The sequence below is a fragment of the Macrotis lagotis genome, chromosome 8 (genome assembly GCF_037893015.1).
Source record: "Macrotis lagotis isolate mMagLag1 chromosome 8, bilby.v1.9.chrom.fasta, whole genome shotgun sequence".
Classification (NCBI taxonomy): domain Eukaryota; kingdom Metazoa; phylum Chordata; class Mammalia; order Peramelemorphia; family Peramelidae; genus Macrotis; species Macrotis lagotis.
The window spans coordinates 160949536-161021624 of NC_133665.1; the positions used below are offsets into that span (position 1 = coordinate 160949536).

The 72089-nt window shown below is 36.4% G+C and overlaps 1 pseudogene; it reads right to left on the bottom strand.

Moving 5' to 3' along the window:
* Nucleotides 1-1770: 1770 nt before the first annotated feature.
* On the bottom strand, nucleotides 1771-32744 carry LOC141496568 (rhomboid domain-containing protein 2-like; annotated as a pseudogene).
* Between the last annotated feature and the right edge of the window lie 39345 nt (nucleotides 32745-72089).

Below are 72089 nucleotides of genomic sequence, written 5' to 3' on the forward strand. Positions count from 1 at the left end.
GTTTTTGTTTTGTTTTGTTTGCTAAACTAAAAGATGAGGGGAATGTTAAGGTTATACTTTGCCTAAATTTTAGTGATTTTTTTTACAGCATTTCATAATATTCTTTTTTTGTTGGGTTTTTTTTTTTTTAGGTTTTTGCAAGGCAGTGGGGTTAAGTGACTTGCCCAAGGCCACAGCTAGGTAATTATTAAGCATCTGAGGCCAGATTTGAACTCAGCTACTCCTGAGTCCAGGGCCAGTGCTCTATTCACTGTGCCACCTACTGCCCCTGTCTCATAGTATTCTTGGGGAAAAGATGGAGAGATATTGAGTAGATAAGAAAAGCAGATGGATTCAGCGGTGGGGTCTTCCTTCTCATTGAAGATGTTTAAGCAGATACCATCCAATTACATGTTAAGTATGGCGTGGTGGGGATTCCTTCATGTCTGAATTGGACTAGATACCCAAATCTAAAATTCTGTGATCCTCTATTCTCTACTAAATGATATATTCTACTAAGTGATAAATTCTTTTATCGGGATAGGGACAGTGCCGTACTTATCTCTCCAGTCCTGAAAAAAACAACAAAAGCAGTCCTGGCATAGTAGGTGAACAAGAAATATATTTTAAGATTAAATGAGCGTCAATCTAGAAATTATTTTCCAAATCATATATTCAAGAATCCAAACTGCAGGTTCTTTGTATTGTAGGAGAGAAGATGAATTCTGCACATTCACCAAAGATCGTAAGAGTAGCTTCATTTTTTTCATTGCAATTAATGATTATCCAAATCAGGAATTTGAAGTGAAATTATGGACTAGACTATGCTTCTTTGTGTTAAGTGTATGGTCACTAGGACCTTCAAAGCTTGCCATCACTGTCTTTCTTGAAATGGTTAGTCCTTCTGATTGGTGTTAAGGTTAGATTGTTCTTTTGAGTTTATCATTGCTCCATTTTGAAGCTATGACCCAATCGTTATGGCTTCATACACCTGCTCACAGATTATTTGGTCAGTAGTTTTCAAATTAGATCCTTAATTGAGGCAGCAAGCTTTTTTCTTAATGGGCTAAATAATGCCTGTGGAACCTATAGCAGAGGAAGAAACTGAAAGGAAAGGAAATAGGAGGACAAGAAAGAGGAGTGGTTGGGGCATTGCCCCCATTGCTTTCTTTTCTTCTTTTTTTTTTTGGATCTCTCTCTCTCTCTCTCTCTCTCTCTCTCTACATATATATATATATATATATATATATATATATATATATATATATATATGTATTAGGTTTTTGCAAGGCAAACGGGGTTAAGTGGCTTGCCCGAGGCCACACAGCTAGGTAATTATTAAGTGTCTGAGACCAGATTTGAACCCAGGTACTCCTGATTCCAGGGCCGGTGCTTTATCCACTGCGCCACCTAGCCACCCCTGGATCTTTATATTTTTAATAAAAAATAATTAACACAGTACACTGGTCCAAACCCCCAGGGATCATGCTTTACTAGACAATTTCTGCTGACCTAGCTCCTTAGCTCTGGGCCAGTCAAGGTTGGGAGAACATGGTGTGATGATCTGAGCAATGAAGGGCAAAGGTGTACACACACACACACACACACACACACACACATGAGCAATTACACAAAACATCAAAGAGAAGAGCTCAAGAGAAGCAACCAGGGGTCACATAAGAGTTTGAGCCCAGAAGGGACAGGGCTGTGGTGGCTTCACCCACGAAGTCTACTTGTTTCCAGGCAAGGACTCAGATGTGGTGAGTCGAGGCCGCTCTCCTTAAGAGTCAGTCATTGCCTCTGGACCCTTGACCCCTCCGTGGGTGCCAAGGCTGTGCTGTGGCCCAGGGTCAGCTGCCCTGGCCCTTGGCAGACTGGAGGTTGTGGCGGGCAGCTCCCCTGGGAAGGGCTGGAGACAGCAGAGTACAAGTTAGAGGACACAGGCGCAGTGCCCAAGGGGCTCTGTACATAAAACTGGCCAGAAGCTGACTGGTAGGGAGGTGGGCTCCTAGGAGTGTGGTTAGGCCAGGGTCCCAATCTCTGGGTGTTGTCATGTTGCTGCATCTGAATGACCCGGAGGGTTGGCATGGGCTAAGTGTAGGGTCGATCCTGGCACTGGATTAATCTGCCGGGTCTGGATGGCTCTTCTCTCAACTGAAGATGCTGAGACATAGTTGAGCACTGTGGCCCGCCTCAACAGACTGAAGGGAGACTTCTGATCTAGCTTCCGAGCAACTGACCCTGAGAGATCCAGGCAGGGACAGTAACCGTGACCATAGATAAAGCCAATAAAGAGTCCCCAGATGTCCCTGAGGCACATAGCAGGAGCCGTGGTGTCACTGAGGCAGGGACAGGGACCCCAAAGAACGACGTTCTTCTCATTCTGGTTCGGATGGAGCTGGACCGCCATGGCAACAGCCCCTGGAGTAAAAGCCCTGGCGTCTTCCACAAATCCAGGGCCAGCCAGAGCCCAGAGAGTCTCCAGCAGGACGAAGGGCACAAAGAAAGCGAAGACCCACAGTGCCCACACTCTTCTCAAAGCTGCCAGCAAAGCGCCAGACGATGCCGAGGCCAGAGAGCAAGGCCAGGGGGTGCCCAGAGACCAAAATGGGGGTTATCAGCCTTGCCACAAGGCCGCGGCTAGGCCCGAGGCGGGCAGTGGCACCTCTGGCTCCAGGGCAGCGGGGGTGGCAGCAGGAGTCGGGGCCGGACAGCAGCACTGTGAGCAAGGAGGAGGCCCGAAACCTCAGGGTGCCAGGACCCTCCGGCAGCCGCGGCCCCGGTTCCCCCCAAGCTCCACCACGGCCCCCGTGGCTTTCTAAAGCAGTGAAGGGTAGTAAGAAGCTGCTGAGTAGCACTGTCTTCTATATTCCCAAAAATATGCAATCACGTCATTCCAGACAGTAAAAAATCAAATAATGTCTGCTAACCTAAGTGCTGGGCTGGGGAGGGGGGCAGAGTACCACACCTGTCCTCGGGGAGTTTGCAATCTAATGGAGGAGACAATAGGCAAACCACTCCAGACCTAGCAAATTTGATACATATGTACCGTACCTGAAAGTATGACACCAGCATGTCATGGGCAGATCACAGAAGGACTTGCTCAGTTGTGCGGGCCACATTTTGGAATTAAAAGTGACAACCCAGTGCATGTCCAGGAGCAGGTGATCAGCATAAGGAGATGGATCTGAAGTCCAGAAAGTCTACGTAGATATAAATAATAACCATCTTCAAATATCTGGAAGAACAGCTAGATTTCTGATTAGCCGTTTGCCTTCAAGACAAATCTAGGAACAGTGGATGTTACCTGCCTCAACGTCAACTGAGGTCCCATGTAAAGAAGCGCTTCCACTATTAGAGAACTTTCTAAAAGCAGAATGAGTAGGCTGCCATGGAAGGTTTGGGGTTTTCCTCTACCAGTATTCTCCAAGAAAAAAAAAATCACCTGGGGATGTTATAAAGAAAATTCTGGATCAGCAATGAACTGGACTAGATGTATCCTATGATTATCGACTTGGAGTTGGGACGACCCTTAGCCAAGATTCATGGATCTTTAGATCTTTAGAGGCCATCTAGTGCCACACTTCCTTTTATAAACATTTAAATCATTAGTCCAAGGTCACACAAGTCTTAAGTACTAGAAAAAAGAACTCAAACCCAGGTCTCCTGGCTTTCATTCCAGGTTTCTTTTCACTGAACCTCTTGAGCTAACTCTGAGTTTCTATGTCTCCTACAAGGTTCTATGTGACAAATAACCCAGCAGGATATGTAAACATAAGACCAGTTAATCAATGAGCATTAATTAAACACAATATCTGTACTAAGGAATGGATCCTGGAACTACTAAGGATGCAATATCCTGATCATTCTCATTGGTCAGACAGGAATTCAGATCAGTGAGGGAATAACAAAGAAGAGAGATGATTATGGAGAATTTGGTTCCAATGCCTGGAGAGAGAGAGAGAGAGAGAGAGAGAGAGACAGAGAGAAAGAGAAAGAGAGAGAGACAGAGACAGAGAGAGACAGAGACAGAGACAGAGAGAAAGAGAAAGAGAGAGAGACAGAGACAGAGAGAGACAGAGACAGAGACAGAGAGAAAGAGAAAGAGAGAGAGACAGAGACAGAGAGAGACAGAGACAGAGACAGAGAGGTCTCAAGGTCTTTAAGATTCTGCCCTTTCCCAAGAAGTAGTAGAAAGGATAAGGACTGAATAATTCTTGGATTCATAACAAAATTGCAAATGATCAGAAGACCCTCCTCCCTGAAGTTCTTTAAGGCCTGGCAGAGTTGACTGACCTGGACCCCACGCCCAAGGATCCAAGAGTGGCAGTATCACCTGCCCAATGGCCCTACCCAATCACCATCATCTAGGGGTGCCACCCATGGGGAATTTTGACCCAGTAACCTCCTATGGACATGAGCTTAATCTCTAGCCGAATTGGATTGTTTGCCTTCTAAATGCCATTGCTCTGTGACTACATGAGGCCTTTGCAAGCTCCTATTGGAACCTGCCTATAAATGTCATCTCCCACTTTTAGAAAGTGAGCTCCTCAAGATCAGGGGATGTCTTGCTTTTCTAATTTTATTTCTAGCATTTAGCATAGGGTGTATCATGGAGTATTACTTAATAAATACAATGGATGAAGTGTTGGCCTTGAAATCAAGAAGCCCTGAGTTCAAATTCTGCCTCAGATACTGCTATGTTACTCTGTACAAGCCACTTAACCTCACTGGGCTTCCGGTGACTATCAATGAAAATGATAATAGGATCTGCCCCAGAGGATTTTGTGAGGATCAACTGAAAAGTGTATGTGTCATTTTGCAAACCTTAAAGTGACTATATAAATGCTGGTCCTTGAACTTGGAAAGCTTTCTTTTGAGCAATTCACTCAGAAGATATCCTCAAATAACTTCCAACTAATATTCATTAAATCTTCACAATGAATAAGAATAAGGTCCCTGGCTTCAAAAAAACTAAACAAAACCAAGTTGAATTTAGATCCTGCAGTTTTTCTTGTCCTTTTGCTTCTTGTCCTCAAGAATAGTTTATTTCTTGTATGTTTGTCACGAGGGAGCTTAAACAAAATTTTATTACCAGCTTACAGTCATCAGGAGAATAATTGTGCACAGTTAACAATTTTCCACAAGAGAAGTTTTATTAGAGTTTGAATATTTATCATATTCAGTGGGTTTTTTAAATGGCCATTAATTATCAGCTCTTTGCCCTCCTTTGTTTAGCTAAACATTGAGGTGTTTCTCTCCTCCATGAAACTTTCTCAAAAAAAAAAAATGACCAACTTGAAATTCCTATCAGAACTTCATCAGGAATATGAGAACCCCAAACTGGTCTCTATTAACAATGTTCTAAAATTAGTATGTGAGAGGAAAAGAAGCCAGTTTTCTTTCTGTGAAAAAGCACAGCTATGTTCTTTGAATTCAGAGATGATACCCTTAGTGGAGAAGGGGGTGAGGATGCCCTATGATTTATCAGGATGTTTGGGACTTCCAGTGAAGAAATTTCCTCCTCCAATGCACATTTCCCTGCCTCTTTAGAGACTTCAGGAGGTGTCTGGGACCCAGACACGAGTCTCTAGCCTAGGGTCACATAGTCAAGATATGTCAGAGCTAAAATCTGAACCTATGTCTTGACTCAAGCCAGGTTTTCAATTCATTGCAATACTCATCCTCTCTAGCATAATCTTTCTCAGGTTGAGTAGAGGTCCTACTGAATGAATTTGGCAGGTGAGTATGTGAACCTGTTAGGCTTGCTATGTCACAGCTTTCCTTGGCCACCTGAATTTGTTAATTCAAACATTTATTAAGAACCTATGTATCAAACATGGCTATTCACTGGCAATACAAAACCAAAATGAAACATCCTCTACTCTTACTATGAAAGGAAAGAGAAAAAAACATTGAGTACCTGTCATGTGGTAGTACTTGAAAATCACACTAGACCTTCACAACAATTCTGTGATGAAGATGCCATAATTGTCCTCATTTTACAATGGAAGATACTGAGACAGACAGAGGTTAAGTGACTTGCCCGGAGTCATACAACTAGTAATTGTCTGAGGTCACATTTGAACTGGTGTCTTTATAACTTCAGATTCAACATTCCATCCTCTACACTGCCTAGCTACCTCATTATTTAAACTAAACTCATTACATTTGGAAGTTGATTTCCTCCATACTTCAATAGTTTGTTTCAATAAACATTTATTAAATGCTTCCTTACTATGTGCAAGGTGAAAAGCAGAGCAGCATGATGGATAGTAGGCCCATGTTGGAATCAGGAACTCGGGATTATACCTATATATTACTCAAATGACCCAGTCAAGTCACTTGAATGCTTGGTGACCTTGGAAAATTCCCTAAGTCATGGATGAGTTGTTTATATATATTGTTATATGTTCCCTGTCCTTAAGGAGCTTACAGTCAGGAGGAAATATATAACTTGTACCCAGATTAATATAATCCAAGGTAGAATGGTGTAGAGAGACATAAAGTCCTCTAGAATACAATGGAGAAGAAAGGGAACAATTTCTGCCAGGAGAACCCAGAGGTTTCATGGAAAAGATCTCACCTAAGCTGAACTATAAATAAGACTTTTAAATGTAGGAATAAAGAGATAATGATTCCGGGAATTAAAATGGGGCAAGATCTTAAATGTCAGGTTGGTCAGTTTATTGTTTAACCTCTGGGCCATAGGGAGCTACTAAATGTCTGAGCAAGGTTCTCCTGTTTATTAGGAAGATCATGTGAGAATTCATGGATGGATTGACAAAAGACAATAGTTTGAAGGCAGAGATGTCAGATAGATGATTACAATTATCAGGGTGATAAATGAGCTAGGATGTTGGCATTGTGTGTGAAGAGAAGGGGCAGATGTGAGAGAGACTGTGGAGGGAGAGTTGGTAGGACTTAATAACAGAATGAGTATAGTTGATGGACAAAGTTGAAAATGACTGCAATGTTGCAGGCATGAATGAATGACTGGGTGTATGGTAGTATTTTCAACAGAATTATGGAAAGATGGCAACCGAAATGTTTTTTTCTCTTGAGAAACAGATGGAATGTGTATAATTGGGGACTTAATAAGAGAAAGGGTTGGACCAATGGCTGTGGGAAGTAAGAAAGGGCCAATTAGATTGATGAAAGAATTGTCTTGGAATGATGAGGACCTCACTAAGTTTAGAAAACATGACTTTTGTAGTGGACCTAGTCAGCAGGGTTTCATTTTTTCCTTTTGCAAAAATCAGGTGTTTGGGAATAGGAGTAGAATAGGCTAAAGGGGAAAAAGGGGATGGTCCCAAGATTGAGGATTAATAGGCCATGAATAGGCAAAAGACAAGCGATTTTAAGATAAAAGAGAGTGCTTTGTTGAATTAGATGAGAACTGGAAAGTTGGTTTAGAACAGAGACTATGGAATGGGAATAAGAGGAATTAGGACCTCAAAATCAAGTGAAGACTAGAAGTTCAGAGACTATGCAGTGGGAAAGAAAGGCTTCTCAGGACAATGCCTCTAGAAAGGGGACTTTCTAATCTAATCATTTGGAAGTAGAACAAACTTGGTTGAAGGTGTTAACTACTATATCTTCCTCCCCCCCCCCCCCAACCCCTGCCAGTGGCAAAGTTAGAGTGGAGAGAGTAAAAATCCAAGAAGCCCATGAGATCAAACATAGTCAAAACCATGATGAACTTTAATGTTATGACTTGCCTGTAGTGAAATCCTGCAAGATAATAAGAATAGATTTTCTTGGAATAAAGATAAATCCATTTCAAAATGTTCATTATTTTCCTCCTTGGGAAAGGAGTTTTAGCTTTAAGATTAGATCTTTCTAAGGGTAAAAACATCACTTGTACAAAAATATTCATAGCAACCCTGTTTGTGGTGGCAAAGAATTGGAAATCAAGTAAATATCCTTCAATTGAGGAATGGCTTAGCAAACTGTGGTATATGTATGTCATGGAACACTATTGTTCTATTAGAAACCAGGAGGGATGGGAATTCAGGGAAGCCTGGAGGGATTTGCATGAACTGATGCTGAGTGAGATGGGCAGAACCAGAAAAACACTGTACACCCTAACAGCAACATGGGGGCAATGATCAACCTTGATGGACTCACTCATTCCATCAGTGCAACAATCAGGGACAATTTTGTGCCATCTGCAATGGAGAATACCATTTGTGTCCAGATAAAGAACCATGGAGTTTGAACAAAGTTCAAGGACTATTCCCTTTAATTTAGAAAAAAAAAACCTGATATCTTATTGTCTGATCTTGCTATCTCTTATACTTTATGTTTCTTCCTTAAGGATATGATTTCTCTCTCGTCACATTCAATTTGGATCAATGTATACCATGGAAACAATGTACAGACTGAAAAATTGCTTTCTGTGGCGGGGGGGGAGGGAAGTAAGATTGGGGGGAAAATTGTAAAACTAAAATAAGATCTTTAATTAAAAAAAGATTATATATTTCTTTTGGCTAGGCTATATGCTTAAGTGACTTGCCCAAGGTCACATAGCTAGGTAGCTACTAAGTGACTGAGGTTGGATTTGAACTCAGGCCCTTCTGACTCCAGGGTTGGTGCTATATCCACTGTGCCATCTGGCTGACCTAGGAATAGTTATTTTCAATAAAAATGTGTTATCTAGTCAGTTCTCAATTTTTTAAAAAAAATTCTTCTCTGTTCTACAAATTGTGGCATATGATTGAGATGAAGTGCTGTTCTGTCATGGGAAATGATAAACAGGATGCTCTCAGTAAAAAACTTTCACAGCAGATGCTATGGGAAATTTACTATATACAAAGTAAGAGTAACATTGCAGGACGATTAGCTGTGAAGGACTAACCTTTTCTCAGCAATGCTGTGATCCATGAGAACTCTGAAAGACTTATGATAAAGAATATCAGATTATGATAAAGAACACCCTAAAATCTGTAGAGTTGATGGTATGAATATGGACTGAAGCATGATTTTTTCACTTTTTCTTAAGGTTTCTCTTTTTTGGGGGGGTTATGTTTACTTTTACAACATGTCTGTTGTGGTCATTTTTTTTTAAGGAAACATTTTTTAACCTACACCAAGTAAATCACTTTCTTGATGAGGGGGAGTGGAGTGGAAGGAAGGAATTTGAAACTCAATGTTTTGGAAGTCAACATTGAAACTTGTTTATGCTTACAGGGGAAAAAATAAAATAAAATATAAAAGAGTATGTTCCCTACCTACATAAAACTCATGGTACCAATGTTATGACCATCTAGAAGGTAAAACCCCTAGATAAAAGAAGGTGCTAATTATGTGTATGTATCTGACTATTCTTTATTAAAATACAAAAGATTTTAAGGCTGTTTGGTCCTTTAAATTATATACTATCTCTTCCATTAGTAGGGATAATTGTAAGAGATTTTTAATTAGCATAATGCACTAATGAGCTTTTTTATTTATAGAATAGATTGTAAATTCTTATGCCCCCCTCAACATTCCCCTCCCCAGTAAGCCAAAAAGATGGAAGTGAACTTTGAATCAGAATTTTTTTGAGCTAGAAGGGCTCTTTGACTTCTTTTTAGTCCAGCTACCCTCATTCTAAGGGGCTACAAAGAGATCAGCCTTCTCTCAACTAATTAGTAAGAGAACCAGAAATAGAAGCTACAATTCCAATATTATTTCACTACATAGTTATCATTTCAGGAATATTTAAATAATATATTCCCTGAATTCATCCTTTCTTTATAGCATATATATTTGATTAGTCACATGTTCTAAATCACTTCAATTAAATCATTAGCATGAAATTTAAGGATTTAGAAAAGTAATAAATCCTGACCAATAGTTTACCATTATAGGTAGAAAATAAAGTGATGTCAATATAAAGCAAGCTATAGATAGGAAAAACCTTATGAAACAGATCAACAAACTGGTCTTCTGCCTCAGTACAGGCAATCTGGGAAGCTACTCTACAGAAGACTGGACCCAGTGCATAGTCACTAATAATTTGATGTCAACTTGAATAAGGTCTATAGTGAGCCAATCTTTGTGCATAGCCCTGTACTATTTACCATCTTTATTGATGACTTTCATAAAGGCACAGATGGGAATCTCATCAGATTTGCAGATGATACAAAGCTATGAGTAACCATTAACATAATGGATGACAAAATCAGGATCTAAGGAGTATTTAAGAGACTACAATATTGCAAGACAATGTTACAAAGAAAGGAAGATGGAATTGAATAGGAATAAATTTATAAAACCTCACAATTGAATTTTAAAAATCAACTTTATAAGTAAAGACAAAGAAAGCATGGGTACATAGGTGTTTGTTGAAAAATAGCTTGATGTTTTGGCATCAACTAACTCATCATATAGCAGTCAAAATGATTAATTCAATCTTAGATTCTACTAATAGAAGCCTAGCTTCCAGGGGGGAAAAATGTTGGACCATCAGATAGGTCTGGACAGCCTATAATTCTAGTACTAAATTTTGTTCTGAGCACTCAACATTAAGAAGGACATTGATAACCTGGAATGATTACCAAGATAGTAAAGGGTATTAAATCTATATCTTTTAAAGATCAGTTGAAGCAACTGGGTGCAAACAGAGTTGAAGACAACTCTGACAACAATAATTTAATTCTAAATATTTTTTTTGGGGGGGTGGATTGCAAGGCAATGGGGTTAAGTGACTTGTCCAAGATCACACAAGCCAGGTAATTATTAAGTGTCTGAGGTCAGATTTGAACCCTGACTCTAGGGCCAGTGCTCTATCTACTGCACCACCCAGCTGCCCCAGGAGATGTCACTATCAAATTTCATGATGATGTCTCATGATGAGATTTCCTGAAGGAAGAATGAAGTTCAGTCCAAAGGAGTACAACTGCTGGGAATGAATCAGATGATTAGAAGGTAAAAAGAGACAATTCTTAGACTTGATATCAGGGCAAAAACTTAGCAATTGGAACTGTACAAAAGTGGGATGGACTGTCTCAGATCATGATGGATTGCCGCCTCACTGGAAGTCTAGGCAAAGATTACATGAGAAATTGGACTCATTGCAGGAAGGATACTTTTAGGAATATAGTTGGACTGAATGGCTAAAGAGATCCTTCCACTAAAACTCAGTGACTCTGTGAACATTGGCCAGTTTTGCCTGTGCCTAATTAGTAATAATGCCACTGGAGTTACTTTAAGGATTTTTATTCCTTTGTCCACTGATTAGCTTTGCTCCATTTCACAGACCGTACTAGAGCCATATTACAAAGTAAAACTGTAGATTGCAAAAGAAAATCGTTGTTCTTAAGGAAAAAGGAGCAAAAGAGTGGGACTGGATCTGCATTAATCTTATTTTCTGTGTTGGGGAAGGAACAGAACAAAACTAGGCTGACATATCCTATTGATAGCTTCATAATTGCATGGGATCATCATTATTATTAATGATTATTATTTAATTATTATAATTCACAGAATAGGTTATATTAGTGTCTTAATCTGTGCATATTTTCAGATACTCAGGTCATAGTTTTACTGAGGCAATTCCCTTTTAGTCATAATGGATGTTGCCTCAGACAAACTGTGACCTGGGGAAAACCTAGCTTTAAAAGGTTAAGGTCTCCTATTGCTTCTAGGATCATCTCAAGTCATCCTGATCCATATCTGGATCCTAATGGCTTCAGAGGGGCGAGTGAAGCTGGTGACTTTTGCATAGCACACCCTCAACTGAAATTCAATTGACTTTCATTTCATGGCATCACCTCCCTGGTGTCATGGACTTCTTTGAGAATGAAAGATAAACAACCATTTTCAGATATACAGAAAATGAACTGTCCTAAAAGTTTATTCTAAGAAAAAATTTTAGCACAACTAAAACCAATGCAACCCTAATTAAAAGGAATGCAGAAATCTGGGAAACAATTTTCATAGTTAGTATTTCTGCTAAAGGACTCTTTTCTAAAATACATAGAGAACTGAGTCAAATTTATAAGAATAAGAGTCATTCTCTAATTGATATAGTCAAAGGATATAATTTTCAGATGAAGAAATTAAAATTATACTAACATGAAAAAATTTTCTAAATCATTAGTGATCAGAAAAATGTAAATTAAAAAGCTCTTAGGTATTACCTCATAACTATCAGATTGGCTAAAATGACAAAAAAGAAAAATGATCAATAATGGAGAGCATGTGGGAAAAATGGGGTACAAATACATTGTTGGTGGAGTAGGGAACTGAATCAACCATTCTGGAGAGCAGTTTGGAATTATGCTCAAAGGATAACAAAATTGTGCATACCCTTTGATCTACCTCTATTAAGTCTATATCCCAAAGAGATCATAAAAAAGGGGAAAAGACCTACATGTATAGAAAAATATTTAAAGCAGTTCTTTTTTTTAATGCAAAAACAATTGGAAATTGAGGGAATGTCCATCAATTGGGGAATGGTTGAACAAGTTCTGATATATGAATGCCATGGAATACTATTATCTTGTAAGAAATAATGAGTGGACAGACAAGAAAAGTCTAAAAAACACTTGCAAGAACTAATATCGAGTGAAATGAACAGAACCAAGAGAACATTGTACACATTAAATAACAACATTGTGAGACATTCAATTATGATGGATGCAGTACTTTTCAGCAGTTCAGTGATCAAGGGCAATCCTGTGAGACCTGTTACGGAAAATGCCATCCACATCCAGAGGAAAAACAAGGGAGTCTGAATGTAGAGCAAAGCATGCTATATTCACGTTTTAAAACTTTTTAATGGGTTTTTTCCTTTCTCCTGATCTCCCTCTTCCCCCACCCTTAGTTCTAATTCATCTTTCACAGCATGCCTAATATGGTAAACACAACTGTACATGGACAACCTCTATTAGATTGTTCCCTGCCATGGGGAGAAGGGTGGAATAAGAGGATGGTAGAATAATGTGCAATTTAAAAACTTACAAAATGATGAATGTTGAAAACTATCTTTGCACGTGAATGGTAAAAAACCTTTTAAATAGAGAAGGGAAAAAAACTAGAGAAAAAAGTTTATTCCAAGAAGACTTTTCTTTAAGATAGAACTAAAATTTAAAAGCAATACCGAGTTGTTCATTTGTATTTTGTGTCACTCTGTTAAAATATCTAAAGTGAAATCTCCTTCTTGCTAGATATAACTAGATTATGATTCTTTGTAAAGCATCAGAACCAAAGTTTGCAAATTATCATTAGGTAACTCAAAATTTATATGAGAATTTTTCAGTTATATTAAAGAAATCAACAGATTTATTCATTTATTCATGAATTTATTTAGTAAAAAAAATAAAACTTTATTTAGAAAAAAAGGCAAATGGTGACACATACTATAGAATGCTTTCCTTGAAATGACTCATTTGTGTGGACAAGTTCTCTGTACTATATACTTCCAGAGCACTCTAAAGATCTAATATTTTAAATCAATTTAAACTGATTTTTATAGAAATGAGATAAAATGCTAGACTTAGAATCACAAAGACTTGAATTCAAATACTGTATGTGACTTTTTTCTAGCTGTATGACCCTGCACAAGTAATTTGACATACCTGGGCCTTAGGCAACATCCCAAATTTTATCTGCCAAGTCATAGAATTTTGCTCTGGAAGGAAGCTGCTATACTGATATCCTTTGGATGTTCATATTTATTTTAGTTTTGCAAAAGTCATTCTAATATTATTAAATGAACCTAAAAATCATGTGATTATTGTTTTCCTTCTCATGGACAAACCCTCTCCTATGAAACTACATTTTTTTTATAGTACATTTCCCATATGGAGGGAGGCATGAGACATCTGCAACATCTCCAGTCTTTGAAGTGTCCACAGGAAATTCAACAAAAAGGAAATCAGCAGCAGTTACAGAAAAAAAATCTACCTATGGGCCTTTTAAAATCTTTTCTTAAATATTAAAGCAGCTGTGGGTGAAACCAAACCCAAATGTACCAAATTCATCAGAAATGAAAACATCTTAATTCTTCTCACCTCAAAAAAAAAAAAAGAGAAGCCACGTTTTATTCAAATAAAGGGAATCTAAATCTTATTAATCATATACTTTAAAATTTCAGATATGTATTTTACCTGAACATTTGTAACATGGTCCTCATTGAATCTTACATAATCATCAGAGAGATTCAATTTATTTATTTAAAGCTAATAGAGTTTCTCACTTTCACTTTACTGCTTAGAAACCAGCCAAAAGGAATTTAGTTTTCTCTTATGCTAGGCCTGGAAAGAAACAGATCTTCTATTTGGCACACTCCCAAATACTTTAAGGTAATGTGCTTATCAAAACCAACCCAGAGTTGTTGCAATCAATCACTTTGTTGACTGAATACCCCTGGAAAAGCCCCTTCCTCCTACTCCACCCCCCAAATGTGCCTTCCACATATATGGGAAACAGTACTTTCATAAGAACACATTGTGATACAAAGCTGCCTTTGCCTCCAAAGAAATTTTGACAATGATTCAACATAGGGTATAGTGTGACCATACACAGATAAATTTGGCCTGGGTGGCAGGAAAGATAATTTGCCCCTCTGTCATCTGACCTCATAATGAATTTACGTAGATTTTTGGCTTCAACTTGACTCCTGTGGAGTGCCAACACCCCTATGAAATTTAGTCTGCTTAATGAGGTGGTTCACTGGAACACCTGACCTGGAGTCAGGAAGACCTCAATTCAAATTTGACTACTAGCTGTGTGTCCCTGGACCTCTGCCTCAGTTTCCTTATTGATAAAATAGATCTAATAATAGCATCCACTTCCCAGGGTTGTATGAGGATCAAATGAAAAAATCATTGTAAAGTGTTTATCACAGTGTGGCAAACAGAAGGCACTATTTAAATGATGACATTATTAAATGTCAGACTTTAGAACCTCACCCAAGTCCCACAGTTGATCAACTGCTGTCATTCATTGATTCATTCATTTATTCATATGTGGTCCTCTCCTTAGACATGACCAGAATTTTCAAATTCTCAATTCTGAGCCCCATCTAATATGATTCCAAATATTAGACCAAGACAGACACTTGGATTCAAAGCAAAAAAAAACCCAAAACATTTAATTACACCAGAATGGGAAGTTAAATAATACATCCCAAAAGAAATAAAGTTTATACTGGAAGTGAGGAGAGCAGTAGAATGGTCCCCAATGGATAACTCATGCTCCCAGGATTGTTTCTCAACTGAAAGACTTAAGATGGCAACTCAGTCTCCCAGCAGCCCTCTGGACTTCGCTGTAGTTCCAGGCTATCCTGTTGTCATCTGCTTTGCTCCTGGGCTTTCTGCTTCTTCTAGAAAGAAACTGATGCATCTCTGCTAAGGGACCTAATCCCACAGTTGACCCAGGCAACTATCAGATTCTCTTTTTTTATTTGGGTTTTACATTATTTCCCCCAATCTTACTTCCCTCCGCCCCCCCCCCCCATGGAAAGCAATCTGTCAGTCTTTACTTTGTTTCCATGTTGTACATTGATCCAAATTGAATGTGATGAGAGAGAAATCATATCCTTAAGGAAGAAAAATAAAGTATAAGAGATAACAAGATCAGGCAATAAGATATCTGGTTTTTGTTTCTAAATTAAAGGGAATAGTCCTTAAACTTTGTTCAAACTCCACTTCTCTTTCTCTGGATACAGATGACACTCTCCATTGCAGACAGCCCAAAATTGTCCCTGGTTGTTGCATGTCCATCAAGGTTGATCATCACCCTCATGTTGCTGTTAGGGTGTACAGTGTTTTTCTGGTTCTGCTCATATCTCTCTCATATCAGTTCATGCAAATCCCTCCAGGCTTCCCTGAATTCCCATCCCTCCTGGTTTCTAATAGAACAATAGTGTTCCATGACATTCATATACCACAGTTTGCTGAGCCATTTCCCAATTGAAGGACATTTACTTGATTTCCAATTCTTTGCCACCACAAACAGGGCTGCTATGAATAGTTTTGTACAAGTGATATTTTTACCCTTTTTCACCATCTCTTCAGGGTATAGACCCAGAAGTGGTATTGCTGGGTCAAAGGGTATGCACATTCTTGTTGCCCTTTGGGCATAGTTCCAAATTTCTCTCCAGAAAGGTTGGATGAGTTCACAACTCCACCAACAGTGCAATCAACTATCAAATTCTTAATGACTTTTCTCCATTTGTATAGTTCTAGGACATTTGCTTCCTGGGGTGTTCTTTGTACTAATGACATCACAAGTCAGATCAAACACATAAGAATAATTACTTACTATTTTGAAAAGTTTACAGTGGCCACTGCAGAAAAAAAAGATATGTATCAATACTATGCTTTTAGTCTTAGGCAGAAGTATTGCCAGAAACAATTTTATTTAATTTTACATGAATTCTCATGTGCCATTTCTTGCTTAGACAGATGCTGTCCATCATGTCTCTCTACTTCAATATGACTGCAGTTACCATTTATAGGACTTTTGAACATGGAAAATCATATGTTAAAATATAGTTTGGAACTAACACTCCAGAATCATTGCAACTCAGTTCCTTCCTGAACCTTCCTCTCAAGTATTCTTTAGGCATAAATAATGGAACCTACTCCTTTCTATCCACATCTCAATTCTTTCTCTGGGGAAAAAGATAGATCACAGAGCCAAATTCATCTACATATAGTGAAGAGGAAACTCACCCTTAGATGGGTCAATAGTCCAACTACTTTATAAAGGGAGGAAGGCAATGAATTAAACTAGAAGAGAGGTATCCTTTTTAAATATTTGTTTCTACCCATAATCCATTCATTATTTCTAATTTCTAACACATGAGCAGTTTGACCTTTTTTATTCATATCCCTTTTTGATATCTTTTATGCCATTTTTGCACATAATTCATCCCTACTAATTTGGTTCTCTTTGCCTACATTGGACTCTTAGAATTACTATGTGACTGAACAACTAAGAAAGAATAAATCAATTATTCATTGTAATTCTATTTAAAAGATGATACAAATGAATTTCCAAGAAGTTATGGGGCTTGTCCTTAAGTTCTGGAGGCAGATTCAAACCCAACTCTTTCTGACCCCAGATCTTCTGATCCTCTTTCAAAAATGCTTCTCTGGCACTTTGGAGAACACATTGGACATGAATGCCTATAATTATAATGAACAAATCATTTTTTGTGGCAAATGTTACTGGAGATTTAAAAGACAAAAGGGGAAGCAGTTAGAGAAGGGAAAAACCACTTCTGGTTAGGAGGATCAAGGATGGCTTTTGGAAGAAGTGGTATTTGAACTGGATTTTGAAGAAAAGAGAAAATGTTTACAGTGGTGAAAGGCCACTTCAAATAGAGAGGTCAGATATGAGGGAGAACCCAGAAGGGGGAATGGTTGATTTGTTTTCAGGGAAAGGTGCATAGTCCAGTTTGGCTGGAACATGGGATAATTGAAGGAGAGTAGTCTGAGATGGGACTGAAAAAGCAGGTTGGATTCTGGTCACAACCTTGAAAGTCCATCTAAAGATTAGACTGGAATTTATCCAGAAATAATAAAAATACCATTAAAGACTTTTGACCAGGAGAGCTCGGTATTGAGGGGATTACTGCAATAATGATATAAAGCATGCAATGGAACACCTTTGGGGTAGAGAGAGGGAGATGTAGTAGGAAGCAATTAGGGTTGTGGGGGCATGTATGGGGTAATGAGTTGAATTTAGGACATAAAAGTATTCCAATACAATGTTAAAGCATTTTCAATGGTTGAGTTCAAGTGACCTTTTAGTATAAGGTTTTTTTATAAAAAGTCATATATTCATCAACATTTATAACATCTATTGTCCACAAAGTTGGAAAGAGCAATGCAGAACCCCCCATGCAAGTTAAGTTTCTTGAAAAGTATCGACACCATTCTCAAGACTCAATTGCTCAAGAGACTAAAGTCATGGGTTGACTGATTGCCCAAGTAGAAAACAGTCCTCAATGGCTCCAGGAACGCTCTTGTGTTTGGCTCATAGATCACAATGGGCAACTCACAAGGGGTGGAGCTCAAAAAGCAATTGGGGTGTCCTCAACAAATATCTTTTAAAAATATTTTGCTGTGGCTAAGTAAATCTCCTTTTGCTGATGATTGAATGATATATGAGTCTCATTTTATTCCAATCTCAAGCATTAACTATCGGAGATTGCCTTGAGTCAGGATCATCCCGGAACAACAAGGTACCTAGAGCAGAACTACAAGATGCAAGGATCAGATGAGATATTTTTTAATAGCGCAGTGACTGACACACAGAACTTAAATGTTCATTCCTTTCCCCTTCCCCTACTATTGAAAATGCTGGGAAAAAATGAAAGATAACTCCAAAGTTTAGTTCTTGTCCTCTGATATTTTACACTGATGGATGAACATTGGGAATAACACCCTTGGAAACTGAACTCTGACCCCAGGAATGGAGACTTATTTAATGTCCAATTCTGCTGTTGTCCTAAACAGATCCCAGTATCTTTCTCCTCTCCCTTCTGGGAAATTAGAGAGTAACTACCACCCACCTTCTTCACAGGAATGCTATGAAGATTAATTGGATAATTTGGGCATAGCTCTTTGGGCTCCTTGAAAGAAAAGTGCCCCATGAGAACAAAGTAAAATAACAATAATAATTATTCCATTTAAATGTATTTATGCCGATCTATGTAATGCAATTATGGGGAAACTAGCTCCTACTTGTGGAAAAGTCCTAAGCTGATGACATTTCCATATCTCCCCATTTATCCCAAAGCACCCTGAGTAACTTGTTGACTGAGGATATTGAGGCATCAGAACTAAATTATGGGGGGGAGGGAGTGGAAACTTCACAGACAACCTTAAACAGCTCTCTGTTCAGAAATAACCTTTTCATCCTGTCTCAAGACTGCAGAGACAGCACCTGTCTAGGTTACACTAGTTAACATGAAGCATTCACATTGCTATTTGCTAAAATTGGATTTACTTGCAATCTGCACAAGGGAACTTGCATTTTGGGTTTCGAGGGCTATCCTATAATTAATTACTGTCCATTTACCATTGGAAAAGGATTCTTACTGCCTCAGCAAGATGCCCAGAGAAGTCTTTTACATCTGTTTCCAGAGCCTCTCTTTGCAGCTCAGAAGGGCCGTGCCCAGCCCCCTTAGAATGAGGTTTTGATACCACTGACCCAGTGAGTGGCGTTTACTCAGTTCTAAAAAAAAAAAAAAAATCCTCCCCGCCTCACATCTGGTGAAGTCAAATGTTGCGTTCCTATCTTCATAGGGCTTGGTGGGCAAAAAGTTTCTTAAATTTTTTTTTTAACAATTGAATTGTCTTTGATCTTCAAGAGAAATTTACTGGTTAAACACCTGGTCTAATGTTGGGCTTCCATGGCTATTCTACAGACCTGAACTGTTTTTTATTCTTTCTTTTTTTTAAAAAAAATTCTTTTCATATGCAGATGGCTAGCAGGCTATATGGAACTGTACTCATATCTTGCTATCACTGGAGAACAGATTGTTTTAAGCTGATTGAGATGAGGTGACCTATAGAAGCAAGTAAAGCCATCCCTAGGCCAAAGGAGGATGGGGATAAAGATGTCCTTCCCTCTTTGAATCTGGCCCCTTCTGTAGAGAGGCATCTAGGTGTCCAGAGTCCTCGGCCTTTCCTTCACAGTCTAAATCCACCCACCTCCAAGTGGACAAGCAGACCTCATCTCTGGATCATGCTTTGTTCTCTCCTCTATAAAAACCTTTTTTTAAAAAAAAAAGATGACTGAACATCATTTTAAAATTAAAATGACTGAAAGTCTTATTACTAATAATACAGACATTTCAATTAATGAATCTACAATTGTGACACATTTAGATGTGAATATAGCAGGATTTTGAGATGTCAGATTATAAAAATTAAAGAAATGTATCATTGTTATCATGAGTATTGTTGGTTGTAATGATAATCAATTATGTGCATATTTTTACAATAATTCTCTCAATAGATTTTTGCTATATACAACAAGATTACTTAAAATTAAAAAAAATGTAATTGTTATATAGAAAATGATCAGGTATCTGAGGAGTTACCCTAATTAGCACTTAACTGAAAATAAATGAAGATGACTGAAAGGAAGATTCTTTCCAATACTATCTAATCCTCAGAGGCTCTTATTACCACTGGGAACCAATAGAAAAATGTATATTTGGGCTTCCTCCTAACTTTTCAGTCTTCTTACACCTTATGTACCAGCACGGACTCTTTGATCTAGGCCTTCTGGCTATACCACAGAACAAAACACTCCATCTCTTGGCTCTGGGCATTCTCTCTGGCTATCCCTTTTGCTTGAAATGCTCTTCCTCCTCCATTCCCTCTCTCACTTCTTTTAAGTCCTAAAAAAATATTTTCCCTTCTCTGGGAAGCCTTCCCTAATCTCTCTTAATTGCAGTTCTTTCCCTCTTTTAATTATTTCTTATTTATCCTGTATCGTTTGCTTTTTATATTTTTTATTTGCATGTTGTCTCCTTCATTAGAAGACTGTTAAGTTCCTTGAGGGTAGGGACTGTTTTATTTCCCTTTTCTTTAACTGGTTAAACATCAGGTCTAATTCTAGCATAGTCCTGGTTCATAGTAGGCACTTAAGAAATGCTTATTAGTCGACTATTGGGTAAATGATTATCTAAATATTGGGGACACAGATAAAGGAAAAAAAAAACCAGTCCCTGCTCCTGTGGTGTTCACAGGCTAATAATGAAGACCACATTCAAATGTGTACCAAAAAAGGATAAATGGGAAATAGTCTCAGAGGGGAGATGTTAATATTAAAGTAGCCTAAGAAAGGTCTCTTGACAAATGTGAAACTTTAGCTGAGACTTGAAGGAAGCCCAAGGGATCAAGGTGGTAGAGATGAGATAGGAGGGCATTCACCATATAGGTACAATTGGTGAAAATGCTCAGGCTCAGGAAGAAGTGTGTGTATGGAACAGCAGGGAGATTATTTTCACTGCAATGTCAGAGTAACTGGAAACATAAGAAGGGTCCAGGTTATGAATGACTTTCAAAGCCAAACACATCCTTTTATATTTGAACTTGGAGTTAACATGGAGCCACTGGAGTTTATTGAATCTAGGAGTGGCATGCATAGGCTTGTATTAAGGAAGGTGAATTTGACAACTGAGTGGAGGATAGATTGGAGTTGGGGGAAACTAGGGGCAGGCAGAGCCACCAGCAGGCTCTTGCCAAAGTCCTGAGGGCCTCAATCAGGGAGTTGCAGTTTTGGAAGACAGAAATAGCCATATGAGAGCAGTTAACAAAGGTAGAAAGGACTGGATTTCACAACAGATTTCATGTTAGATGTTTTATTTGTATCAGGCATCCTGCTAAGTGTTGGGTATACAAAAGCAAAAGTGAAACAACTCATGTTCTCTTAGTTGATGCTCACTTGGGAAAAACAACTTATACATGTAGAGGGATATTAAAAAATAGATACAAAATGATTTGGAAGGAAAATGGGGTTTTCTCAACCTTCTCAAATTACTTGCAGGAAGGATCAACCCTATCTGAACATTTTTTGTTGCTATAATTATGAGTCTTTCCATAAAATCATTTCAATTATTATTTTCCTAATAATTTTTAAGATAGTGTGATAGAGTAGCAAGAGATCTGGATTTGGAAACAAGGTAAGAAAATCAAATCCTGATTATTCCCTGACTCCTGAAGTGATTATGAACATGTAGTTTAACTTCTCTCAGTATCAGTTAACTCATCTGTAAACTGAGGGTGTTTGACTTGATGGACTTTAAAGTATCTTCCAACTTTACATCTATGCTCCTGCCATGATCCTATGTCCTCCCCTAATCTAATTTATCGAGTTGAGCTCTCCACTGGAGTCCTCAAAGAGTTTGCCCACAAGGGGGCGGCTAGGTGTGCAGTGGATAGAGCACTAGTCCTGGAATCAGGAATACCTGAGTTCAAATTCAGCCTCAGTCATTTAATAATTACCTATCTGTGTGGCCTTGGGCAAGTCACTTAACCCCATTTGACTTGCCAAAAAAAACCCTAAAAAAAAAGTTTGCCCACAAAGACAACCCCCATCAAACAACAAAGACTTTGACAATTGGGCCCAGGGATGATTCATACACTTATTCCCTAGTCCTTTCAAAGTGTGATGAGTTTGTATCCTCAGACCTTGGCCATTGAGAGGTGAATTTTTTTCTAGGAATGATCACACTTAACCTAAGGTGTTTATGATCTGCATTGCTTAGAGGAGAACAAGGTTGTACTGGAGAAAACTAACAAATGTACAAACAAACCAATAAAAATATATACACATACATATGTGTATATACATATCTATGTATATCCTTTAAATACTGAAACTAGCTCTCTGCTAATGATGGTGCTAACCAGGGAAATTGGAATTTCATAAACAAAGTAGAAACCATTCTTAAGAAAGGTCATCAGACAAGAAGTGTTAAGGTATAACAATAATAAAAGCTAGCATTTATAGAGTTCTTTAAGGTTTGCCTAGCTTTTTATATCATCCACTCCAGTAAGTGGATGATTTTATCATTCCCGTTTTATAGATAACTGAAACTGAGACCCAGAAAGAGGTTAAATGATCTGTTCAAAGTCACAGAACTAGTAATTATCTGAGATAAGATTCAAAGTTAGGTCTTTCTGACTCCAAGTCTAGCATTTGATAATAGACCAATAAGAAAAATGTCAAATGTGATGTTAATCTTCAAATTTTAGATGACCAAGAGCACGATGACCTCCTCGTTTCTCTTTCCACCTCTAATCATTTCAGTCCATACTTCACATTGTCTCTTGAATAATCGTCTGATTTCCCTGTGCCATACATAGCACTCTTCTTGTTTATGTAAGAAAAGAAGGGATATTTGGAATTCCATCTCCCCTCATCAAGTCTTTGCTTTCTTAAATCTTCAGACCAGGAAAATCCTTCATACCCTCCTACCCTTTGTTGTTCAGGAGTGTCTGATTGTTCCAAGTTCATGTTCCTTGCTTCCATGACAGTATCTATCTAGTTCAACTTCTGCCATCCTCTTCTCCTTTAGCATTCAGTCTTTTCCAACATCTAGGTCTTTGCCAATGAGTCCTCCTCCTCTACTTCCCTTTAAATCTCAATTCCAATATTTCCTGATAGATGAAGACTTTCCTGAGTCCCTAACTGTTAGTGATTCTTCCCCTTCCCCCAACCTCAATTTCCCAATTCTATCTCTTTTTTTGTTTTGTTTTTTTTTTTAGGTTTTTGCAAGGCAAATGGGGTTAAGTGGCTTGCCCAAAGCCACACAGCTAGGTAATTGTTAAGTGTCTGAGATTTGAACCCAGGTACTCTTGACTCCAGGGCCGGGGTTTTATCCGCTGTGCCACTTAGCCGCCCAATTCTATCTCTTTTCACAGACCCAGATATGTCCATGTTGTCTCCCTTAAAGACAAGAGTTGTTTTAAATTTAACTACATAGTCCTAGAGTTTCTATAATTACCATAGCTAATAAATTGCTTGTTGATCAAGAAAGGGGGAGGGAAAGGAGGAATGATAAGCAATCTGGCAGCAGAAGACTTGAGTTCAGATCTCAATACTGCTACTCCTACTTGGTCAAATAACCACAGTTTCTTTGTCTGTAAAAAAAGCCATGAGATGGCCTTGATAATATAAAGTTCTTTATTATTTCAACTCTATTATCCTTTGAAGCTCTGGAGGGAGAGAATCAGTATTTGGGTATGAGGGAGAAAGGATAGATTCTAGACTTCAAATACTAGTAGAAGCTAATGAAGAAAGGATGAAAGAAGAGATTTTCTATCTTCAGCATCCTCAGATTGGCTGAGGGAGGTGGACTATCTGGGCAGAGAGATATAGACTTTTCCTGTTTACTTCCTTGCTTCTACTATGATTTTTTAAAAGGGCAGTTATAGACTCAATACATTATCAGACACCTCTTTCTTGCTAGGTCTTTTGAGGGGTCAAAAGATAGGACCAGATTTTATTCCTCATTATCCACTACTGCCTAAAATTCTTTTAGGGTTCAAAGAGCCTTCATCCAACTGCTTAAGGATATTAAGGATATTAAGTATAAAAGAGCCACACAGGAAGTACAAATTAGTCCCAACAGATCCTTCCTTATTTAGTTATGGAAATCTTGGCATGAGAGCAGAAGAGAACTAGACATGTGAACTATGAGAAAGGAGAGCTTGGTATCACAAGATGAGAAAAAGGGCACAAGAAAGGTCACTGGAAGAATTTTGGAGCCATTACAATTCTGTATGGGCTTTTCCCATTTATTAACACATAGAGAGTGTGCATTTTTGTTTTCTGATCATATTTTTGTTTTTTACCTAGCCCTTTCATATCAAGAACTCCTTGAATTCTAGGTAAGGAACTATGTGTACTAAAGTAGATTGACATCTGTCATGAGCCTTTAATCTTGGAAAGTTCCATGGCATATTTGGGCATTAAGTGATTTGTCCCTGTCAACAGTAGGTTTTAACCTGGGTCTTCCATTCTGATGCTGACTCCACCACACTATCTTTCATGAATTTTTTTCATGAAACTGCAAAATGCAAGGAGGGAGGCAGCTGTAAAAAACAGTTATTGTGGTTGTTTTTTAAATTAATGGTTGACCTCAATTGAATGTTGTTTTCAAGAGGTTTGTCAAGTCACTTCATTGTTGTGACCTTAAAATTAAAGCACCATTTCTTTCTCTGTTATTTTCACATATACATTGTCTTGAGAAATAAATTAGGAAAAAATAATTTTTCTGGTAGGTCCACCTATACACTAAGTAGGTTCTAATTGCTAAGTGTCCTATATATTTTTATTTTTCTCAGAAAGTAAAGTAAAAGACACAGATACTGCTCTCTGCTAAGTCTGATTATTCAGAAACAAGAAAAGCATTGTGCTAATTTGTGATCAGCAGAGATTAGATGTGTCCCTGTCAAATTTGATTCCTCAAATGTAAATCAGTCTCCCTATTCCATTCAGCTTGAGAAAAGTGATTTCCATGTAATAACTCTGATTACATTATGGAAAAATTCCTCACCAGTGACTATGGCCATGTTTTATCTCTTAATGAGTTCCTAAATTTGACATTTCCAGATAAATGTGGACATCTCAAATCTATCTGATGCAAAGAGCTATTGACAAGTGTCACTATTACTTTCCATAAGGGGTCTGATATTTCTTGGATTGCTTCAACTGCTATGTTTTCCCTTCCTCACTTAATAGCCTAGAGTTTTTCTAGAGTTTTTATTGTCTGAATACTTCAAACCATCAATTAATCAATTCAATAAGCCCATTTTATGGGTGTATCCCTGTGCTCAGCTCTCTATAAAGAAACAAAAAAAAAAACACATTTTCTGCCCTCAAGGAGACCTCATTCTAATAGGAAAATTAGCTGGCAATCTGGGCACATGCATGATCTGTCCAATATAAATGGGAGGCAATCCCAGGGGAAGATTCAAGCAGAGAAGGGGGGATCCTGAAAAGGCCTTTTTGCAGAAACTAAGATTCGAGCTGAGTCTGGAAGGAAGCCAGGGAAGCCAGTAGGGAGAGGTGAAGAGAGAGAGCATTCTTGACATGGCAGACAGCCAGTGAAAAGGCTCAGATTAGGAAATGTAGAGAAACAGCAAGAAACCACTGTTGTTCTATCTTAGAGCTCATGGAGAAGAATAAAATGTAGGCAGACTGGAAAGGTAGGAAGGAGTCAGGCTACAAAAGGGTATCAAAGCCAGAGGATTTAGGAGACCTTGAGAAAAATGGAGCACAATTTTAGATTTTCTCTCTGGGTGGGGTCATAACAAGTCAAAAGAGAATAAAACTTCTTGGATTCAGAACCCAAGATTGACCTCAGTTCATGAGGGTAGGGAGCCAGGACACTGTTTATCATGAATTCCACAGGGTCAACTTGGACCCTTCTTCAGTTCGAGCCTTTTAAGTCTCACAGCTGAAAAGTTGAATAAGGGAGTTTTCCAGCTACAGGTTGGGGAAGCAATGAAGTGGAGGATGTTTATGTCCTGGAGAGGAATGGGCACCGAATCAAGACAGCCTTTCCTTGGCAGCATGGGGCTGTTCTTTCCAACCTAAGGATCCCTGCCAGACTGACTCAAAGAGAGAAAACATAACAAGTGCTGATGTGCCCCTATTTTACATAGAACATAATAAAAGTTTTCAGGATGATTTATTTTCCTAAACAAGAAAATACAATGGACTCTATCCATTATTCAACATGCTAATGATAACCTTTACTCTCTTGTCAAGGATGATCTAAGGTAGTGTTCTATTGAACAAAGGAGAATTGGGGGAGGGGAGAATCACCCAACCAGGCTCTTGGCCTTGCCAGTGGAACAGAAGTAGGGGAACAATGGGATTTTAAATGAAGAGAAAAGATGTTTCTGCATTTGAACAGTGCTGATGCATGATAAATAGCCAACATGGCAGGCTAGTTTCTTCTTTAGTCTTAGATGATTGACTGGAAAACTATGCCCAGAAAAGTGAGTATTGATAACTCAATCCATTTTACTTGCTTTATTTCTTCTAGATCACATTATTCCACCTACACGAACAGAATGCCCTACCATTGTATTATCTGCCAAGACTGCCTTTCTGTATACATGTTGTCTCCGAAGTGGGTGGTTTGAGAGGCAGTCTGAAAGTTGAGAGGGGGGTCAGCTTTGAAGGCAAGAAAACCTGGGGCTCTAATCCCTGCTTCAAACTGGCTTTGTGATCATAGGAAAGCCACTATCTCCATATCCCCAAGTAATTCTAAGACTTTGAGTTACAGATTACAGTTAGACAATTATAGAGTCGCTGACACCAAGGAAATCATCGCCACCATCCATCTCTCCCTCTTCCCACAAAAAGCAGTGGCTTAACTTCTATAATAGCAATATTGTCTGATACTTAAGAAATTAAGAAAATTGTCCTGTTCAGAAAACAATAGCCAACCAGGAAAAAAAAGTTTAGATTTGGTTTTAATTTGCACTTAGGTTGGATGAGAAACAGAAATAGGCATTCCCAAATTAATTAATACTTTATTTCTGCTTAAAATGTAAGTAATGGGAGATAATCAATTCTTCACAGCTTTGGCTTTATAGTTAAATTGTCTAGTTTTTCTGATGACATTTGGAATTTTCAAATGAATTTGAATATAAGCCATCTCAAGGGACTTACATTCCCCTATAACTTTTAAAATTAATAATAGAACCTAGGTATTGATTAAGCCAAAATAAGACTTTCATCTTTCAACTTTCATATCATGGAAAATTTTTCTTGGCAGGCAATTGAAAAACTGATGGCTTCAGATAGAAAAGTGACCCAATAAAATTGCATTTCATGTATGAAAATATATTTTCTTTTAATGTCTTCCACTGACTTATACTTGGGAAAAAAATTAAAAGTCTATGTTTAATTTAACTCCCTCTTCCCCATTAAAGTTTTGCTGTTGCTATAATCATAAATAATGGGTCAAAGGATTCATTTTACAGAACGTCAATTTCTTTGCTTATTTTTAATTTGTTTCACGACTGATTTTCTTATTTAATGAAAGTTGTGGTACAGTCTAAGAGAGCAGAACTTGGAGACAAAGACTTGTACATTGAATCCTGCCTCAGCTACTTAAGACTATATGACTTTGGGTTTGTCATTTCACCAGTCAGAAAGAAAGATGAGCTTCCTCGTCTTTAAAAGGAAAAAAGATTGAAGTAGATGACCTCAAAAATCGTTCACCTCTTTATAATCTTTTGGTCCTATTCTAGACAAACTATAATATTTAAGCCAAAAAAAGATTTTTTTTACATTTAAAATTTTATTTGTAATATTAGTTTTGTTGATGCCTTCCATAGTATCCATCTTAAACCCAGGGATGCCTTAGTTTAAATAATAAGTAATAATAAGTAATAATTAAATAATAAGTAGTAATCAAGAAATATGACCCTTTGTACCAGAAAAGAAAATCATATATTGACTCAGAAAAGGACTCCACAGATGTGGAATTGAGAATTTACTCAGTTACATGTGTGTCTCACTGTCGTCATCCTATAGGCTAATTCATTCTCTCTCTGTACTTTGTATGTATTTGTTGGAGTCTGTACACTAGATCTTTTTGGAGGGGTACATTTTCTCCTGTGTTATCTTAGTAAATATTATTGCTAGAAGTTGATTTAGTCTACTGGCTGATAATAAATGGGGATCTCTTCTCTGGTGGGGGAGAGAGAGAGAGAGAGAGAGAGAGAGAGAGAGAGAGAGAGAGAGAATTAACCACCAAGACTCTCAAGGTTACCCCTAGAGCTCCAAAAGGAATAGCTAGCTTACTAGCCTAGTATATGTAGTCCTCTCATCTGAATGGGTGTTGAGGATGTAAGTCTAAAGCAGGTAACACACTCTTTATCTCAAAGGTTGTGGTGAAGCTCAAATGAGATGACACTCAGCAGGTGTTCGGCAAACCTCGGAGAGCTATATGAACACCACCTTCTCTTATTAGTGTTATAAAAATGTAATTCAAATTTTTCAAAATTTGATTTGTTGTCCCTGACTTGCAATCACCATGTTAAAGATTTTTCCAAGTAATTCTGAGATTTTCCATAACTATAGCTATTTCAAGCTTGCTCTCAGAAGATGGAACTCCACAGAAGGCTGTCCACGTGATTTTTAGTCCAAATCTATAAATAATTGGTGTATCCATTTTAGCCCGAAAGACTCCCATCTGGTTTTTCTTTCCCACAAGAGACTAGGCTGAAAGCCTGGAAGGTTAGTAATACTGAGATGCTTGAAAATCACGTATGTAATCATTGTGAATTCAACATGTGCTTCTTGCACCCAATTTGCTAAGGACTGTGTGACCCAGACCTCCCCAAGGTTATTTCCTTCTGTTGGAAAAATCAAGCACAGGGCTTAGAGGAAGGCATCTCTTCTCTTCATCCAGGTGTTGTGCCCCACTGAGTCACTCTTAGTCTTTCTGCTAGTGACCAATAAGCCCTAATCTGGGATGCTTGCTAAGAAAGGTTAAACTCAGAAATAACTAGCCCCTTCTTTGCTGTAATTGTGGAATTTTTATAACCCATTATGTGTAAGAAGCAGCAACAACACAGCTTGGTTTGGAGATCCCAGATGGAATTTGCAGGATGGCTATTAGGAAAATCATCTCTTTTTTTGACTGGTAAACTGAGAAATTGTAATTTGGAAAGTCAATGAAAAGGCATAAGTTTGGGGGCCCCCAACCCCTCTCCTGATGTCATTTCTGCATCTGTAAGACAGAGTCACTTTCCAGTGTAGATCTGCATTTTAAGAATTCTTAATGGGTACAATTGGTTCAGACAGTCAGCCGAATGTGTTGGATTCCCTGATAATGTTCCTTTGATTAAAAAAGATGGGAAGAATGTTGGGACCAGACGGGTCCTTGCTGTTTTGGGAATGACGGTTGAAGAGAGAAGAGGAATATTTAAAGTACAGTGGCTGAAGCAAGAATTGCCCCCAAGGAGAGAGGAAGAGGGGTCAGCAAAGGTAAGTGGATGAGAAGAAAGAGATTAACAAAAGAGACCTTTGAAGAGAGAGAGAGAGAGAGAGAGAGAGAGAGAGAGAGAGAGAGAGAGAGAGAGAGAGAAATTAGAAGCAAACAAATCAGCCTGGAATTCACTACCATTTTTTTTTAAGACTGCTTAATTAGAAACTGTGATTTCTACAACTGTTGAAATTGGGGCAGTGAAAGAGAAATGCATTTCGATTGTGTCAGAAAAGGAAGGAGCTGGGAGATGTTTGATATTCAAATGTCCTTTTAAAATTGCCTTTGTTCCAAAATTCTTGGTTTGGGGCTGGTTGAATTCATATTAATTTCAACTCCTTAATGAATTGCTGGAAGACCAGGATTTTATTTTATTTTATTTTATTTTGGTCTGTGTTACATGATAAATGAAAAAGGTACCACCCCTGACCCATCTCCTTAGGTTTTATAATTTTACAGGGCTGATAAAATAGAATAATAAATAATAAGCAAATGGGGAACTTTGGGCTAGAAGACAGAGAGAATAACAACCCTGTGTTTGATTGTAGATGTGAAACAGTAGATTTTTCTGATGAACTATTCAATCACTCCACAGCTAAAAGACTATAGAGAGAATGGGGGATTGCTCAATCGATCAATAAATAAACATTTGCTAAGCACCATTGATGGAGAAAGACCTTATGTAGTGATGTGTAGCAACTCAAAGTTGAATGTAGTGTTGGTTCTAGAAAAGCCCCAATTACCACACACTCTAATTGTGTTGCAAACATCAACTAATATACTTGTACTCTGAACTCCCATTTTCCTCAACCCAAGTGAGGTTGCAATTAAGACCAGCTTAATGCTTCTGCTACCTCCATTGCTGAATATTATTGACAACCTAGGTCATAACACTAGGGAATTTCGACTAAGGTCCTAGGGTCAAGCCAGTCCCAGGATGGATGTCAAGTTAGTAAAGGGAAAAGAAAGAAAAACACAACAGAGGAAAGACAGAGGAAACAGATTGAAGTCTGAAAACTGGCAGGCATCTGTCTGTAAGGAAACTCCCCCCTAAGGAATTTTCTACTAGAATTAAATTAGGGGGTTGAAACATAATGCAAATGATCAGCCCTGAAGATGAATTTTGGTTTGCTTATGTATTGCTGGGAAGGAAACAAAGAGGTTCTAGAATTGGTTCAGAATAATATCAAAGTAGAATTCAGGTTTCAAGTTTCTTTTGATAATGTTGGGTCCAAAGTCACCTAAAGAAGGTCTTCCCTTTTAGATTCTTCTTCCCCAGATGTTGAATTGTATTAAAAATGCCACCTAGTTAATGTAAATTTCTTCCATTGTCACTGGTCATCCTGATGGAAAAACTGAATACTTTGAAATAATTTTTTAAAAATACATAATCCATCTTGTTTTAGGCAAAGGCAACTATTAGAACATTCCCTGAAATTTCTGATCTTTTTTTAGAGGACTTTAAAGCATTTTTGGACTACAGAATGCAAAGCATTTATTTGATATCTAGCATTTAAAACCAAATTAAGTTACATGAATTTCTAAAAAAAAAGGCTAAAGAAACAGCCCACTTTTAAAAATTAAAAATGATGGTAATAAGACTACCATAAGATGGCACTGTAACATAAATTATGGAGAAAGTCACTATATATTATAAGGACTGAAAGAATTAGAATTCTATCAGATTTGCATGTGAACCAGCATAAAGGACTGCTTCTGACAGTTAAATTAAAAAGGAAATGTGTTCAGAATGTGATCCCAATTCCATCTAATCAGGGAGAAGTTATTGGGGATTTAGGGTATGGAAAGGCCTTTTTATACTGCCAGGAGATTAATGAATTCAAAGAAAATCCAAAGGGGGAGAAAAACCAAGATCTTGAGAGGCAGATCCCACAAACAGAATATAAGGATGCTTTCCACATTTAGCTTGGGGTCCAGTGAATAAGGGCTGAGGACAAATAAAAATAATGCTTAAACATTATTCCTGATGTCTTCATCTTCAGCTTGTAAAGACAAAAGTTAGGCCATCCCAATGCTATCCCCGGGTCTACTGAGGCTATGGAAGTGCCTTTATCCAGTTTTGTTTTCACAAAGCAAGAATAAGTCTTGACATCTCTCCTCAAATGGAAAATATCCTGGGCTACTGAAGCTGCAGGTATTCTCTTTTTCTCTGCTTCATCGAGAAGGACTCAATCATCTCCTTGCCTGCCAACCTTGGCCTTATTAGTGGCAATCCCTTTAAGATCAAGAAAGCCTTTTAGAAGGGGAGATAAAAAGAGCAACGGAAATCCTCTGTAGGGGGCCTACAGCATCAGGGGCGGTCCAAACAGGATTGTACCTCAGAGTGTTCGTTAGCTTTAAGAAGAAAAAAAAAACCCTTTTTGGTTTATTTTATTTTTAAGCAACACAGTTTCTTGGAGCTCTTGAGCTACTGTGGTAGTCAGTGAGTATTATCTGGGGCTTGGCTAGAAACCAGGTAAATGCTTCTCTTTGCTTAGCAAGCAATGTTGAGGCAGGGGCTAGACAAGCCCCTCAGTTTTCAGTTACAGAACCTAGCAAGTCATTTGGTATCTGGATGAGACTATCCATGGGATGTTACAAGGGGTACAAGATTAAAAAGTGGAAGTGGAAGGGCCTGGGAATGAAGAAAATATGCCCTTTGGGAGGGTTTCCTCCAAGTCATCTTCAAGTCCTGTTGCTCATCATTATTAAGGTAACAAGCAAATTAAAAGATGTTGATTGATAAAGGGTTTAAAGGTTTGACAATGTAGGCACAAAACCAGGCCTCCATTACAAAGGTTTGGAGATATTTGTCCAGAGACACCTAGTTAATAACTCCCCAAATTTAGACAATAGACCAGAACTCTATTATGAGAATGTTTGTCTCAGCACAGAGAAATGTAGATCTCAGCCTGGAAGGGAACTTGGGAGTCATCTAGTCATTTTGGTAGAAGAGGAAGCCAAGGCTGGAGCAGTTGAAATGAAGTTCAAGGCCACATAGGTGACCACAGTGGTTTGTCCGTAAGTAATAAGGGGCAAGACTGGGATTTGAACCCAAGCTTCTGATTCCAAATAAATCACCTTTTCCATTCCATAGCACCAAAAAATACTTATTTCATGAGTTAACAGAGGGATTGCTGAATATCTCATCTTATAAACTGATGACATCCTAACCACTGGTAGGAAAGTGGTAGGTTCTCTTGGTTGCGTTACCTTTCAGTTCTTTGGGAATGGTTCTCTGGCATGATCCATGTTCTCCCAATTTCTGAGGCTTAAAGTCAATCATGGCCAATTGTTCTTAACAAGTTGAGTTTAAGATGACTTGAGTCTATCCCCCAACCTTCTTTCTTTTAAAAAAGAAATGCTATCGAGTTAAGATGTCTTTGTTTCTTAACATGCTACTAATACTTACCATAGGTTTGTCTGGGGACAAAGCAAAGAGAGGACTGACCTAGTTCTGGGTAAACTTATTTCTTCCATTTTACTCTGATGCCAAATTTCTGCTGTAAAATAGCACAAGTGTTCCTCTTGCAATTACATACTTATTGTCTTCATAAGTGTTATTTTGAGAATGTGGTCTGAGTCTCTTTTTTAAAATTCACTATAGATTATACAGCTTTCTTTCATAGAGAAATGTAATGTCTTAAGGACTATTCTCACACATCTGCATGTGAACCTGCATTTTTATACACAGGTACATTGGAGAAAATTATCACAGGGACTAGATAATAAAAATAATAGTTAATAATTATATAAGAACTTAAAGGTATGCCAAAACTTGCATATGTTATCTCATTTAAGTCTTGCAGTAATTTTGTGGGATAGGTACTAGTATTTGTCCTCATTTTATGAGGCTAAGAGATTAAATAACTTAGAGTTTTTGAACCTGGGTTTCTCTGATTGGGTTCAGATCTCTAGTCATTCTACCAGTCTGCCTCCCATATATATGTGTGTATATACACACATATATATGTATATATATACATATATGCATTGTTATATGCATTGCAATTATGAAGGCATTTATCAGATATACTACAAATTTAGAAATATATATGCAGATATATAGAGGATGCATATTTGATCCGCTTTCTCTTTAGTATAAAGTACATATATGCATTTTTTTTTATTTTTGCAAGGCAATGAGTTTAATTGACTTTCCCAAGGTCACACAACTAGGTAATTATTAAGTGTCTGAGGTCAGATTTGAACTCAGGTTCTCCTGACTCCAGGGTTGGTACTCCATCCACTGCACTGTCCAACTGCCCCATATATGTACTTTAAATGTATGTAGATGTAACTAATCTGTGATTTCATCAGCACAAAGGATTAACTCTCAGTGTGATATAGTCTTTCACCAACACAAATTGGAACCTATTTTTGACTTAGAACCCAGGTCTTAAGGAGTTGCCTGAACCACACAGAGGTTGGGTCTTTTATCCAGAATCAAATAAATATTTAGCACATGAATCAGGATGTTTAGTGACTTCCAGTCTGGTCCTCTATCCCTCAGTGGAAAGAATATTGATTTAGGTGGAGTTCAAATGCCACTTCTGATGATCACTACCAAAGTGACCTTTTTTTCTTTTTCTTTTGCAAGGCAATGGGGTCAAGTGACTTGCCCAAGGTCACACAGCTAGGCAATTATTGTGTGTCTGAGGCCGGATTTGAACTCAGGTCCTCCTGACTCCAGGGCCATTGTTCTATCCACTGTGCCACCTAGTCTCCCCACAAAGTGACCTTGAGCAAGAAGCACAACCTCCCCAGACCTCTTTCTTCTCATCTGTAAAATGTTATGTTTAGTCTAGGTGTCTCTGAGATGCCTTCCAAAATTAGATAAAATTCTTTGATCTTATACCATGTTTATATATTTAAATTCACCTGGATGCATATGTACATGTATGTATATAAATAATTCTTCTTTCTCAGATTAGAGTGAAATTACCCCAAAATACCACAGTTGGGAAGAAAAAACCAAATCACAATAGAGTTTCAATTTGTCCTGCTGTACCTAATTTAAAATTAAACTGCATTTCATTTAGTATGACCAATACTTTTCAGTTGTAGATTTATATTCCCAATCCTAAAATTCACTTGGTAAAGGTGTTTAGTATAGACTAGATGAGAAGACTGAAAATGAGGGGTTGGTTTGGGAAGTTATAATATCCTGACTATGTAAGAGCCAATGAGGAGATGAATTAGGATACTCATAAAGTAAAGGCAGATTAGAGGTACGAGGAGATTGTAGGTGTATATGTGATTGTGTGTGTGTGTGTGTGTGTGTGTGTGTGTGTGTGTGTGTGTGTGTATGTATGCACATAGGGAAAAATTGGCAAAATTTAAGGGTGATAAGAGTAAAAAAGTTTGTTTATTTTGTTGTGAACAGGCTTCAATCACTTGAAACCATGATCAGATGCTGAAATCAAAGTTTCTCACTTTCTCTAATCGATCTACGCTTCTATTTACTGTTATTCTATTGAAAGAGTCTGATACCCGATTGTATGTCTAGAATAGCCATAGAAATACACAAAAGACTTCCATGAGGGTTGGGAATTCCATTCCCTTTATCAATCATTTATGACAGAAAAAAGTTCTAGGGACTTGCTTGAGGCACAGGGAGGCAGGAGACTTGTCCAATGTCACTGCTGGTAAAACACTAGACTTGGGTTTTGAACTCATGACTTTGATCATCAAGATAATGGGCTTAAAATCTATAGTTAATTGTCAATATTCCAAGAAGACAGAAGTTAAGAGAGTGCTGATCCTTTCCATTTTTTAAGGCTCCAGGTAGGTGTCTCCCCATTTTTGCACTTGTGATTGCATCATTTGAACCTTATCACACAATGACAAATCTCAGTAGTTCTTTCTCAGGGACAATATATTCCACACATTGACATGCCAGAGTGGGGAAGCTATACCCTTGGGTTCTAGCAAATCCTAAGTGCTTGTAACTGAGCTAATCAAAATGTAGTTGTTGAAGATGAGTATCTGTTTAGGACACATTTGATTATTTCAATATCAGTCACTCATCTATATTTCCTATGATTTTACATTTTTGTGAGTCCATGTTTTTGCCCCACCCCCACCAACAAAGTAGTATGAATTTAGGGTGGCAATCCTTGACTGTCTGCTCATAGAAACCAGCATTTCTATTTTCTCTGATGATTGATCATTGCTGTGACATGCTACATCTGGTCACGTCAGTCCCATTCTGTTTATGCAACATAGCAGTGTCAAATGGTACTGAATTTGACAAAGCCATCAGCCAATGGGATCTAAAATCAAGCATATCATTTCCGAAAACTCCAATAGAAATGCTAGTGTATTTCAGTTTGTTCAGACATATTCCCAAGGGAAGAGAGACAGTTATTTATTTTAAAATTTATGAAAATTCTATTCACCAAATGACTTTTTCATCAGCATTAGACCAAAGTATCTAGAATTAGTTTTTGTTGGCATTAGGATAATACAGAATCATATTTATGTAAGTGTACATATAATTTTCATTCATATATATATATATATATATATATATGCTATCAGATCAAGCTCTAATTTTCATTGTTTCCCCAAGGTGATTATCATGTTTCATTTATTCAATTAAAAATATCAATTAGCTTCCCCCTCTATTATCTAGAATTTATTTTTACCCCTCCAGTGTATTCCCACCCACTGGGAAAAAAAGAAGAAGAAATACAAACTCTTGTATTATCATATAACACAATATGATGCAATTTTTTTATTGAAAAATTTTCACATTGACTATGTCCAAAAATATGCTCCTCATTTTGCTTTTAATAATCATCTTTTTGAAATAGGGTATGCCACATTCTTCATCATCAGATCTCAGGAATCAATTTTTTAAATTGCATCGACACATATCCATATGTTAGCTTGAAAAAAAGAGATATTTACCTGAAAGATAGAACAAAACTTACAAATAATTTCCCCCTAATATCTTGGAGGCTCTTCTTTCTATTACTTTGATCCCTTGGGAGAGTGGGCTCAAACTAAGAGTAGTTTCAACATAGCATTTGTCTTACCAAGCTAATTTTCAGTGGAAATAATTTCTATATTGTTGTTGCTGTTGTTGTTGCTTGTCCTTCATTTTCAAAGAAGACCATGACATCAGAGGTGATGCTATGACAAGCACATGAATTGGATTTGAGTGAAGGGGGCTGTGCTAAGTCACCAGTGTCCCTTTCTCCTCTGGAGCCATCTGGAATAAATATGAATCAGGATGCCTGGAGAGGGCCCTAGATTTGAGGCAATCAGGGCCAAGTGACTTTCCCAAGGTCATACAGCTAGTAGGTGTCAAATGTTTGAGGCCAGATTTAAACTCAGGTCCTCCTGACTCCAGGGCTGGCACTTTATCCACTGTACCAACTACTTGCTCTAGGATCCTGTTGCCTGCCCTTTGTCTGGGCTAGGTCTAATAGATAGCCCTTCCAAGCAATGCCCTTTGTATCTGCATTTAAAAAAGAAAGAATTTGGGGCCACTTTCATAACTGGGACTAACCATGGATTCAACAATCATTTCTGGATGCTCCTTTAACTGGAATTATGCAAATGTTAACCCCAAATTGTATACCTCATATAGTATGCTGGGAAAGATTGACCAGTGCATGAGTCTTAGCACTATCCCTGCTCCCACCTAAGGACTGGCTTAGAAGTCAATTCTCTTGGGGTCTCTTAATGCTGCTTTGGGGACCAGGAACATATGGAATATGCCATGTGTGTTTTCTGAATATCTGATGTTAACACTTTAGAGCATCACTGGGATACTCTTGGGAGGATTTTTGTTATGTGAAAGAAATAATTAATTTGGCAGTTTGGAAAAGACATATTTGTAACTTACACGGTATCTAAAAGAGGGGGAAAGGATATACCTTCCCTGTGTTCCCTCTTCTTCTATTTGACCTGAATAATGAAAGCTATTGGGTGGTATAAATAAATAGAAGTATTTCATTAACTCTTAGATTTCTGCAACTGCTGAACACAGAATCATAAACTTGGAGCCGGATGGGATATTTGAGATCATTGAGCCTGAATCTTGCATTTTACCATGAAGAAACAGAGGACCTTGAATGTAAAGTGACCTCCCCAAAATCAAACTCACCAGAGGTGGCAGACAGTCCTTTATTGTCAAATGCTGTACTTCCTCATATGATTAGACAACTATATTAAACATAAATACAATTGGCTTATCTGACTATAGCCAGGCCAATCAGATAGACATAAGTCCAATACATCAGTGTTGGATCAGGGAACAAATAATGATAGTAATAGCTGGTATTTTATATAGTGGTTTAAGGTTTTTCAAAACTTTAATGTGTTTTATCTCATATGATACTCATAACAACTCTATGAGATAGGCATTACAGAACCAAACACATGTCAGTTATTAGAACAAAAGTCATTCCATCCTCCTATTACTCCTGTTTTAGAGTTTAGTTTAAATTTGTCTAACTATAAGTGAGAAGTGAGATTTGAATGCAAGTCTTCAAGACTCATAATTCAATATTCTCTCCATTAGATCACAGGCCAAATAAAGAATTACTGTATTTCCTATAATAAAGAATTGCTATAATAAAGAAAAGGTAATAAAAATACCTTGCATTTATTAAGAACCTACTATGTGCAAGGAATAGAAAGACAGAAGTTATACAGTCTCTGTCCTTTTTTTGTTTGTTTTGTTGGGTTTTTGTAAGGCAATGGGGTTAAGTGACTTTCCCAAGGTCACACAGCAAAGTAATTATTAAGTGTCTGAGGTCAGATTTGAACTCAGGTCTTCCTGACTCCAGGGCCGGCACCCTACCCACTGTGCCACCTAGCTGTACCAGTCTCTGTCCTTAAGGAATTTCCATTCTGTTGGGGAAATACTCCGTTTATTAGTTTTGAATCCTCAACTAGATTGTAAGCCCCTTTAGATTTAGGGTAAGGAGCTATGTCCTATGATTCTATAGTCGTCTTTCTCTAATGTCTAGGCCAGCTCTGAACTACATTAGATCAATCAGAAAGCCTTGAAATGCCTCACATGAGACAAGTGAAATGTAGGGTGTATTCAAGGAAGATTTGCACCATTCTGGTCTCATATTGGTCTGATCAGCTACAGCTGGGCACACTTTATCCAAGTTAATAGATATAAACTTATCTTAACAGAAATCAAGAAACCAAAAGAGTCACCCAGCTGCATATGGATGCATTTCTTCACAGATATCAGTATAATTAAGTCAGTAAGACCTGAGATCAAATCTAGTCTCAATAGTGATGTTATTTTGGTCTTCTTCCATAACAAGGACAAGAACCAGTCAACCAACCAATTTGTCAAGTAGCCTGTTAGGTGTTGTTGGGGAAAAAATACAAAGAATGATATCCCAGCTCTCAAAGAGCTTACATTTTAATGGGGCCTACAGCATTATAGAGTACAATATCACTTTCCAAAGACACAAAGATGGGGGATATCTATCATATCTGCATTCCTAACTTACTCACCCTTCCAAAAGGTCCTGGGGGGTTCCAACTAGTTTTATAGTCCTTAAGTTGTAAAAAGAATCCTTTGGCATAATAAATGGTATTCATATAGTACTTAAAAACTTACAAAACATTATCTATGGCCTATGAGATGTGAGGGAGGCACTTTAGATACTATCATCCCCACTTTACAGATGAGGAAACTAAGATTTAGAGAGATCTAGTGACTTGCCCAAAGACAACTAGTATCACATCTCCCTGACTACAAATCCAGTACTTTATTTGCTATGACACTTTTCTTTTATACATTTGTTCACTGAATACATGGCAACTGGTCAATTTGTTTGTCACAGGGTACCCAGTTAACCTACCAAAGGAGGGGGAAACTGCTAAGTATTCTGTTTTTATTTACTTCCCTTCTGCTAACATCATGGGGATATCCAATTAGGTTTGTAACCCTCAGATTACAAAAAGGCCAAATTATCTTTGGTTCATAGAACTGAACCTAAGACTGTAGATAAAGAAGTTTGAAAGTAGTCTGAAAGTGGATTTTAAAAGTCAATTTTGTCATTTTAGAAAGAGTCTCTTTGCTAAAGTTAATCATAGTTATTATTTTGAGATATCTAATCCAACTCTCCAGGAAATTCAATTTAGAATTCAGCAAGTTTTATTTATTAAAAAGAAGTTTGTTGTAGAAGATAGAAGACTGGCCTGGGATCTAGGATGACATTGATTCAAGGTACCCTTTTGTCATACTTATCATGTGACTCTAAGCAGTTGGGTTAATCTCTCAAGTCATCAGACCCTTTTCTAAGACTAGAACTACCAACAAATGTTAAATTGTACTGGAAGATAATGGTATCTCACTGGGAGTTCCTTATCTTTACAAAGAAATCACAGATCTTATTTTTTTTAAAAAAGCATTCATTAAATTTTTAGTATTTTATAAGATTATGTAAGACTAATTAGGATTAAGTAGTTTACAATCTTAAAAAGAGACCCAAGGTATACACACTGAAGTATAATGAAAGACATTTTCCTCTTATAGTCTAAGAATTCAAATAAGGAAGGTACCACATTTGATTGGGCAAATCAGAAAATGTTTTATGAAGGAAGTAACTTTTTAAAAAATTAATTTGTCCCTTTCATTACCCAGTCAGGCATTAAATTGAATTAAAAACAAATGAATGAACAAACCCCAAAAACAAATTCCTCACCATAGCCCCACATAGTTCAGTACATCAGTCACATCTTAAAAACGCATGTCTCTTTGAGCATATTAAGTAGATAACTTTTCTGTCAGAAGATAAGAGGCATGTCTCATCTTTACTCTTTACTTTTTTCACTCAGTTCTAAAATCCTTCAAAGCTGTTTTTCTATGTAATGCTATCATGGTTTAAATTGTTTTCCTATTTCTGTTCATTTCCCTGTATATCACTTCATATATTTTCCCAGGTTCCTTTGAAATTCTCGATTCATAAGTTTTTATGGCACAGTAATATTCCATTATTTAATATACTACATTTTGTTTAGCCATTTCCTAATAGGATGGCCCTTTGAGTTTCTAATTTTGGGTTACCAGATCCTCAATCCTTGAAAGAAACTTTCTTTTGATCTAGCTATTATCCCATACTCTGCCTCCATTTTTGGCTAAACTTTTTGAAAAGGTTATCTACAATAGAGGTTTCCATTTCCTTTTTGCCCCACATCTTTTACATAGGTCCCCTTCTCTCCTCTGAGCATGTTTATTAGACATGAAGGCAGTAGATAGACAGAGATTGAAGATAAGAGAGAGAAAGGAAGTGATAAATGGGGTAATACTGGAAAGTATGGAATGGAATAGGATCATTTGTGCATGTAGAGGAGTTTACCTTTGCAAGGAGAAGGGCCATGAATGAAGGCATACATAGTGACAAAATGAACCAGAGAGATATGAGTTGAGAGTGAGGGGAGAAGAGGTAGGTCTTAGTTAAAAACTTAAGTTGTTTTTTTTTAGTATAATATGAGGCAAATTTCTCAGCTGAAAGGATGGGGAAAGGGGTAGTCATTGGAGGCTTCCAGAGTCGTTTTGGAAGAGCTGTTGTGGTGAGTGGGATAGTGAGTTAATTTGAGAGGTATAAAAATAATTGCCTTGTAATAGTGAAGGTCCAGTTCAAATTATGTAACATGAATTTGTAGTGGCTTCAGTCAGCATGTTTTTGTTATTTTTTTCCAGTTTTGTTTGGCACCATGTGAGTAGGAGAGAAGGGAAGGCAGAGGATGGTGGGAGTTATCTGAAGCTGTTAAGGTGAGGAGTGAGGTTCTTGGATCTGTAGGAATGATGAGATTTCCCTTTTTGCAAAATAAGAGACCAGGCTAGAGATTTGATGGAATACCTTTTCTCCGGCTTCCTGGAATGGAGAAGTTTGGTGCTTGATGAAATGGACTTTCTTCTCTCCTTGTAGAAGGTAGATCTGGTGCAATGGAATGGTATTTTTCTCTGATGACCTCAAGGTAGGAGAATTGTTTGTGCAAAATAAAATAACTTTTTTCCCTTCGTAAGGGAGGCTGGAGAACAGCCAAGAGACTTTCTAACTTTCTATCTTAAGTTAGAATTGTGTTTTCTTAACCCTTAGCTCAAAGGCAGAAGAGTTGTACATGATAGAATTTCTCTTTTAGCAATTTAGCTTTCACAAATGCTTCAGAAATAATCATAACTATGTACCTCTGACTCAATTTACTCATCTGTAAAATGGGAATAACAATAGCACCTACCTAGCCAGGTTTTGTTGATAATAAAATGAGATTACATTTTTAAAACACGTTGCAAACCTTAAAATCTTGTATAAATTCTAGCTATCCATAAAAACTTTATTGGAGAAATTTGTCACATAAGTATCACTTGAATCAGCTCTGAAGAATGAATTGGATTTCAACAGGTGGAGAAGAGTGTCCTGAAGGAGACAACTTTGTGAGCCAAAGCCCCAAGGTGGTGACTTGTGATGAGTGTTTAAAGAACAGTCCAATTTTTACTAAAGTTTAAGAAAGAGATGGGAAAATAAGGCCGTCAAGGTAGGCAAGAATGATATTGTAAAGGTTACAAAATGTCAGACTGAGGAATTTGGAAAGAGTTCAATAGCCAGTGTTTGGAGTTTTCTGAGCAAGGGAGTGAAATGATCAGAGTTGCTCTGAAAAATGGATCTGACAAATACTGTGTAGGATGCACTGGAGAAGGCAGAGACTGGAAGAGAAAATTATTGATTTCAAGCTGGAAATTACCTTAGCATCTGATCCTAGCATTTTATGGATAAGGAAATGGGAAGTGATGCAAACTTGTACACTATCCACCCGGTAGAGTCAGAGGCAGGATTTGAACCACCCACCTTTGGCCTTCAGAGCTCATACTCTTTCCATTGTACTCTGCTGCCTCCCAGTTAGAAGACACTTGGAATAATCCAGATGTGAACTGACAAGAGCCTGACTAAGGGCTTGGCAGTGTGAATGGAATGGAGCAGATGTCTATATGACATCAAGTCGAGATGAAAAGTGAAAAATATAGTCAGATATTCAGATGTTTCTAATCATATAGAGTCAAGTCAATGAAATATTACGACTTTTCCTTTTTAATCCAGATGGCATATAGATATAAATAATAATGACGCCTCAATAGTTCTTTAAATCTTACAAAGCATTTTCTGCAGAACCCCTGTGAGGTACAAAGAATGAATGTTATTATTCCCATTTTATAGATGATGAAACTGTAGATAAATTCTTTTTTTTCTCCTCACTTAGCTCCTGTGTCAGAACTGGGTCCATTCCTGGGCTAGACCGCTTTCCACTTCCTAGCCCTGAGTCCATTAAACATAAGGAGTCCAACATTCACACAGTAAACATGTTCAAGACTCTACACAGTCCAAGGAAAGTTGTGAATATTAAATAAGACACGGTCCATACTTATCATGAAGTTTATAGTCTAACTGGGGAATATGATACAAACCACTAGTATAATTGTATAACATCTTTTTATGCATTATAGTATAACATGACATTTTGTATTATGATTTAAAAAGGATATAAGTACATAAGAGTGGTAAAAACTATATATGTATTTAGGACCAAATGGAAAAGGGTATTTATCCATAACTGAGAGAATCAGGGAAAGTTTCATGGAAAACATATCATTTGAATTAGACTTTGAAGAATGGAAGGGATTTCAGTTGGCAAAGATGAGGGGCAAGGAAAAGCTATTCTAGGCTTAGGTAACCAAGTAAGAAATGACAAAGTGATGTGAAAACTCAAGGTGAACTTAGATTATGGCTAACATTTCAAATGGAGTATCGGAAGCATGGAATGGAGTGATACTTGAAAAGGCAAGAAAGATTCTGAAATACTTTGCCCAAAGTTGCATGGTGAAAGCATATTTGGAAGGGTTTTAAATGTGAAACCAAGAAATTTGAACTTTATGCAATAGGGAATCATTGAAGGCTTTTGAACATAGGAGTTACATGACTGGGTTTAACCATAAGAAAACAAGATGATGGGTGAATTGAAGGAAGGGAGTAAAATGGAGAAGATATTTTTAGAGTACCTCTAGTGTGCTGTGTCATGAGAAGATGGAAAAGATATGAAAGAGACCACAGAGACAGAAGGTAAAGGACTTAGCAATTGATTGAACCTAGAGTGATATGGTGTGCTTCTTCATATTTATTAAACTACAGCAAAATCAATCAACAAACACTTATTAATTATCTACTATGAACCATGTTGGAATTGGTGCTAGAGAGACAAATGCAAAGAAAAAATAACCTTTATTCTCAAGGGATTTGTTCCTTTGAGGAATCTAATAAGGGCAGTGATGTGGACAGGAGGGCAGAGAAAAGTGGCCTCATTTCTTTGCTTAGTTTTTGTTCTTTCTTAGATTCATCATATAACAAGTTAGAGAAGATCTTGGGATAAAAATGTGCTCTGTAGATCCAAACTACAAATCATAAAGGGCACTCACAGAGGAATCAGGTGCTGTGACACCTCTGGGGTTTCTTTGGAAATGCCCCTGATATTTTTTGGGGGGTTTCAATATATCCTTGAAGGGTCAAGAGGCTGTTATAATTTCTTGCCCTAATTTAGATGATTGTTTGGAGCAATGTACTTCAAATCAATATCAGACACAATTACAAGAAGAGACATAATTTTATCATGGGACACTCATTTTTCCTTAGCTAGATGTGGTGATGCTGACCTTTAATCTTACCCAGGTCAGGGAAAGATTACCTAGTCACTTTATTTAGCAAACAAAGAGTAAAATAACCCTGAAGAAGCCTGCAAATTAATAGATATAAGCTTATCTTTTCATTTTTAGGTTTTTGCAAGGCAAATGGGATTAAGTGGCTTGCCCAAGGCCACACAGCTAGGCAATTATTAAGTGTCTGAGGCTGAGATTTGAACTCAGGTACTCCTGACTCCAGGGCCTGTGCTCTATCCACTGTACCACCTAGCTGCCCCAATATAAGCTTATCTTAACAGAAATCATGAAACTAAAAGTCATCCAGTTGCATATAGATGCAATTTTTCACAGATAACAGTATAATTAGGTCAGTAAGACCTGAGATCAAATCCAGTCTCAAACACTTACTAGCTATGTGACCCTGGGTAAGTCACTCAAACCCTTGTTTGCATTAGTTTCTTCATTGGTAAAAATGGAGATAATAGCTTCTCGCTTCCAAAGCTGTCATGAGGATCAACTGAGATGATAATAGTAAAGTATTAGTATGGTGTCTGACACATAATAAGAGCTTTATAAATATAATCTCTTATTATTGTTATTAATGATATTACTAAAGGACATCAACAGCTCTAGAGTATTGCAGAGCTGTAGGTCGTTCTTAGCATATGTCTCCTATGTGTGTGTACTCCATGTACTTTCTTTAGTTACAGGTTATATATACATGTTGATTTTCCTAATTATATATGTTTTCTGTATGTGCTTCCTTTCCTTCTGGTTATATGTGGACCCATATATACATGGACAGAATTTTTAGTGTCTCTTTATTTGCTATGATAGTTGATGAAATGTCTTTTGTCTTGAACTACTGGATCCTTTGGATGGTTGTTATCCATGTTATCACTTTGAGGGAAGAATGTGCCCTAGGGTTTTGACTACAAGCAAAACCAAAGGGTACCTTGGACCTTTCTATATTTTTTGGGTGGGAAAGCACATATGAAGAAGGGTGCCCTAAATTTAACAAGTATGAGAAATGAGGGAAAAGAAGTGATTCAAAGATGATATAAAGTTTCAGAAATAGGAGACCCATGATTGATGGAATCTCTAACAGAAATGGAAAAATCAAAAGGAAGAGAGACTTTTTAATGTATAAAATGGGCCTGATGCATTTGAAGTCCCTGTGAGATACCAAGTTGATATGGTATCATATCAACTTTAAAAGAATACAGATGTAGGTCTGGAGCTTGTGGTCAAAAATACTCTTAATTATCAAGGGTTTTAGCATAGGCATCTACAAGATCCTAGAATCCCAGATTTAATGCTCCAAAAAAAACACTTAATGATCATCCCTTTGAATCCCTTCATTTCCAGAAGAGAAAATTGAAGCCTGATATGACCGATATGTTCCGAGACCTCTAGTTAGTAAATGATAGATGTGGGCTTTAAATTTGGGTCATCAGCTTCCAAACTAGTCATCTTGCTCCAAAACATGTTGCCTCTCATTTAAACAAGGGAAGTGAATGATAATACCAAGAAAGAAAAAAGAAAAGCAGGTCAAGGGCAAAACCGAGAGGAATATTATTTTAATAGTATCTAAAAGAGAACTGGGAGTCATTGAAGGAATAGAGAAGGAGCAGGTAAAGAGAGAGCTAGAGAAAGAAAAGGTATGCAACCTTATGAGCCAAGGTAAGAGGAAAATTAGAGACAATAGTTTAAAGTATTAAATACTTCAGAGTCAGTCAATAACCATTTATTTTTATATTATATTTATTTATTTTAATACATATATATTTATTCTCCCACTACATGTTAAAATGATTTTAAACATTTTTTAAAGCTCTGAGTTTGAAATTCTATTCCTCACTATCTTCCCTCCTCCCTGACATGATAAGCAATCAGATATAGGTTTTACATGTGCAATCGGGTAAACCTTTTCCATATCAGCCATTTTGTATAAGAAGATTCAATTAAAGGAAAAAAGAAAGAAAGAAAGAAAGAAGGAAGGAAGGAAGGAAGGAAGGAAGGAAGGAAGGAAGGAAGGAAGGAAGGAAGGAAGGAAGGAAGATATCATGCTTCAGTCTGTATTCAAACAATATCTTTTTTTTTTCTGGGGTGGGTAGTATGCTTTGTATTTTCTGGAATGGATAGGATGGATAGTCTTGGATCTCTGTATAGCTGAGAATAGCTAAGTAATTCAAAAAATATTGACTACTATGACTATGTACAACATTCTCCTGGTTCTGTTCACTTTACTTTGCATCAGTTCATGTAAATCTTTCCAAGTTTTCCTGAAATCACCCTACTTATCATTTCTTATAGCACAATTCCATTACAATCACATTCCATATCTTGCTTAGCCATTCCTCAATTGATGGGCATCCCTTTGATTTCCAATTCTTAGCCACCACAAAAAGCTGACAAATATTTTTGTAAAAATCAGTCTTTTTCCCTTTTTCTGATATCTTTGGGATATAGACCTAGTGGTGGCATTTCTGAATTAAATGATAAGCACCGTTTGAAAACCCTTTGGACATAGCTCCAAATTGTTCTCCAGAATTGTTGGATCAGTTCAAAACTCCACCAACAGTGCATTAGAGTCCTAGTTTTCTTACATCCCCTCCAAAATCCATCATTTTCTGTTTTGACATATATTTTTCAGTCTAATAGGTATGAGGTGCTAACTTAGCTCAAAAGCATTTATTAAAAGTTGATTATGTTTTAGACAGGTAATTGCTGATCAAAAAGAGGGCAGTGATGATAGGTTCTAGAATGAATGAGTTGTTTTTCTAGAAAGATCAATCATCATGCAGGTTATGATCAGTATTTTTTTTTTAGATTTTTTCAAGGCAATGGGGTTAAGTGGCTTGCCCAAGGCCACGTGGTTAGGTAATTATTAAGTGTCTGAGGTCAGATTTGAACCCAGGTACTCCTGACTCCAAGACCGGTCTAGCCAACCCATGATCAGTATTTTAAGGACACTCAGAGAGCACTTGCAGCTTGATGTCTTTTTGCCTACTCTCTCTCTGATATATTTCTGGTTTAGGTGGGTAAAAAGGTCTAAAGAAAAGAGAAATTAAGTCATGATAATCTTGCAAGTATTAACAATACAAATTCAAAGTGAAAATTGCATTGAAAACTGCAAAAACTAACCAAGTATTTTTCAAGTATCCACTTGTCTTTAGTATAGCCAGTGTTGGACCTTCAAAATACAACAGTCCAAACATTTGTGGCCTTCTTAACCCTTCACATATTTGGAGGTAACCCTTGAGAAATAGGATGCTTAAGTTAAAAATAGCCATTCAAGGTCTCTGAAAATTTACTTTGATTCAACAGGAATATAGCTTTTTAGAAATGAAATATATCAGGATGATACACTGTTTTGCCATTTTCCTACTTTTGCCCATCCAGTTTCTGCCATGAGATTTTTTTCAGGGGGCTTAATTTTTTAAGTACATCTCCTTTACTTATATATGGCACAAACCATAATGAGATGCAGTGAATTGTGTTTCTATTTTCCACTCATGCTGAACTGATTGTTGACATACATTCATGCTGAAACAATACATGCTTTCCATTTGGACATTATGTATTTTCTCTTGTTTGGGCCAGATGGTAACAAAGTGAATGGTTAAGAATCTGTGGAAGTTGCCTATAGACACAGTGACAGACCACTTTAAAAATTATTTGAGATTTGCTATATGCTATCAATTGAGATTGAGAGTATTGATCCAAACTGATTGCAGAGGACCAAAATAAAGTGGAAAGGTAATTGACTGTCATGTCCTCAATCGATACAGCACCACACTTCATAGGCACTAAAATGATCCTCAAGTACTTTGGTTTATCATTTCTAATAAATATAGAAATTGAGTAATCAAAATGACTTACCTTCTCAAGTCGAACAGAAAGCTTTTAAGGAAGTGTCTGAATTTAAGTAAGTTGATCTGTGTTTAGTTCTTAATCAAGCCCCAAATATTCTGCATGACAGGTTTAGAGGGACAACCTGCTTTAAAAAATAAAGATCTGTGGACTTGAATCAAATGTAATACATTCAAAACAAAAAAATATATACTCTCTTTTTCAGGGCAATAATGGAAATTTAGAAAGAAGATTTGCTAAAGTTTTAGTTTTCCATCTCTTCCAAAGTGGTCTTCTCGCTGTTCCTTATTACATGATGTTCTTTTTCCCAGTTCTTACAATGTTCTCTGTCCTCTTATCTGCCTCTGAGAATCCTTGACCTTCAAAACTCTTCTCAAGCATCAACTCTTACTAGAGACCTTTCTTATTTTCCCTGTTTTCTCTCCCCTCTAAAAATTGCCTTGTATTTAACTTTGTATTTTTTATATCTATTTAGACAATGTTCCAAAAGTCTTGTGCAGTATCCAGTTTAATGGTTTCATTTGGAACACCATGAATGCATATATGGTTTCTTTCTCTGGTGAAATGCAACTCCTTGAGGGCAGGTACTGGCTTGTGTTGGTCACCAAATTCCTATTTGATATTTTCAACTGAAAGTCCTGAAGACATTTTAAATTCAATACATTCAAAACAGAACTTCCTTCCAAATCCTCTTCCTAACATTTCTATTTCTATTGAGGGCACCACCAGTTACCAAGATTAGTAGCTTCACAGTCATTCTTGTATGTTCACTCTGTCTCACCCCCTTCCAGACTGAAACGTTTGCCAAGATTTATCGATTCTACTTTCTACAGCATTTCTGGTATCTGTCCCATTCCCTTCATTCACTTGGGTGTCAACTTAGTCCTAGACTTTCAGCACCTTTTGCCTGGGCAGGTGTAATAATTGTTCAACATGTCTTTCAAGTCCAGTCTTTTTTCTCTCTAACCCATCCTTTAGGTAGTTGCTGAATTTATCTTCTCAAAGTACTGGGAGTAACCAGACTAGTTTACTTTTCTGTTCAAGAAATGCCAGTAATTCTCAATTGCCTCAAGGATAAAATAAAAAGGCCTGGTTGTCATTTAAAATCTTTTGATTCAGATTCTAGTCTGTCTTGTCAGGTATATTATTTTCCTTTGCATTCCCTTCCTTTGAATGATAGTGGCTTATATGTTGTTCCTCTCACACCAGTTCCAGTCTCCTAATTCCTATCTCCATACTTTTCTCAGGCTATCCCCCAACTCTGGAAAGAATTCCCTCCTCCTCATCAATGTGAATGAGATTGGGATGAACTCTTCTATAAAACAAACAACTCTTCTATAAAACAAAAATGAATAGTAAAGTGGATTAAGAACCAGAATCCTACAATATGTTGTTTACAAGAAACGCATTTGAAGAAGAGAGATATACACTGAGTAAAGGTAAAAAGCAGAATCAGAATATATTATCATTCAGTTGGAGTAAAAAAATAATCAGAGTTGCAATCCTGATCTCAGTCAAAAGAAAAGCAAAAATAGATCTATTTTTAAATTAAAGTTAAAAGAGTTAAGTTAAAGAGACAAGGAAGAAAACTTTAACTTCTAAATGGTGCCAAAAACAATGAAGTAACCAAGTGGTATAGCATCCAGATTCTTAGAGGAGAAGTAAAGTGAATTATGGAAGAAATAGACAACAAAACTGTACTAGTGGGGGAACTCAATTGCATTTGTCAGAATTAGATAAAAATTACCACAACCTTAACAAGAGAAAATTAAATGGGGATGGAAAGAAATATACTTTTCCTCAGGGGCACATGGCACCTATACAAAAAATATCCATGTATTAGGGCATAAAAATTTCACAACCAAATGCAGTAAGGCAGATATATAAAATGCATCCTTTTCAGATCATGATATAAAGAAAATTACGTTATTAAAGACCATGGAAAGATAGATTCAAAATTAATTGGAAACCAAATAATCTGATCTAAAGAATGAATGAGTTAAACAATAAATCATAGAAACAATCAATAATTTAATCAAAGAGAATAGCAATAATTAGACAATATACCAAAATTTATGGAATGTAGTCAATACAGTATTTAGTGGAAATTTTATATCTCTAAATGTTTATAAGAATAAAATAAAGGAAGAGCAGCTCAGTGAATTGGGTATGGAATAAAAAGTCTAGAAAAAGAACAAATTAAAAATCTCCAATTAAGGCAAAGAGAACTTTTGGTCTTAGAAGTAATAAGAAATCATTGAAATTTATTGAGTAGGGGTCACCATGATTAGACCTACACTTTATAACTATTCTTACTGGGGAAACTTCCGTGTTTGTTTGGTTTTTTTTTCATTATAAATAATATTAGCTCTTGGTTTTTGTTAAATATGTAGAACATATTAAGAAAAAGTATTTTTTATTCCTATCCATTTGTGATTTTTTAAAAATGTATCTAATTTTCTGTATCTGAAAAAAATGCCCTTTTATTAGCATTTAAATGCTGTTTACCTAAAAAAAATCTCCAATTAAATACCAAATTTGAAAATCAAAGGAGAGAGTAATGAAATTGAAAGCAAGGAAACTATTGAACTAATAAAAATAAGAGCTGGTTTTGTGGGAAAAAATACAATAGATAAACCTTTGGCTAATTTGAATAAAAAAGGGGAAAATTAAAATTAACAGTATCAAAAATGAAAAGGGTGAATTCACCATCAATGAAGAAGAAAGCAAAGCAATAACTAGGAGCTATTTTAACCAACTGCATCCCAATAAATCTGACAACTCAAGTGAAATGGATGAATATTTACAAAAATATAAATTGCCCAGATTAACAGAAGAGAAAGTAAAATATTGAAACAACCTCATTTTAGAAAAAAATTAATTGAACACTTCATCATTCACTTCCTTAAAAAAAATTATTTAGGTTCAGGTAGATTTGAAAGTGAATTCTAGGGGCGGCTAGGTGATGCAGTGGATAGAGCACCAGCCCTGGAGTCAGGAGTGCCTGAGTTCAAATCTGACCACAGACACAAATTACCTAGCTGTGTGGCCTTGGGCAAGCCACTTAACCCTATTGTCTTGCAAAATTTTTTTTTAAAAAGTGAATTCTACTAAACATTTAAATAACAATGAATTCTAAAACTATTTGAATAAATTAACTATTTGAAAAAATAGATGAAGTTCTACCAAATTTCTTTTTATGACACAAATATGGTGCTGATACCTAAACCAGGGAGCATCAAAATGGGGGGGGCACTATAGAGCAATTTCACTAGTGAATATTCATGCAAAAATTTAAATAAAATATTAACAAAGGAATTACAGCAATCTATCATAAGGATAATATACTATCTATAGGTAGGATTTATACCTGGAATGCAGGATTGGGTTCAAAATTTGGAAAACTATTACCATAATTGATCATATCAATAGCTAAAGCAACAGAAATCATATGACTATCTCAATAGAGGCAGCAAAAGCTTTCAACAAAACACAGCTTTCCTTAGAGTAATAAGTAATATCTATCTACATCTATCAGTAAGCATTATTCGTAGTGAGGTTAAGCTAGAATCTTCCCCAACAAGATCAGGCATGAAATAAAGATGTCCATTACAAACACTATTATTCACTACTGTACTAGAAATTTTAGCTGTAGTAATAAGAGAAGAAAAATAAATTGAAAGTATTAGACTAGACAATGAGAACACAAAACTATCACTTTTTGCAGATGATATGATGAAATACTGGGAATACTCTAGAGAATAAGCTAAGAAATCACTTGAAATAATCAAAACTTTAGAAAAGTTTCAGGATACAATATCAATTCACAGAAATCATCAGTATTTTCACATATTACCAATAAAGTTCATCAAAAAAATAGAGAAATTCCAATTAAAATAACTGTAGACAATATAAAATATTTGAGAATCTACTTTCCAAGACAAACTCAGGAACTATATGAACACAATTTCAAAATACTTTTTACACAAATAAAGTCAGATATAAACATTTGGAAAAACATCAATTGTTCATGGGTAGACCGAGCTAATATAATAAAATGACAATTCTGTTTAAATTACTTTACTTAATCAGTTCCATCCAATCAAATTATCAAAAAAAATTTATAGAGTTAGAATAAATAATGACAAAATTCGTCTATAGAACAAAAGGTAAAGAATATCAAGGGAATTGATTAAAAAAAAAGAAGGGGTGACCTAGCTCTACCAGATCTAAAACTATAGTACAAAGCAATAATAATTAAAACCATTTGGTACTAGCTAAGAAATAGAATGATAGATCAGTGAAATGGATTAACTATATAAGACACAAAAGTAAATGATTATAGTAATCTACTATTTGAAAAACCAAACTGTAGATTCTGGGATATTAACTCATTATTTGCCACAACCTGCTGGGAAAAGTGGAAAGTAACATGGCAAAAATTAGGCATAGACCAATGTCTCACACTGTATACCAAGGTCAAGATAGGTACATGATCTAGATGTAAAGGGTGATACCATAAGCAAATTAGAAGAACAAGGAATAGTTTACCTGTCTTATCTATAGATAAGGGAAGAATTTGTGACCGAAAAATGGGAACATTATTGAATGCAAAATTAAAATTTTGATTACATGGAATTGAAAACATTTTGCACAAGCCAGACCAATGCAGTCAAGATTAGAAGGAAAGCAGAAAAATGGGAAACAATCTTTACAGCAAGTGTTTTTGATAAAGGTTTCATTTCTCAAAAATATAGAGAATTGAGTCAAATATATAAGAATACAAGTCATTTATCAATCAGGATATGGTCAAAGGACATGAATAAGCAGTTTTTAAGTTAAGAAATTAAAACTATCTATAGGTATATGAAAATAGTTCTAAATACTAATGCATTAGAGAAATGCAAACTTAAACAACTCTGAGAATTCACCTCACATCTCTCAGATTGGCTAATATATTAGAAAAGAAAAATGATGAATATTGGAGAAGATGTGGGAAAATGGTATACTAATACATTGTTGGTGAAGTTGTGAACTAATCCAGTCATTCTGGAGGCAATATGGAATTATTCTCAAAGGACAATCAAGCTGTGTATATCCTTTGATCCAGCAATATCATTGTTATGATCCAAGAGTTCATTAAAAAGAAGAAAGGGCCTACATGTACAAAAACATTTATTGCAGCTCGTTTTTGTGGTGGTAAAGAATTGAAAATTGAGGAAATGTCTATCAATTGGGGAATGACAACAAATTGAGGTATATTATTGTGATGAAATATTATGTGCTATAAGAAACGATGAGCAGGTGGATTTTAGAAAAAAAAAAAAACGTAAAAGCTTGCATGAACTGATGCTAAGTGAAGTGAGAAGAACCAGGAGAACATTGTACATCGTAGTAGCAAGCACTGTGTGATGATCAGCTATGATGAACGTAGCTCTTTTCAGCAACACAATGATCCTAGATAATTCTAAAACACTTGGGATAGAAAATGCCATCCATACCCCCAGAAAATAGGAACTCTGTCCCTTAGGTGGGACAGAGTCAAAGGTTGAACCTAGATCCTCCCAAATTTAATGCTCTTTTTGACTACTATATTACTTAGGAAAGCAATATGTAAGACATTCATTGCCTGATCATACATATTGTGTGAAGCTCAGAATATGGGGATTGAGATAAAAATCCAAAACAATTCTTAGAGCTGTCAAAAGTAAGAAGGGCTACTTTCCACATTAGTGAAAGTCTTTAAGAAGAGCCTGGATAACCATTTGTTGGATATATTATAGGGTGGTATTCCTTTCAACTGTGAATTAAACTGGGTTTCTTATAACTACAAATTTTGTGATTGTGAAAAGCAAAATCGAGAGGACAGAGTAGGCTGTATCAGGAAGGATTTGGACAGGAAGTATTACCCCACCTAGAATTACATCATAGAAAGTACTCTTATGATTAATGAGACAAAATATCTCACTTCTCTCTACCTGAATCTGATTGTCATTCTTCTTTCAAGTCCACTTAAATCATTAACTACCCCACCTTCTCATCAATCCATCCCCACAAAAGCCAAGATAGCTGTAAAAATTCCAAAATGCAGAGTCTGAATCATTCAGCCTTGCAGGGAAATAACTCAGTTTTTCAAGATTTTATTTTGTTGCTGTTGTGGATTGTGTTAATTGTGGTCATAAGACATTTAACCAAATGACAAATTCATATTTATTTTCTTTAATATTTTAAATTTTAAATATATTTACATTTAAATTTAATATTTTAAATTTGTTTATTACAGTTTTTTGATGTCTTTTTTTTCTAGGTCACATTTCTTCCCAAATACAACCCCATTCCAACAAATCTGATAACAAAGTCCCCTCCTCTCAAATGTTCAGCAAAACCTACTATCCCATTGATGGATTTTATCCAAGATATCTAATATTTAACATTTGCCATTCCATTCTTCTGCAATGAATAGAGGAAAATGCCTTTTTTGTTGTGTTTCTATAAGGTCAAGGTCGAGCATTATAATTAGAGTTTTGTTTTATTTTTGTTATTCTTGTTCTTTCTATTAAGCCTTATTACTGGCATGTTGCTTCCCTGTTTCTACTTATTTTTTTTTGTACTGAATCATTTAAGTTTCCCTGTGTGCTTCTGATTTCTTTATATTTGTTATTTCTTATGGTGCAGTAATATTCCATTAAGTGTATGCTCTTAATTTGTTTAGCCATTCACTGATTGGCGGGTACTGACTTTGTCTCTAGTCCTTTGCCAGCACAAAGAATATTGTAATGAGCATTTTGGTATAAATGGGCCTTTCTTTTCCTCCTTGGCCTCCTTGGGGTATATGCCTAGGACTGGAGTCTCTGGATAAATGTCATACTCCACCCCCCCCCCCAATAAAATCCATTCCTTTTTTTTTTAATAATACTTTTGGAAGGAAAAAAGCTAGAGGGACTGAAGTCAACTTGGGAGAGTTGTACCCTTCTGAGAGCAAGTCTCTAATTTGCATTTTTTGTTTTGCTTCTGCCTTCTCCTTACAGTGAGTGACTGGCTAGAGAAGTACTTTGCAGACCTTTTTAAAAAAACACCCATTATATCTCTGATTAGAGACCTGATAGCCTATCCATTGTTCAGTTTTACATTAGTCCTTGGATCTAAGTATTTGAGAGGAGAGGTAAGTGATGGGAATTGGAGGTGAAGTGTTACTCTTTTTTCTTTGGGAATATTTGTTTCATAAATCATCCAGAATTATGAAATTGTGTACCATGTAATTTTCCAAACATTACTAAACCATAGTTAAGGTTTTGTTGACATGCTTGACGTCACTGTTCAGAGTGGATTGAACTGGGTAATAATGGCTGGGTTGCTTCCTTTTCAGACGGGCCCAGATGGTGGTCTGTGGGAATTATTGGACGGCTCCATCCTATGGAATGGGTTGTTTTGGGCACTGATCTTTCTTAGCACAGCATCTGAGAGAGTGAGATGATGTTGACATTACATTTCAATCTGACTGTTATCCCACTGTTTGGCTGACTAGCAGATGTCTCAAAAGGACTTAATCCCCTCAAGTAAGATGTTGCAAAGATGGAGGCGCAGGTCGGCCTTCTGTAGGGAGGGAAGAAAGGGAAGTCTGTCACATTGAGAAGTCTTATCTCTCCTTTTATCACCCAGCTTTACAGTTCATGTCTCCTGGATGCTGTGTTCATTAGTCAGCATGAGAAAAGAGAGGAGAAACATATTGATATGATTACAGAGTGTGAGCCAGCAATTATCATCAGAGAGCACAATTGAAAACACATTTTATTTAAATATTTATCTTGGTGAATTGAGGTTTTATAATTTGTAAAACTTCTAGTTAAAGTGGTGGTTTGGGAAGCACGCACTCCTTATTTCTGATTCTTCCAATGACATAGTCTAAGATGAGGAGTTAAGTCTGCTCTGACTCAATTTTCCCATCTATAAAATAGGAGCAGGGAAATTTGGATTATTTACTAAATCCATAGAGATTTCAAGGATATTAATGAGATAAAATGTAAGATGTTTCTTGCTTAAGGATACAATTTCTCTCTCATCACATTCAACTTAGATCAATACATACCATGGAAACAATGTAAAGACTTACAGACAGCTTTCTGTCGTGGGTGGGGGAAGGGAAGCAAGATTAGGGGAAAAATTGTAAAATTCAAAATTAAATAAAATCTTTCTAAAAAAATAACTTGAGTTGTGGAGAGAGAGGAAGTAGAACAAAATTGGTTAAAAGAATTGTAGATAGCCACAAATGACCACACTCGACCAACATGAATGTAAATTTGCCACTGATCATGTACCAAACTTTATGAGTCTTTCAAGAGGGAAGAATTAACCCTGTAAAATAATGGATCTTGTACTTATTTTTTCAGAGGAAACATGGCCTAAAGGCTAGAGTGTCAGATTTGTACTTAGGACATTCTGAGCTTGCCTCTGACACGTCCTGATTGTATGGCTCTGGATAAGATAATCTCTTTGTGGCCCCAGGCAACTCTCTCACACTCAGATTTGAAGAGCAGGTGCCAAATCTTCACTGGTAGAGGGAGTTCCCTCATTGGGAAGTCCCTAAGATGATGACATCACAAATCTAAGCATTCTATTTAATTTTTTTTTATTTTAAATAAAAGAGTGGGAGATACACAACTGCTCCCTGCTTTAGGAGAATTATATCTGCTAATTCAATCAATCAACAAACATTTGTCACGTTCATTCTAGACACTATCTGGTATTCCAAATCTAAAGATAAAAATGAATTAGTTTTTCCCTTCAAGGAGTTTATAATCTACTGAATAGAATATAGACAAGTGCATGAGGAAATTGATGTAAACAAAGGAACAAAAAACAAGATGGTAATTTGGGGAGGGAGATACAAACCAAACATTCCTACTTTACCAACACTGAATTATTTTCTAATTGACTAAAGATACATTTGTGTGACTATTTATTTCTGAACATTAAGAAAGGCTTTTTACAAAAAGTGATGATTTATCTAAATTTTGAAGGAATCTGGAGATTTTAAAAAGTAGAAATAAGAGTACATTTAATAATCTACTTTGGTCAGACCTGTTGGCAATTACCTGTAATCCCTATTACTAGGGAGTGGATTGTTTGAGCTGAGGAGTTCTGAGTTGCAATCAGGCTAAGGTGGATCAAGTATCCATATTATATCTGCCACCACCCAAGGCAGAGACAGAACTGGTCAATTACAGTGGGATTGGGACCTGAAAGGCCACTCTATTTCCAGCCTGGGCCATATAGGAGACCCTCTCTCTTGTCATTACCCCCCTAAAATAATTACCTTTCCTACCTCTCTTTATGGATGGACCTTGTATACTGTTGTCAATAGTATCATATTTCAAAGTTTGGGGTCATACATATTTCCCTTGCCACCTAGAACATAATGTACATATTTATGCAAAGTCACTAATGCATTAGTTGCTAGGTCACAATGTACTTCTAATTGCTATATTCATTTATCAACATGAGAAAAAGGAACAGTGCATAGAACACATTGATATAGTTATGTAGCGTGAGCCAGCAATTATCATCAGAGAACACAATTGAAAACACATCTTTAAATATTTATCTTGGTGAATTGATTCATAGAAAACAAGTTGCTCTCCTTATTTATGAATGGACATTTTAGGAATAAATTTACCATTCATGTTGGGATTGATGCAGTCCACGACATAGTTGAACGAGAATGAAATAGCATCAAGTTATTCATTGTGATGTATCATTAAGAATGTTGTGTCTGAGTATGCAGCAAGATGAGAGCACTGTGCAGCTGTTCACATTCCAAATCCTAACTCAACAGAGGAAGGGGGTGGGAGATATGCTCTTCAATGAGATGCATGAGGAGGTTAAAGAAAAAAGTTGTTGCGTGTGTGTGTGTGTGTGTGTGTGTGTGTGTGTGTGTGTGTGTGTGTATAAACACTTCTCTCTTCTTCTATTTGATATGGTATGGCATGCTTCCCTGGCCCCAGTTATACTTGTGCCACTATGCTGCTGTTTTATCATTGAATTTTCCAAGATCTCAGGCTGTTCCTCACTTCCCAGAGGTTGGGAAACTGAGGAAGGGGGAGATCAAGCAAACACTCTGGAGGAAATAAGCTGACTAGGACTGACATCCAAGGGAACTGTAGAACCTCCTACTTTGAAAATCTTTATTTTCTGTTCTATGGGGTAGACCAGAAAGTTTCAAAGTTCAGTGTGGCATATATTTTTCATGCTCCATTAAAAAATAAATAAACAGGGATTCCCATCTCAGAACACATAGAGTTTCTGCTGAGCATATCCATAAATAAGGAGAAAGAATGGACCACATAGTCATAATCTGCTTTGGAGGTGATGGTGCTATTCAGAAAGAATAATTTAAGAGTACCTTCAGTTATTATGAGTATATTTAATTTTGGCAAAACAGAAATGTTTGGAAAGAATTGAGGTATTGCCGGGGGTGGGTGCAAAAATTAAACACAAAATAAGTGTCCATCAACTGGGAAATAGCTGAACAATTTGTGATATATGAATGTAATGGAAGAGTATAGTACTCTTAAGAATAGATCAGTGTCCCTTGTCCTGCCCCTCCCACCCAGAGAAACTTGAGAAAACTTTCAAAATACAACATAGCTCAGAGTAAGCCAACCTAAGATCCATATCTATCACCTAATCAAAATCCTGGTAGCTATTGTCCACAGATCTCTAGGATAATGCTTCTCCTTTCCTCAATGAGTTCAATATTTACAATTTTTCTGTCTTCTCCAATTCCTGCCCTCATCCTAGGGAACTTCAACATACATCCTGACTCTGACTCTTCCTCAAACACCCTAATCATCCCAATCCTCAAACTATTTAATTCCCATAATTTACTATTCCATCACATCTCAGCTATTCACAAAGAGGGTCATACCTTTGCTCTTGCTATCACCCACAAATGCAATACCTCCATGTCCAAGAATTCCCCTATATGATCATAATCTTCCTTTCCATTTCTCCCTATGTCTTCCTATGCCAAACCTTCCTCTTTGTCTGTAGGATGGCTTATTATCCTTTGACCCCTCAGTTCTCTCCTGCATCATTACCCTTACACTAGTTACTCTCTCCTCTTCTTACCATCTTAATGCCTTGGTAAACCAACTTCATCTCTACACTGTCCTCTTTCATTCTTAATCCTCTTTTCATATCATTGATTATGCTCAATCAAGCTTCAGCCTTAGATTACTTCTATAATTTGTCACACTAGTCCCTACACATGTGTTATTGAATGAAGGTGGAGAAAATCATATGAATGTTCTGAATGGGCCCACTACAAATTTATGTCACACGAACTCAACTGGGTCCTCACTGCTCCTAGGCAGTCCTTCTTCCCCTCTCCTATCAACTCACTGTCCAACTCTCCCCAGTGATTTTTCCAAGCCTTTTCATCTCTTCTGATTATCTTTGTGAATAACTGAGATGTGCTAGAATAGTAAGAACCTGAACTCATATTTTTTATTTATTTTTATTAAAGATATTATTTGAGTTTTACAATCCCCCCCCAATCTTGCTTCCCTCCCCCCACCCCACCACAGAAAGCACTTTACTTTGTTTCCATGTTGTACCTTTATCCAAATTGGGTGTGATGAGAGAGAAATCATATCCTTAAGGAAGAGAAGAGAAGTCTAAGAGGTAACAAGATCAGACAATAAGATATCTGGTTTTTTTCTAAATTAAAGGGAATAGTCCTTGCACTTTGTTCAAACTCCACAGCTCCTTATCTGGATACAGATGGTACTCTCCTTAGCAGACAAACCAAAATTGTTCCTGATCGTTGCACTGATGGAATGAGCAAGTCCTTCAAGGTTGAACATCACTCCCATGTTGCTGTTAGAGTGTACAGTGTTTTTCTGGTTCTGCTCATCTCACTCAGCATCAGTTCAAACTCATATTTTTTTAAAAAAATTTTATTCAATATTTTATTTTCTCCAGTTATATAAAAAACAATTTTAATATTCATCTTTAAAACTTTTCCAAATTTCTTCTCTTCTTCCCACCCCCATTGAGAAATCAAGCAATTTGATAAGCATTATAAATTTGTATTGGCCTCAATATTTTGCTGAAAAAAATTGAGGTCATTTGCCATAAGTTCCCTGTTCTTCCTTCTTTAGCATCTCAGATGCTTTCTTCCACTATCTTCTTTTTCTCCCATTTCTCACATGAAGGGATGGCTACAAAGGCAATCCCCTTTACCTGTATAAGTAATTCCATTTCATCTCATCTCTTTCCACAGACAGCTTCCTCCGTCATCCTTACTCTATTGCTTATTTTCAATCACTCCCAGTCCACTGACTTCTTCTCTTTTGCTTCAAATGTGCCCATGTCTCCTCCATCCTTAAAAATATTCCTTCCAGCCACACTGTTATCCTATATCTCTTCAGGCCACTGGCTAAACTCTTTACTCTTTTTGTTTTTAGGTTTTTGCAAGGCAATGGGGTTAAGTGGCTTACCCAAGGCCTCACAGCTAGGTAATTATTAAGTGTCTGAGGCTGGATTTGAACTCAGGTACTCCTGACTACAGGGCCAGTCCTCTATCCACTGCACCACCTAGATGCCCCCTGGCTAAACTCTTTAAGAAAGTCATCTACAATAGGGGCCACCACTTTGTCTTCTTTTTGTCTCCTTACCATTCAGTTTCTGACCTCATCGTTCCACCTAAACTGTTCTCTCCATTGCCAAAACCAATAATTTTTTTTCTCAACCCTCATTACTCTTGCCCTCTCTGCAGTCTTTTATACTGCTGATCATCATGTTCTCCTTGATACTCTCTTTGCTCTAAGTTTTTACAACACTACTTTTTCCTAATTTTTCTACATATTGGATTACTCCTTTTTTAATGTCCATTCATTGCTGAGTGTTCAACCAGGTCACACTCTCTAACCATTGATATCCCATGGGGTTCTGTCCTGGGCCATTGTTTCTTCTTTCTCTATATTTCTCCTTTTGATAATCTTATCAGTTCTCATGGGTTTAATTATCAAATCTATGCTAATGATTCTAATATCTATCTGTCCTGCTCTAACCTCTCTACTGGTCTCCATTCTTATATCTCTAAGTGTCTTTCAAATATCTTAAACTGCATGTCTATCTTAAACTCAACATATCCAAAATGAAATCATCATTCCCTGTTGAAGATTTCACCATTTTCCCAGTTCCCTCAATTCCTCACTATGTTACTTTCCAAAATACAATCTGTTGCAAAAGTCTGTTGATTTGATCTTCTGTCCTCTGATACTGCTATCAATCTGGTATAATCCCTCATCACTTCACATCTGGACAATTGTAATAATTTTCCAGTAGTTTGCCTACAAGTCTCTGCCTATTCCAATTCAGCCTCCATTCAGTCATCAAAGTGGTTCTAAAGCAACAGGTCCGACTATATCACATCCAACCCTTAGCCTCCACTCAACAAATGTCAGTGGTTCCTATTGCTTCTAAGATCAAATATTCCCCATAGTGTATTCTTCAACCCATTGTCATTGACCTCCTTCCTTACAGAGCATTTTTTTTTCTGGCTGTCTCACATGCCTCCTCAACTCTGCCTACTGGTTTCCCTGGCTTCCTCCAAGTCCCAACTAAAATTACATCTTCAACAGGAAGCCTTTCCCAAACTAGCTTAATTTTAAGGCATTCCCTCTGTTAATTATTTCCTGATTATTCTAAATATAGCTTATCTTGTTTGTTGTCTTCTCCATTAAATTGTGAGTACCCTGGGAATAGACTGTCTTTTGCCTCTCTTTGTATCCACAATGTTCAGCATTGTGCCTGGCCCATATTAAACACTTAATAAATTCTGAATGACTAAGAGAGCAATGTCTAGGAAAACTTAATGGAAAAACATCAAAGTCAGATCCCTTATAATGCCCTACAGGTTCCGGAAAATAAATGATGAAATACATTTTCCTAAAGACAGCATGGAAAACCGTGTATGCTTTCAGATGTCGGTGTTGCTTAACTGATTATTTGTTTCGTTGTTTGTCGTTGTTGTTATTCTTATAAGGGAGAGGTATGGAATACTGGGAAATGACATATGAAAAACAAAGGACTTAAAATTTTTTTTTAAATTGTTTTAAAAATACTCATGCAAGAGTAAGCTGTATATCAAATGGGGGAAAGAAATATGCTGGTAAGACAAATTGATAGAAGGATCAAGAAATTCCATTTTTAAAAGCCCTTAAGACATATTAAAAATTGGGGTGGAAGGGGGAAGGATATAAAGGGAGCTATTAAAGCATAAGGATATGAAAAGCATGAAGATTAGAATTAATAGCCTTAATTTGGAGTCAGAGAACTTGGCTTCAATTCTACTTACTTGCTCTGTGATCTTGGCCTAGTCACCTAATGTCTCTGGGCCTTGGTTTTCCCATTTGTAAAATGAGAGCATTGAAATAAGTCCCTTCCACTTCCAACTCTATGAGGCATCAATCTACCTCACTGATTTTATCTTCATAAGAACTGAGGAGAAGCCTCTAGGAAATTTCTGGCAAGATAAAATAAAGAAGAAATTCCACAAACAAGAAATTTTAAAACAGCAATAAACACAATCAGGTATGGCCAAAGAAGGCTAAGTAATGGAATTTCAAAAGCAGTCTTCCTCAGTAGCTTTATCCTGAACAAAGAACCAGAGGGAAGGATCCAAATGCACATGTTCTGAATGGTAGGTAAAATTTAGAAATAGGAAAAGGGAAGTATCCCTGTAATATTTTCACTGGAAATAACTCACCAGCTAGAAAACTTCAGGGCCAATAAAGTATGTAAGTAACTTAATTGTTACTTTGACAGATGTCTGATTTTTGACTGGGTAGATAATCTTCACCAAAGGAGATCATGAACCATTGTCATCTCAATCAGGGCAATTTTGTCTATATTTCATTATACATTCTCTATAAAGGTCACCCACTTTACTGGATGCCTTCCTCTTATTCTTCCAATATCTTGGGAAAATTAATGTTACATTTGGATTGTTGCCTCTCTTACTATTTGACTGGATAACTTTCATTTACCATCACTCATGTCTTCCAGAATCTCTTTCATAGAACCTCTCATATTGACATCTTGCTAATACAATGCAGAGTATTCATGCTTACCTTGAATCTTACTGTTGCCTTTTAGATTACTTATAATTTTGATTCATCTAAGGTTGTGGTGGTCCATGGCCCACTACAATTTAATATTATGAATGAGAATATTGATGGGAAAGAGGTGGACTTTTGTTGCTACAAGGAGTTGGCATCATTAAATGCACTGCTCAATTATTCAGATGAGATTGATACTAGTTTCATATTTTAGACACAATCCATTGTCATCTCTAGTACCTTTTCAGAATATGCAAAATGATTAACTATAGGAAACTGAAAGGATCAAATATTATATAAGTAACCTAATTGTACACTATGATGGATGTGTGATTTTTAGTTATGTAGGTACTCTTTCCACTTTTCATTCAGTTGTATAGTTCAGGAAAATGAATCTATTTTATTTTATTTATTTGTTTTTTAGGTTTTCGCAAGGCAATGGGGTTAAGTGGCTTGACCAAGGCCACACAGCTAGGTAATTATTAAGTGTCTGAGGCCAGATTTGAGCTCAGGTACTCCTGACTTCAAGGCCATTGCTCTATCCACTGTGCCACCTAGACGCCCTGGAAAATGAATTTTTAATCTGTTTTCTTCTTGAGTGTGAATGCATATATACGAAAATATCTCTTTTTTTGTGGTGGCAAAACATTAGAAACTGAGGGCATACCCATCAGTTGGGGAATTGTTGAACAAAAAGTGGTAGATAATTGTAATATATTAGTATTGTGCTATAAGAAATAATAAGAAAAGAAAACGAGAAGACTCATATGAGCAGATGCAAAGAAAAGTGAGAATTATGAGAACATTGTACATAGTAACAGTAATAATGTAATAAAAATCAACTGTGAAAGAGTTAGTCACTCTGATCAAAACAATGGCAAATCCAAGCAACACATGATGAAAATGCTCTCCAACTCCAGGAAGAGAATTGATGAATACTTGGTGCAAACAGGAACATTTTTTAACTTTTTACAATTTTTCTTGCTTCCCCCACAAAAGAAGACTAATGTGGAAATCTGGTTTGCATGACTTCATATATGAAGTGGGTATCATATTTCTTGCCTTCTTAATGAGTAGGGGAGGAACTGAAGAAAAGAGAGAATTTGGAACTAAAATGAAAATAAAATTTAAAAGTTGCTCCAAAATAATAGAAAATAAAGATATGCAGATTAAAACAACTCTGATATCTCACCTCAAAACCACCATCTTGTCTTTTCCTTTTGCCAGTGTTTCTAATGCTACCTTCAACCTTGTTTGATTCCTTTCATATACAACCAAACCATATATCTGGATAGAAATTCTGTGAGAGGAATGGTTATCAAATCTTTCCTTGAATACCTCCAGTGACAGGGAAACCACTAAATACCAAAGAAACCCATTCCATTTGGGGAATGCCCTAATTGTTGGAAAGTTTATTATTTCATCAGAAAAATTCTATTCTTAGTTCTTCCCTATAGTTCCAAGTAGAATGAAGGTGATGCCTTTTCCAGATGGTAGACCTTTGGATTCTTGAAGACAGATATTTGTCCCTCATAATCTTAACTTTTCATGGGATACTCACACAGACACAGACACAGAATTTTTTCGACAAACTATTTTCATTTATCAAACCTTCAATGCATGTGTAGAGCATTCTCATTAATATTTTTTACAGTTATGAGAAAGCAGTCAAAAGAATCAATAGTTTCTAATTATATTGCTGATTCTCTCATTCCATTGAATTTTTTCTATGCTTTTAAAATCTTCTCCCATCTGAAAATTATCAATTGAAAATCTTAAAAACAGTGTCACCTCAAGCTCAGATATCTTTCTATTTAGTTTTTATCAGATCCAGTCATTTTCCTTGACTTTATTTTTTTTAAGACTCATTACTTGAATAGGATATCATGTACTAAAGTGGTAGACTCCATAAAGGAAGGTGCCACTATCAACATTGGTGGGAATGATTTATTATTAAAATGGTGACTAATCTGCTCATTTTAGTGTCTCTTTGTGTCTTTCTTCCAGGGGGTGGCATGGGAAAGAAGAAAAAATAATAGATGGAATTCAGAAGGCAGGATTCAAAGCTCATTTAAATATGCCTCTGCTACTTTGTGGACTTGGGGAAATCATCTTACCTCTTTGGATCTCAGTTTTCTTATCTGAAAATGATCTCTAAGACCCCTTCCAAGTCTCATTTTATAAATAAATTCCTGTATTTATTAAATAAGGATCTGGGAATCTAGGTGGCTTCTAAGCTCTCTTTGATTAGAATAGTTTTGTTGATGCTTTTTATTTTTACCTCATGTTCATTTTCAAATATACTCCCCAAACCTTTTTGAGTCCTCTTTTGTTAAACTAAAATAACTATTATAGTGACAATTTGTGTCTAGGCTCCCCTTTCTGTGAATGAGAGTGGTGGTTCTAATTATTCAAAATTCAATTTTTTTGTGTTCTTATTGCAGCTATTGTGTATATTATTCTTCTCACTGTGCTTACACTTTATGAGTTCATATAAAATTTTCTGGATCTCTGAAATCTTCATATTTATCATTGGTGTCATTCCAAATCCCTTTCATTTTTACATCTGAGGAACCCACTAAGTACAAATGATTTGACTGAGCTGTATCTCAAGCTAATGTTTCCACATATCAACCTTCCACCATCACCATCACCAATATTTGTAAATATCTGACAAAAGGAATTAAATTCCAACCTGTTGACAAATTGCCTTCTGTGTGGGAGGAGGGAAGTAAGATGAGGGGAAAAATGGTAAAACTCAAAATAAATAAAATCTTTATAAAAAAAAAGATTGTCCAATAAAAAAAAATTTAAACCTGTTGATTCCTTAGGGTGCCATGTCTCTGCTTGACTTGCTTAGGTGGCCTCTGATTTCGCTTGTTCTCCTTTTTCTAATTGTTGTGCAACAAAATTATAGAACAAAATTATAGAATTAAAGAAATGATAGGGGCGGCTAGGTGGTGTAGTGGATAAAGCATTGGCCCTGGAGTCAGGAGTACCTAAGTTCAAATCTGGTCTCAGACACTTAATAATTACCTAGCTGTGTGGCCTTGGGCAAGCCACTTAACCCCATTTGCCTTGCAAAAACCTAAAAAAAAAAAAAGAAATGATAGAATAGTCATATTATTACTTTTGTGAATTTTCCATTTTTAACTCTTGTTCAAACAGGTGAGGGAGGCATTTAAAATGTATACTGAGGGATAGCTGGATGGTGCAGTGGATAGAACACTGACCCTGGAGTCAGGAAGACCTGAGTTCAAATGTGACCTCAGACACTTAATAATCATCTAGCTGTATGACCTGGGGCAAGTCACTTAACCCCACTGCCTTGCAGGAAATAAAAAATAAATACACTGAGTGGAAGTTATCAAAACTTCCTAGTACTAGTTAAGAAATAAGAGTAATGGACCAGTAGATTAGACTGGGTTCAAAATATATCATAGTGAATGACTATAGTAATCTAGTTTCTGGCATAAGAACTCACTATTTGATAAAAACTGCTGGGAAAACTGGAAAATAGAATGGCTAAAACCAGGCATAGACCCACAACTCACACCCAATATTCTACTAAGTTAGTTCTATACTAAATTTAGTATACTATACTATATTATGCTATCCTAAATTTAGATCAAAATTGATATAGGATTTAGACATAAATGGTGATACCATAAACCCAAATAGCAGAACAAGAAATACTCTATTTGTCAAATCTGTGGAAAGGGGGGAGAAATTCATAATCAAATAAAAATAGAATACATTATAAAATGTAAATGGATGATTTTGACTACATCAAAACAAAAGGTTTTTGCATTAATAAAGCTAATGCAGCCAAGATTAGAAGGAAAACAGAAACCTGGGAAACAATTTTCACAGCTGGAATTCTGATAATGGTCTCATTTCTAAAATATATAGAGAACTGAATCAAATTTATAAGGTTTTATAAGTCAATCATCAATTGAAAAATGGTCAAAGGATATGAATAGGCAGTTTTCAAAAGAAGAAATAAGAGCTATATATATATATATATATATATATATAATCATATAAAAATGTGCCAAATCATTATTGATTAGAAAAATGCAAATTAAAACAAATTAAAGTACCTCACACCTATCAGATTGGCTAAGATGACTAAAAGGGAAAACTATCAATGTTGGAGAGGTTGTAGAAGACTGAAACATGAATGCATTGTTGATGGAGTTGTGAACTGAGCCAAAGATTCTGGAGCAATATGAACTCTGGAGAACAATTAAGATCGTATCCTTTGACTCAGTAATGCCTAAATTCAGAATGCCTATATCTAGGCCCATATCCAAAGGAAACAAAAAAAAATGGGAAAAGTTCCATATGTTCAAAAATATTTATTGCAGCTCTATTTGTAGTGGCAAAGAATTGGAAATTGAGGGAATGCCTATCAATTAGGGAATGACTGAACAAGTTGTGATATATGAACCTTATGGAGTACTATTGCTCTATAAGAAACATGAACGGTCAGACTTAAAGAGAAGCTTGAAAAGAATTATATGAACTGATGTTGAATGAAGGGGGAAAGAAACAACAGAACAATGTACACATTAACAACAACATTTTGAGTTGATCAACTATGATGGATGCAGTTCCTCTCAGCAGTTCAGAGGTCTAGGACAATCTTGTGATACCTCTTATGGATAATACCATGCTCATCTGGAGGAAAAGAAAAAACAAGCAAGCAAACCTGTATCTAAATGGATACTATGCTCACTTTAAAAAAACCCCCAAAACTTCTCATGTTTTTCCTTTATATCCCATAGCTTTCTTTCCTTTCCCTTAGTCCTAATTCTTCATAAACAAAGTGACTAATAGTAAACACAAATGTATATGTACAACTTTCACTAGGTTATTCCACACTGAAGGGAGAGGAGTGGGAAGGGAGGGTGATAGGAAAATGTGTAACATAAATATGTAAGTGCATGAATATTGAAAACGTTTCATAACATGTAATTGGAAAAATAAAAATAAGAAAATAAAACATATACTGAAATGTCAGCAGTGATGTAGTTTGTCTTTTTCAGTGCTTTGACAACCAATTGTTGGATAAAAGTCCTGCATTAAGAATGCCAATGGCTGAATAGGTTTCTATATGGGGTCTATAGAATATGTGATTTTTACTACCTTCTATCTCCCTTTTTTGTCATTCTATTATAATTATTGTAGAAACAGAAAGGGTTTACATAGGATTGAGAGTAATTTGGGTTTTTTTTGTTCTTTTCAACTTAGTTAAAGCATCCCCCTGACCAAAAAATAAAAGTTCAACCCATGGTGGGTCACATTGTGGTGTTGAGCCTTATCACGTGTAGCTAATCTCTTCCTCCCGCAATAGATGGGTAACTATTAACATGGGACATTGGTTAGAACACTTGGCCTTGAAGTAGAAGATAGGAGTTCAAATTCAGTCTCAGACTATTGACTCTTTCTATGTGACCTGGGGTAAGTCACTTAACCCCAATTACCTCATTCAAGGCCATCTCCAGTCATCCTGATTCCTATCTAGTTTCTGGAGGAGAAAATGAGACTGGTGAGTTAGCATAGCACCTCTTACTCAAATCCAATTCATGTGCTTCAGGAATCAGTTCTTACATACTTTGTGATGTCATTCCATTCTTATTTTAGATTTTAAGCATGTGAATTGGGAAAACACCCCATCAACTATACAGAGTGAATGGGATGTTAAGTGGCAATGAGGCATATAACTTATATTCATATAAGTATGAATTCATATGAATGACATTACAAAGTATATAAAGGGGGTCTTCAGCAGCAGAAGTTGCATCTTCATGGAGGTTGTTTCTCAGGATGTTGTATGTTGCATCATTACTATTTTTTAAGTCTCTTTAGTTTAAATTCCTAGACTGTCTCCTCTAGAGTCTGAGAGGAGATTATGGTCAAGCTGCTGATGGTGGTTTTGACTTGCTTGGCAAGTTCATCCCATTGTGATGTCCATCCCATTGTGATGATATGATCATGAGATTGACCCTAAGAAGCCAATCAGAGAATCACCAAAAGGGAGGGAAATCTATATGCTCAAATCCTGTATTTTCCAGATGAAAAAAGAGGAGATGCAGCTTGCATAAGGTCACACAGGAGTCCTTTAAATGTAGAGGCAGATTGATTGGAGAAGCTATAGAGAACAAAGAATACTAAAAGGAATGAAGGTGGAAGTGTCCTTTAATAGTTTATGCATGTATTTTAAGAGAACTGATGATGCAAAACAAAATTGGTAAGAGACTGGGGGAAGGTGAGAAGAAATCCAAGTCATGGAATGTATGGAGGCTGGCCATCTGTAACAGAATCTGCTTCATCAAACAATTGTTTTTAATATAATAATAAGTTATGTAGGACCTAGTCCAATTATATATATTCTATCTCTTTAAAAAATTTAAAGCTTCCATAAATTGAATCATTAATAAGACGATCAAATATCCAAAATAACAAATAAAAATTTCATACTTAACAAAACTGAACAAAGCAAGCATTCTCCCTCCTTCTATGACTTTTGGAACACTCAGCTCCCTTTAAAGCTTAGTTCATCTGTCAATAAACATTTATTAAGCACCGATTTTTTTGACCAGCATTATACCAAAGAGTGGCAACACAAAGAAAAGCACCCAAAAAGTCCACATTCTAATGGGAAGAAATAGCAATAATTAAGTAGGTATCTACAATATATATGTACAGGTACAAAGAAGATGCTAGATAATTTTAGAGTAGGAGGCATTGGGATGACCCAGCTCAAGTACCACTTGCTATGAAGGGGCTTTACTGATTCCCCATTCCCTCAAAAGATATTTTATATTTACTTTGTATCCCAATATACATGTTTATATGTATAATTTTGTGCATATATTTGTATATACACATAGGTGTATGTATTCTGTCCTGACATATAATTGTAGGGAAGGACCTCACTCTATTAAAGCAAATCAATAGCTGTTCTGCAATGTCCAGTCTTGTCCAAAGTCATGCAGTCAATAGACTAGACTCTCTCTCTCTCTCTCTCTCTCTCTCTCTCTCTCTCTCTCTCTCTCTCTCCCTCTCCCCCTCTCTTTATCTATCTATCTCTCCATCAGAGATAGGAGATAGGATTTGAATTCATGTCTTTCTCTCCACTATTGCATGCTGTATTTTTTAAACATATGTAGTAGGATCTGATATAGAAATAGGTAGGAAGATGCCAATTTCCCATTGCAATCGCTTTAAATAGGTGTTTCATATTTCCTTATATTGATAATTATCGATTCTATGATACCATAATATTTTGTTTTCATTTTATCCCATAATAAATTCTGCCATCATTGAATCACTGAACATATGATTTCTTCTTTTTTTGCTTTTACAAATAAATATGACATTCTTTTTGAGACTTAGGGACAAAGGAAAAAACGCTTATGAATTTTCTCATGGAGCAATGTATTGATGTTAATTTATTTTTGGAAGGAAGAGGACAGGAATGGGACTTGGGGAATAACAAGGGTGTTGGATTAGTTAAGGAGTTGTTTTTTTTTGTGCCCCTTTAAAAATCTGATGACACCCATGGACTCCTTCCAAGAATTATCTTTAAATGTATAAAATAAAATACAGATGATTATACAGGAAATTAATTAAATTGAAATTTATTTATGATTTTTTCAAGTTCACATACTCCAGGTTAAGAACACCCGGACTATCTAAACCAGAGAAAGACAAAGAGTAAAAGAAAACTTCTAGTCAATATCTTTAATGAACATTTACGGAAATTTTTTATAATAACATATTAACAGTCTATAACATATCTTTAAAAAATTATACACTATGATAAATTGGGTTTATACTAGGAATACAGAGTTGTTTCAAAATAAGACTTTACACACATATACACATGCACACATACATTCATATCTACATGTATGTGTAATAAATTATATAAATCATATGATTATACTAATAAATATTGAAAAGGTTTTTTGATAAAATCCAATACCAACTTTAATTAAAATTCTAGAAACCATAGGAATAAATGAACCTTTCCTTAGTACAGTAAAGTGTATTATCTAAATTTACAACAAACATTATAAGTAAAAGCTAAAGGACTTTTCAAAAAAATATCAGAAATATGTCAAATATGTTTATTAAATTAATAAACAATTAATTAATAAGCCATTTCAATGCTAGCAACATCAATAAGATAAGGATAAAAACCTGAGGAAATAAGTTTAGACAGAGGAAACAAAATCATCACTTTTGTCATTGATATGATGGTGTTCTTAGAGAATCCTAGATTTCCAACAAAAAATTTAACTGAAATAATTAATAGGTTAAACAAAATTGTAAGATGTAAGATAAATTCACATAAATCATTAACATTCCTATGTATAACTAACAAAATCCACTAGGAAGAGTCAGAAAGATAAATTCCATTCAAAATAACTTAATTCAAATATAAAATAGTTAGGAGTATATCTACCAAGATTCACCCAGGGATTCTTGGAATTTATGTTATTCTGTACATAAACAAAAACAAATTTAAAAATTAGAGAAACATGCATTGCTCATGAATAGGTAGATTCAACCTAATTAAAAAACAATACTAAATTAATTTACTTATTAATTAAATTACTTATCAGTACTGTACCAACCTTTCAAAAAATATTTTACGGACCTAGAAAAAAAGAATTAAACCCATTTGGAGGAACAAAAAGTTAGTTTCTTAAGGGTAATTATGAAAAACATGAGAAAGAAAGGGGCCTAGCTAATTTACAAAGTTTGAAAGTATTAGAGAGAACTTAAAAAGCAGAAATCACAAAAGTGGTATGTTACCATAAAAGTGGTAGATCAGTCTGGAAGTATATAGATTTAGACACTCAATTATTATCATACATTAGGATAAGCCCTAATTGAGCATATGACTTTAATATAAAGAGTTTTAAATAAATTAGAGGAG